This window comes from Rhinoderma darwinii, chromosome 3, assembly GCF_050947455.1.
Source record: "Rhinoderma darwinii isolate aRhiDar2 chromosome 3, aRhiDar2.hap1, whole genome shotgun sequence".
Classification (NCBI taxonomy): Eukaryota; Metazoa; Chordata; class Amphibia; order Anura; family Rhinodermatidae; genus Rhinoderma; species Rhinoderma darwinii.
Genome location: NC_134689.1, coordinates 276,747,699 through 276,814,333, shown reverse-complemented (window position 1 = coordinate 276,814,333; position 66,635 = coordinate 276,747,699). Strand labels below are relative to the sequence as shown.

Sequence of the window (66,635 nt, the reverse complement as noted above, 5' to 3'; positions counted from 1 at the left end):
CACTGGGGCAGTCATTCTGGAAAAGGAAAGGTCTTCCCCAAACTATTGCCACGGAGTTGGAGGCATACGTACAACTGTCTAACATGTCTTTGTATAATGTGGCATTAACATTACCCTTCACTGAAAATAAGTGGCCTAGCCCAAACCCTGAAAAAACACCCCATACCATTATCCCTTCTACACCAAATGTAACATTAGGCACTATATATTTTGATAGGTAGCGTTCTCCTGGCATTCGCCAAACCCAGATTCCTTCATCAAACTGCCAGATAATGAAATGTGATTCATTACTCAATAGAGAACACGTTTCCACTGCTCCAGTCTAGTAGTGATGTGATTTACACCCTTGCAGCCGAAGCTTGGTAATGTGCATAGTGATCTTTGGCTTGTGTGCAATTGCTCAACCATGGAAACCCATTTCATGCAGCTTCTGACACATTTCTTGTACTAATGTAACTTCCAGAGGCAGTTTGAAACACTGTAGTGAGTGATGCAACAGAGGATAGGTGATTTATATGCTCAATGCGCTTTAGCACTCGGCAGCCCTGCTCTGTAAGGCCTCATGCAGACGACTAGTGTTTTTTTAGGGTCTGCAAATATGGATCCGTAGTCCTCCGCATATCTGGCGCACTGTCCGCAAATACAGTCCATAGTGCATCCTTATTTACAGGTCCACAAAAAGCAAACAAAAAAACTACAAATTGTCATTAACATTTCCCAACCACTTGAAAAGGTCACATGATCGCTCAGGCACCATTTTCTTGGGGAATCCCCTGCCTTTGCATAGCAACGCTTATTACGGACAGCTACGGATGAACATCCGTAGCCATCAGCAATTTTGCATGCACCCATGTACTTCTGTGAGGTCTGTGACACAATTGCGGACAGGAATTGGACATGTTCTATATTTTGCAGATCATTTCCACAGGCCGGACACACGTAGAGACATGAAAAGGTGTCCGTGGCCTATAGAAATTAATGGGTCCGCAGATTATCTGTAATTTCGGATCTGTAATTACAGATACATTTAGGCCCCATGCACACAACCGTAGTTTGTGTTGTTTAGAACTTTGTGGCGAAACTGTTGCTACTCCTAGGCATTCCACTACACAATAACAGCACTTACAGTTGAACAGGGCAGATCAGAAATGTCAAATTAACTTGAGACAAAGGTGTCATCCTATGACAGGGCTACATTTAAAGTCACTGAGCTTTTGAGTATGATCCATACTAGCAATTATAACATTAGCACTAAAAATTTATTAGTCCTTTTCACAAGGCAGTATTTAGGTCACATGCCAAAATTAGGACTGGAACCTACAAAGAGGTAAAATATAATGGAACGATTTGTACTGCTTCCGTGTTTTGGAACCACTCCTGGTTTTGGATTAGAAATACAGATGTAGGATATTTTGGAAACTGGTGCAGTACATCCAAATTCACGGGCTACACACATCCCTCTGTCCTCCGACGTGAAATCCATAGTCCGTCACTTGATTAACTCCTGCATCAATGGGAACAAGTGAATCCACCTACAGACCTGGATAAAAGTTTTGAAACTAACACAAATTTGGTTTTCACAAAGTTTGCTGCTTCAGTTTTTATAGTGGCAATTTGCATTAACTCTAGATTGCAATTGATCTGATCACTCTTCATAAAGTCATTCCTTGCCATAAAAACTAACTTAATCACAAACACAATTTCCAATGCATTTCAGCGCTGCCACAAAATGACCTGCTAATAGAATTTCTGTCATATTCTCATTAGCTCAGGAGAAAGGGTTAACAGGGACAAGGCAGCTGATATCACGGTCATGCTGATTGAATTATAAGAGCAAACTGGTTGCTTTAAAAGGGGGATGGTGCTTGAAATCAGTGTCTTCTTCTGTTAACCATGGTTACCTCCAAGGAAGCATGTGCAGTCATCATTGCTTTGCATCAAAAGGGCTTTCCAGGCAAGGACATCGCTGCTTTTAAGATTGCCTCTAGATCAGGGGTCTCAAACTTGGCCAGGTACATGGGCCGCACATTGAAAAAATGTGAAGTTGACTGGCCACATTACATTAAATTTGATACCATACAAAATTATTGTTAATCAGTTATTTGTGTTTCAATAATTTTTATTGGAGGTTTACAAGAAAAGGTATACTGTACATCAAACCATGCAAATAACAGTCGGGGGCATTCCCCGAGGATCGAATCATCAATTAGATATTTGAACTACTATAACATTACTATAATAATACCGCTAGGTTTAAACATGCTGGAAATTTGTGAGTTTACACAATCTAGTTTTCCACTTTAAGTGTCGCTAAATGCAGTTTGGCAGCTCAGTTGGCAGCGCTTCGCAGACACAAGAATGTCAATATTGGGCTTGATATCATGCGCGGTAGCCAATCGCAATGTTGCACGAAGATGTTCATCTGTAAGTCTTGACCGTATTGATGATTTGTTAATCTTCATTGAAGAGTAGAACTGTTCACATACGTACGTACTTCCAAACATTGTCATGATCCTGGCACCGGCATTAAAACGTTTTTGGAAACTTTTCTCGAGAGACAAACTTGTAGAAATCTGGAACACCAATGTCCATATACTTCTGTTTAAGAACAGTGTCGCACTGCAAGTCCACAATCTCCATCTGCAGATCTTCTGAAACGCAAGCAACGTCTACCGCAAACGGAGTGGCAAAGAGTGCAAATTCAGGTTCAAGATCCCGGAACTCATGAAAACGTTGATCGAACTCTTGCAGTAATTGAGAAATTATATCTGAGGTGTTGTGGTTCAACTCGTATCGACTGCATAGCTGAGAAATGTGCCAAATTGCCAGACTTCAGCTGTTTGGCCCACAAAGACACCTTACATCTGAATGCCTTGACACTGTCATACATCATCGTAATCATCTGCTTTGGGCATCATCGTAATCATCTGCTTTCAAGTTGAGTACATCGAAATCAGATAGAAAAGCTGGGTCAGAAAGTTGGAAAACGTTATCTTTTAGTGCCATAAAAAGCGCCATCTCCCGTCTTAAAGCAAAAAATCTCTTCAACGCGCTCCCCCGACTCAACCATCTGACCTCGGTATGATACAGCAAGTCTCCATATTCAGTGTCCATATTGGATAAGAATGAAGTGAACTGCCTATGGTTCAGACCTCTTGCCCATATAAAATTAACTGTCTTAACAACAAAGTCCATAACTTCTTTCATTTTTAGACCTTTGCTACACTTCGCTTCCTGATGCAGAATGCAGTGTATTGCACTGAAAGGACTCGACAAAGAAAGCTGGTTTCGTTTTGCTTTCAATAAGACAACGCCAACATTTTCTGAACACATTGCTGGTGCACAGTCAGTTGCCACGGACACGAGTTTATCCCATGGCAGTCCTGCTGTGTTAATACAACCTTCGAGTTCCTTAAAAATGTCACGACCGGTTGTTGTGCCTTTCTTAGGTAATAAATCGAATAATTCCTCGGTTATGTTTAGGTTTCCATCAACCCCACGAATAAAGACAGCACAATATGCAGTATCTGTTACACCAGTACTCTGGTCAAGCGCTATGGAAAATGCTTCAAAACCTTGCGCTCTTGTAATCAGTTGATGATGAATGTTACTAGCGGATTCAGTGATTCTACTAGAAACAGTATTTGCCGACAAACTTATGCCTTCGAACAGTTTCTGTTTGTCCGGACAAATAATTTCACATGCCTTTATAAAACAGTCTTTAATGAATTGGCCTTCAGTGAATGGTCTTGAAGATTTTGCTATCATATTACTAAGGACAAAACTCGCTTTTACTGAAGATTCGCTTGACTTGTTAATACTTGAGAAAAATTTTCGCTGTTTTTTAAGTGATGCTTTCAGTTGTTGAACCTTTTCATCTCGTAATTTGCCAGACATGTCTATGAGGAGACCGCAGAGCACTGTCATCCACATCCACCGCTGCAGAGCACTGTACCCTAAATCCCCTTCTACAGGGCACTATTACCTACACATTCACCACTGTACAGCCACTGCCGCAAAAGTGCCCTCTGTAGATCGTGCCACAGTACCCTCTGTAGATCGTGCCACACTGCCCTCTGTAGATCGTGCCACAGTGCCATCTGTAGATATGGTCACAGTGCCCTCTGTAAATAGTGCCACACTGCCCTCTGTAGATAGTGCCACAGAGTCCTCTGTAGATAAGGTCACACTGCCATCTGTAGATAATGCCACACACTGCCCTCTGTAGATGCCACACACAGCCCTCTGTAGCTAGTGCCCTCTGTAGTGTCACACTGCCCTCTGTAGCTAGTGCCACAGTGCCCTCTGTAGTGCCACACTGCTCTCTGCAGATAGTCCCACACTGCCCTCTGTAAGTAGTGCCACAAACCACTGCAGATCAACAGACACCCCTATAGATAGTACCACATCCCCCTATAGGAGTGTAATCCCAAGCCAGAGCATGCCGATGCACTGGCCTGGGATTCCTTTGCTGTAGAATGGGCCCAACACACCCCACCCTGCTGACAGTGCCACATGCCCCCTCCATGTAGATAGCTCCATTGAGACTCCCTCCTCGACCGGAGTGTGTAGCACTGTCAAAAGTGGGGTGTGTGGGGCGCTACTACAGGGGGTTTCCACTACATGGGACTGTCGGCCACTTCTCACCAATGCATCCGCAGCGCGGGAGGACTGACGTAATGAAGTAGCGCTCCTTCCGACCGCTCTATCCTCTTCCGGCGGGCTCACCAATGCGTTCGCATCGTCGGAGGACTGACATCATGAAGGAGCGCTCTCTCCTCTCCCCGTGGGTCGCAGATGACAGCCTCAGGGGCCACATGCGGCCCGCTTGCTTGAGACCCCTGCTCTAAATCAACCATTTATAGGACTATCAAGAACTTCAAGAGGAGGGGTTCAATTTCTGTGAAGAAAGCTTCAAGGCACCCAAGAAATTCCAGCAAGTGCCAGGATCGGATTCAAATACGGGATCGGTTCAACACCAGTGCAAAGCTTGCTCAGGAATGGCAGCAGGCAGGTGTCAGTACATCTGCACGCACAGTGAGGCAACTAGGAGACTGACATTCTACAGGAAGTACAGGGATTGGACTGCAGAGGACTGGGGTAAAGTTATTTTCTCTGATGAAGCCCCCTTCAGACTGTTTAGGACATCTGGAAGAATGATTGTCCAGAGAGGAAAAGGTGAGCACTACAAGGAGTCCTGTGTCATGCCAACAGTAAAGATTCCTTAGATCATTCATGTGTGGGTTTGCTTTTCATCCAAGGGACTGGGCTCACTCACAATTTTGCCTAAGAACACTTCCATGAATAAAGAACTGTATCTAAACATTCTCCAAGAGCAACTTCTCCCAATGATCCAGGAGCAATTTGGTGATGAACAATGTTTTTCCAGCATGATGGAGCACCATGTCACAAGGAAAAAGCGATAACTAAGTGGCTCGGTGAACAAAACATTTCATTTTTGGGTCCATGGCCAGGAAACTTCCCAGATCTCAATCCCATTGAGAACCTGTGGTCAATCCTCAAAAAGTGGTTGGACAAACAAAAATACAGAAATTGTGATAAACTCCAAGAACTGATTTATGCAAGAATGGGTTGCCATCAGTCAGGATTTGACCCAGAAGCTAATATCCAGCATGTCAGGATGAATTATAGAAGTCTTGAAAAAGAAGGGTTAACACTGTAAATATTGAGCCTTTGCATAAACTTGATGTATTTGTCAATAAAAGTTTAAAAAACATATGAAAACCAAATTTTGAGTCAGTCTCAAAACTTTTACCATAGGACTGTACGGTACAACATGCCTTTTGGCTTCAGGAAATTCAGAAGGTGAAGAGACTGGAGGAAATTAGAGCCCCCCCATGGTACCACTAGTTGAGAAATCCCAAGAATATATAACATTGACTTGAGATTTCCCAAGGATTGATGTCTTTGGGTCTTCTGTGACTACGGCAGGGCAGAGTACATCCCCCACTTCCCTTAACCTCCCTCTTTTTACAGAATTATAGTACGATGACTTTCCTAATATAATTTGATCAGTTTATTTTCATTAGGTATTTGAACAGCTCCCTGTCGTTGTTTGACATCTAGTCTACACCGCTGCTGTTTGTACCCCATTATGGAGAAATTTTATAAGCCACGAATGATGCCATTTTTCATTGCAGATCGTCTTTGCTTTATAAAAATTATATTTTGAATAAATAGATTAAAAAAAACAAAAAAAACACACATGCAAAATTCCGTGTGAAAGAGGCCTCAAGGGTATGTTCCCATGGGCCGGATACGCTGCAGATTTTCTGCAACGTGCGAATAATCTGCAGTGTTTACAGTAGTTGCAAGTGGATGACATTTCAACAAATCTCCCCATGCTGTTGCTAAAATCTGCACATAATTTGTGCAGAAATTCAGCTGCAGTGTGACTTTATAATCCACAGCATATTCGTTTATGCTGCAGATTGAGTGGAGGTCCCACGCTTTTCCTTTTTGCCACTTTTACAGTGATTTTGCTGTGATTCCGCAGTTACAACCGCAGCTGCAAATAAAGTTTTCTACAATCAATGCTCCACACTAAATTTGGGGTTGAAACAATGATTTTCGCATATACATTGTATTTCTCCACCAATATGCGCAACAAAAGCGCACTATTTGCTTGTAATTTCTGATATTTCCTTGCAAATTTTAAATCCGGCCCATGAGAACATACCCTTAAGAGAGTCCAAGCAGTACAGCCAGTCTGCCAATCTTGTTATACTTCATTATAATTTTACACAAATGTTATTTTCTTCTAGCTTGAAAAAATTACCATCAAAAGGATAAAATACTAAAAGAATAGAAGAATCTGTATTGAGATACTATAGGAAAACATTTTAATTTTGAAACTCTTTATTGTGATTTATCATGTAAAGAAATATCAACATCAAAGATATGTTATAATTAGGAGTATCTAAATAAAACTGATACCAGTACTATACATTCATAAATTAAATATTTTCAGGTAGCTTTAGGCCGACAAGGAGATGAACTGCCACCTTGGGTTAAAACACTAAATGTCGTAATTTAGGAATCCCAGCCCTCTTCGTAGAACACATCTGAACCACGTTTCTGAAAAGTTTTCTGAAAATCTTCGTCAAACATACTGAGATCGTCTTCATTTTTAAATATACCCTGAAATTTACAAAAAAGGTACAATTCTGTTAAGATATTTAAAGGAAGGAGAACAAGATATTTTAAAGCTTGATTACAGAAAAAAAAAAAACGGACATGGATTTTCGGAACAAGGCACAGGTTTTCTGCACAAAAGCTGGTGTAAGTGAATTGATAAATCTGCTTTAGTGTATCATTTGCATTTAAAAATGAATGTTTTGGGGTTTGTTGCCTTCTGTTTTCTTCTCCCCAAAAACAGCATTGTATATTAGTAGTTCCTCTTTTCTTCTATTGCTGGGATCCAATTCCATTATGGTTAAAAAAATAAAAATGGAAAAAACCATCAACTGAGCAACTTTATGGAAATAAGGCTCAACTGTAAATTGGCAAAGCAGCTCTCACAGTAGACACGATAAACTAATTCCAGCCCATCAAAGGATGAGCTCTGGTTGTCTACAGCAAAGTAAGAAGGAACGAATAAGTGGTAGATGTACATTAAAATTGTATGTAGCATTCAGCCACAGGGAATGCTAGTCTGCAGGCGCATATCTGGTACATACTGAGGTATCTAAAAGGTGTACAATGCTCCTCCACTACAATGACGTGAGGGTACAGTCACACGGAAGACTGTTGCAGAAATTTCTGCGATGGAAAATCAGTGTTATTTATCTGAATGTGGTGGTTTCTGCAACAGGTGCATGGATTTCTTCAAGTTTTATTCAGGAACTGATTTTCAATAGTCGCAGAAATTTCTGCAACAAAATCTGCCGCGTGTGACTGCTCCCTATAAAGATAAACGCATCCACACATAAGGAAGACCAAGACCTTGATATTTATTATAATTCTTGTACAGGACATATACTCACTTTTGGGAGATAGCCGAGTAACTGGGAGGCATGTTCCTTGAGAAGTTTCTGTCTTTCTTCTTCGATGATGGCCCGGCGAAATGCTTCTCTCTTCTCCTCCTCTTCTCTTTCTTGGAGTTCACGCTCCTGCACACACACAATAAAACTGTTAGTACATGCTCTTTTTGTGCTACATTAGTTTGCCTTAACCCTTAGCAAATATTTTTTATCTGTAGTCAACGGTGGAGCACAGAATTAAGTTTTGGGAATTGTCTATAACTAATAAGAATATTATAATTTACATGAGATGTGTACAGCAAAATTTGAGTGATCAATTTAATTAGGAATAAAAAATATTTGTATAGAGCAAATAAAAGAAAAATTTCAGTGAAATGTCTGTTTTTTCCTATGTTCAAAACCACCACAATCCAAAACTGTTCATTGCATTCAAAGACCAGACTTTCAAGGTCGTGCTGCTCTGCAGCTTTAAGAAGTATAAGGCGGAATTTTTTGATTTAAAGAGGCACTCCCAGAATTTTTGTTGTCTGTTTGTTATGGACATCCGGTAAATAGATTTGCAGTTATTTTCTTACCTATTGTTTCCTTCCTGAATTATCAGTCTCCGGTTGTTCCTTCGGTGACCGCCACTCTGAATCATACATCTTCAGTGCCGACAAAAAAGTCAATTTCTCTATGCAAGCCTATGAGATTCTCAATGTGAATCTCATAGGCTTGCATAGGGAGAATGACTTCCAGTCCACACTGAAGATGCTCGTATGATTCAGAGAGTCAGAGGCTGATAACTCAAGAAGAAAGTAATAGGTAAGAAAATTAACTGAAAATCTATTTACCAGATATCCACTACATACAGACCAAAAGATAAAATAAATGAAATCCCTGCACACTCCAGGCTTAGGAGACCACGGGAAGTGGTGCTACTCAGTGATTGACAGCTATCTCTATATGGTATACTCAAACAGGGAACGCTATCCATCCTTGAATGATATGGCCCACAGGACTCAGAAGCTCAAAGTGAGCAGGGATTTAAATCAATAAATTACAAGTTATGAGTAAACTTTTCCTACAAAATAATACAGCTCTGTTCAGATCCTCAAGTTCAGGTAAAATGAGGCTGCACATAGGGAAACATGTTCAACGTGACAGCTTCACTTCAAAGATTCACAGTTGTAATTGCGGTGTTCAAAAAGTGGAAGACGTGGCAGCCACATATATATTTTACATAGATTATCCATGTGGGAAACAAATAGGTTAATCCAAACTGACCAATCCTTTTGTTCCCTTATGGAAGACATCGGGGGACAGTCGAGCTACCCCCATACACATCAGACAGTTAGGAGGATCACATTGAAATCTTCAATGTGATCATCAAACGAATAGATAATGTGTATGGGCAGCATATGGCCTTGTTCACACAGTGCAGATTACGCATGCAGTTTCTAAGCCAAAACCAGGATTTGGATCCAGAATAGGAGATCTATAGGGCCTATCCTTCTATATTACTTCTGCTTAGGTTCCATTCCTGTTTTGGCTTGAAAAATCTATGCAAAATCTGCAGCAAATGTGAACAAGGCCTTAGGGTTTGTTCACAAAACTTGTGCGCAACATGGGCTTGGCATTTTTTTTTTTTATGGAAACATTATATTCAACACGTAAAGAAATTGTTATCCTTTTCTCCTCGTAGTCGACTACGCTATTGATGCCGTCAAAATGACGGAACCCTTGCACAACGGAGACAAACGGAAACCATTGGCACCGGATCCGTCACCATTGAAATCAATGGTGATGGAAACGGAAACCTATGGCTTCAATTTGTGTCAGTCAGGGTCCCGTTCCAACGGAAAACTCAGATGGAATGTCGGAACGGGACCCTGGCGCAGATGTGAACGAAGCCTTAACCAGTCAAACTACACCAATTGTGTTTGAAGATAAGACGGTTATCAGTGTCTCATAGTCAAAAATTGAGAAACTGTGAAATATAAACATAATAATTTTATAATAAATAGAATATGCAATGTTCTAAAGTGTAGTGTGGAAACAATTATATCATTTCTCACTTTATCAGCAATAAAGTGTTTGCGACGATCCTCCAGCAGTTTCTCCACTGCTCGCTTGTGCTCGAGCTGTTTCATCCTCCTCTTCTGAGCATTCATCTGCTCAATCCGATCATCCTCTGCAAACTTTGCCAGCATGGCTCGCCTGAAAGCGTCTTCCTCCTCTTTTGCGGCTTGTTGAACAATTTGCTTAAAAGCCATTTGTTCTTCAAAAGTACGCTGCAATTCAAGCCGCTGACGAATTTTCTTCTCCATCTCGGCCTAAAGAAGTCCAAGAAAATAACTTAAGAACAGAAGCCTCTTAACTCATTACTGCTAAGATACAGAAGAAAAGTTCTGGACTGACCAAACTCTCTAGCATCTAAATGAGATAATATAAAATTCAAGATACCCTTGAGGACACAGACAATTTTTGTTTTTTCATTTTTTTTTCTTCCCCGCATTCAGAGCCATAACTTTTATTTTTCCGTTGACATCACAGTGAGAGGCCCTGTTTTTCTGCGGAATGAACTGTCGTTTTTAATGGTTCCATTTAATGTACCATATAATGTACTGGTAACATTTACAAATATTTTTTTTGAGGAGGTATTAAAATAAAAACAGCAATTCCGGCAGTTTTTGGAGGATTTATTTTTACCATGTGGTAAAAATGTGCTAAATCTAACTTTATTTTGTAATTTTTTTCATTTTCTGTATATGGAGCTATGCGAGGGCTTATTTTTTGCGGAAAGAGCTGTAGTTGTTATTGGTATTATTTTGGGCACGTACGACTTTTCGATCACTTTTAATTCCATTTTTTTGGGGAAGCGATGTGGCCAAAAAAAGTAATTCTGGCATTCTGAACTTTTTTTTATCCTACAGCGATCACCATGCCGGTTAACTAATGTGATATTTTCATCGCTTTGAATTTTACAGATGCAGCGATACAAATTATTGTTCTTTTTTATTAATTAAGTCAAAAAAATTTTTTGCCATTTTTTCACATAAAAAAAACGTAATAGTAGGACCTGGGGGGTGTCTTCACTTGGCCTGTCGTTGCCATGGCAACCGATCGGGGGCAGGGCATTTTTGAGTGGGGGACAGGGGGGGCCATGTTTTTGTCATTTTTATATAATGAATTTATGTATTTTGGAAGAACAGAATGCTTATACTGTATCTGCAAATTAAAAAAATGCAGATTTGAAAAATCAAAGCTAGAAAAGATCCTTTAGGTTTGGATAATAACTTTGTTTCTAAGTAATTGTACATAGAAAAGGACATATGGAGCTATATGAATGTGTTAGAAGGAAAAAAAGAGGTTGCCTTGTTACTAGGCATTAAAGCAGCAGCTGAACTATCCTCTTACTGTCGGCATTACAGTACCTCCCTCAAGGCAAACGTCTCTGAACAATAAATGCTTTAATCCCCTATTAGGCCGCACTAATCCCAAAAATCTCAACCAGGTTGTTAACCAGTCAAGTTCTTTAGATGGAACAGATTGCTATTGTTTAAAAAAATCAATGCATCAAAATTACATTTAAAGCGGATCTGTCAGCTGAAAATGCTACCCTATGTTAGGACAGCATATTACAGTTACAAGTCTGTGCTCCTAGGGGCCAAAACGTCACAATTTTGTGCCATTTTGCTAATAGGACCACTGAAAAATACAACGGACTCAAACTCAAAACTCCTATTAGCCAAACTACATCATTTTTTGTGCAGTTTTGGCTAATAGGAGTACGGACCTGTAGATGTAATACGCATCCCTTACATAGGGTTGCATATTCAGCTAACAGACCTACTTTAACTTTATATACATTCTTAGCAGGCTTTTATTCTGAGTCGGGTATGCTAAATTGAAGAGCATGTGTCACCTATGAGTAATGGCATTCAAAGTATACAGCGCTTGTACTAACAAGGTGTTAGAGGGTTTATTTTTGGAGAAAACAAAACAAAAACTTTGACACCTATGCAATGCCATTTTTCCTAAATGTAGCTGCTGGGCAGGTCAACTAGTACTATCTAAAGGCTTATTATGGCAAATGGAAACCATAAGGATGCTTTGCCATTCTGGAAGTGACCTTGTTTTTAAAAGATTTCCTCCACTGCCAATGACTTCTTTATATTGAAGGCATACCTTCAACATTAAAGTGAACCTCAATGCCAAATAATATCTCCATATTAGAGAAGTCGCATAAATACACCACCAATTCGAAATAATCATGCAGGACATAAAATAGCTTAAAAAGTAAAATCCAATATTTATTGGTTATCTTTTAAAAAGTAGTTTTGATAAACAAAACAAATAGTTATGAGAAACACAGACAAAAGAATAAATGCAAGAAAATGAAGGCGGACTCATTTATACATAGATTCTTATATTTGAGGTCATTTTGTATGTGGGGAGTCCGCCTTCGTTTTCTTGAATTTATTCTTTTGTCTGTGTTTCTCATGACTATTTTTACATATTTGTTTTGTATATCAAAACTAGATAATCAATAAATATTGGATTTTACTGTTTAAGATATTTTTTGTTCTGTATGATTCTTTCGAATTGGTGGTGTTAAAGGGAATGTGTCGCTAGAGTTTTTTTTTTTTAGTTAAACAATTATTATTTGAGTGATTACACATTGTTTTCATTTTTTTTAGAGAACCTGCCGCAAAAATAACTGATTTTTCTATTGAAAATAAATATTAGAGAGCCCTTCAGATTGCATAGCATTTTCTATGCTGTTATGCAGTGCACTGGATTTGTTCAGAGAGTTGGTCAACAATTGGTGCCATGGGTTACACTGCATCCTCAGGTAAAGATCACAATTGTAACCTGTTATACTAAAGAATCTGAGTATTCATAACACATTAGTATTTGAAATTTCAAAAAAAACCAAAACAAAATCATGTCAAATCACATTTCTGATAATAAAAGTGAAAAACTGACAGGCAAGTTAAAGTGTATGTTCACAAATGCCAGAAGTCTAGCAAGCAAAATGGGGGAGCTGGAGGCCTTGATACTGGAAGAAAATATAGATATAGTTGGTGTTGCTGAAACATGGCTGGACTCTTCACATGAATGGGCTGTAAATCTACAGGGTTTTACACTTTTTCGGAAAGACAGGACAAATAGGAAAGGCGGTGGTGTATGTCTGTATGTGAGAAGTGATATGAAGGAGAGTGTGAAAGAGACAATAGTGGGTGAATACTGTGAGGAGGTTGAAACCTTGTGGGTGGAACTAGAAAGGGAGGTAAACACTGAAAAAATTATTTTTGGTGTAATCTATAGACCCGCCAATATAACTGAGGAGATGGAAGGTCAGCTATATAAACAGATGGAGCGGGCTGCACAGGCGGGTACTGTAGTGATAATGGGAGATTTTAATTTCCGGGATATTAATTGGTGTCATGGTTCAGCTTCAACTGCAAAGGGGAGACATTTCCTCAACCTGTTGCAGGAAAATTTTATGGGCCAGTTTGTGGAAGACCCGACTAGAGGTGAAGCTCTGTTGGATCTGGTCATTTCTAATAATGCAGATCTTGTTGGGAATGTCAATGTTCGTGAAAACCTCGGTAACAGTGATCATAATATAGTTACATTTTACCTATACTGTAAAAAACAAACACAGGCTGGGAGGGCAAAAACACTTAATTTTAAGAAAGCCAAATTCCCCAGGATGAGGGCTGCAATTCAGGATATAGACTGGGAAGAACTAATGTCAAATAATGGAACAAATGATAAATGGGAGATTTTCAAATCTACTTTGAGTTATTATAGTGCAAAATGTATTCCTATAGGTAACAAGTATAAACGACTCAAATTAAACCCCACATGGCTTACACCTTCTGTGAAAGGGGCAATACGTGACAAAAAAAGGGCATTTAAAAAATACAAATCTGAGGGTACAGCTGTAGCCTTTGTAAAATATAAAGAGCTTAATAAAATCTGTAAAAAAGTAATAAAATTAGCAAAAATACAAAATGAAAGGCAGGTGGCCAAGGATAGTAAAACAAATCCCAAAAAATTCTTCAAGTATATAAATGCAAAACAGATAAAAACAAGGACATTTATACAAAAACACAGAAAAAGGCCATACTTACAAATGGACACAGCCAGGTCAGAAACGCCAATGAAGGCGAGTGAGCAGGTGCTTTAAATAATAATAGCCACTCCCACTAGTCTTGAGGGGAGTGGTATGTGGTGCATGGGATGTGTAGTAAGAAATAATAAATGAATAGTGTATGTGCAAGTGTAATAATGTAAGTGAAATATAGGGGGCAGTAATGAGTAAAGTGCCTAAAAAATAAATGAATAATGGGATGCAAGTGTGTGAAACATGGAGGGATAGTGTGTACGTCATGAGGCGCAACGTGTATAGCCAGGTAGAAGCCTATTTGTGACGCCTTGATAATTCATAGAGCGGGCTACCCTGCTTGCTAGGCCAAACAACAACACACCATGCTCTCCCAGCATCAAAGACCCGGCTGTGTCCAAAAGAAGCGAATATAAGTAATAATGAAAAGCACCTGCTCACTCGCCTTCATTGGCGTTTCTGATCTGGCTGTGCCCATTTGTAAGTATGGCCTTTTATTAAGTATATAAATGCTAAAAAGCCAAGGTCTGAACATGTAGGACCCCTAGATAATGGTAATGGGGAGTTGATCACAGGGGATCAAGAGAAGGCAGAGTTACTAAATGGGTTCTTTAGCTCTGTATATACAACAGAAGAAAGAGTAGCTGATGTAGCCGGTGCCAGTGCTGTTAATATATCAGTTGATATACTGAATTGGATGAATGTAGATATGGTCCAAGCTAAATTAAATAAATGTGCACAAGGCCCCAGGACCAGATGGGTTACACCCTAGAATTCTTAAAGAGCTTAGTTCAGTTATTTCTGTCCCCCTTTTCATAATATTCAGAGAATCTCTAGTGACTGGTATAGTGCCAAGGGACTGGCGCAGCGCAAATGTGGTGCCTATTTTCAAAAAGGGCTCTAGGTCTTCCCCGGGTAATTATAGACCAGTAAGCTTAACATCCATCGTGGGGAAAATGTTTGAGGGGCTATTGAGGGACTATATACAGGATTATGTGACAATAAATAGTATTATAAGTGACAGCCAGCACGGTTTTACTAAGGACAGAAGTTGTCAAACTAACCTAATCTGTTTTTATGAAGAGGTGAGCAGAAGTCTAGACAGAGGGGCCGCTGTGGATTTAGTGATTTTGGACTTTGCAAAGGCATTTGACACTGTCCCCCATAGACGCATAATGGGTAAATTAAGGACTATAGGTTTAGAAAATATAGTTTGTAATTGGATTGAGAATTGGCTCAAGGACCGAATCCAGAGAGTTGTGGTCAATGATTCCTACTCTGAATGGTCCCCGGTTATAAGTGGAGTACCCCAGGGTTCAGTGCTGGGACCACTATTATTCAACTTATTTATTAATGATATAGAGGATGGGATTAATAGCACTATTTCTATTTTTGCAGATGACACCAAGCTATGTAATATAGTTCAGACTATGGAAGATGTTCATGAATTACAGGCAGATTTAAACATACTAAGTGTTTGGGCGTCCACTTGGCAGATGAAGTTTAATGTAGATAAATGTAAAGTTATGCATCTGGGTACCAACAACCTGCATGCATCATATGTCCTAGGGGGAGCTACACTGGCGGATTCACTTGTTGAGAAGGATCTGGGTGTACTTGTAAATCATAAACTCAATAACAGCATGCAGTGTCAATCAGCTGCTTCAAAGGCCAGCAGGATATTGTCGTGCATTAAAAGAGGCATGGACTCACGGGACAGGGATGTAATATTGCCACTTTACAAAGCATTAGTGAGGCCTCATCTAGAATATGCAGTTCAGTTCTGGGCTCCAGTTCATAGAAAGGATGCCCTGGAGTTGGAAAAAATACAAAGAAGAGCAACGAAGCTAATTAGGGGCATGGAGAATTTAAGTTATGAGGAAAGATTGAAAGAATTAAACCTATTTAGCCTTGAAAAAAGACGACTAAGGGGGACATGATTAACTTATATAAATATATTAATGGCACATACAAAAAATATGGTGAAATCCTGTTCCTTGTAAAACCCCCTCAAAAAACAAGGGGGCACTCCCTCCATCTGGAGAAAAAAAGGTTCAACCTGCAGAGGCGACAAGCCTTCTTTACTGTGAGAACTGTGAATCTATGGAATAGCCTACCGCAGGAGCTGGTCACAGCAGGGACAGTAGATGGCTTTAAAAAAGGCTTAGATCATTTCCTAGAACAAAAAAATATTAGCTCCTATGTGTAGAAATTTTTCCTTCCCTTTTCCCGTCCCTTGGTTGAACTTGATGGACATGTGTCTTTTTTCAGCCGTACTAACTATGTAACTATATATCATAGTAAAACAGAAAAATGACACTTCCCATGACTTACAATTTGCCGTTGTCTGGCCTCCTCAGCTTGTTCTTCCAGGTACAGCTCTTCACGCATCTGCTCAAGCTCTTCTCTCTGTTCTTGTTCTCTTTGGATATGTTCTGCAAGCTAATATCAAAATGTATCACTTGTTATTTCTAAAGAAAACACTCATAACCTACCATAATTCATCATTTCTTTTAAACTAGGAATCATTATGACTAATTCTTTGAAATGGTGTAAAGGAGCAGTGAAATGCATATTATGAAATACTATGTACCATGTAGTGTGAATGGAATATGAAAGGTTTTATAAACTATCCTCTAATTTCGTTTTCTTAAATCTGTAGTTCTGGGACTATATTTTAAAAAAATCTTGTAAAACCTTTTTAATTCCTACTCCATTCATTTTCACTCCACTATTTGCATGTACTTTATTTTATGAATTGTACAGTGAGCTTGGGGATTCTAGTCTAACTTGTCCCAGTGATCAATACCATGTCCTGAAGAGCCTTTTTCTTCTCCTCCTGCTCTCTAACTTGTGCCATGCGGTCCTCCTCTCTCCTCTGTTGCATATTAGCAAAAGCCAGGATCTTTCTGTTCTCCTCCTCCATCTTCTTCTCCTCCATTTTTCTCCAGGTGTCCTGCTGATCTTTAAATTCCTCTATATATCTTCTTGTGGCATTCAATTTTTCTAGTTTCAATTGCCTTTCCCTGTAAAATTAATATATATACAAAAAGTTATATATTTCAGTTTCTTTGCTTCAGTATAATCCCTCATGATCAATTGTAAAAAAACAAAATGCGCACTAAAAAGTTCTTTAAGGGGTGTCTGCTTTTAATAATCACCCTTTGTTAGAAGTGTTTTCTAAACCAGACATCCCCTTTAATCAGGGTACATAATATTCCCACGTCTTCACCAGTCCAAGACAAAATCCATTAATGGGGTAATCCCAACCCACACAATTATGGAGAAACCACAGGATATGCCATAAATGTGAAACAGGTGCGACTCTCTTGGACCTGCACCTATGTGGAAAATACGGACCACTTTTTAAATTCTCTCTCCGCCTTGATGTGGAGGTGGGACGGGGGACCCCCATGCTCCACCTAGGTGCAGGTTTCAAAGGTGGGACCCACACATATCACACTTTTATGGCATAACCTGTGGATATGCCATAAATGTGTGAGATGGGAATATCCATTTTAATATTTTCACATATTTACGTAATAATTGTACTACTACTACATCTAATGTACTGTATGATTTTGCCTATTTTACTTATTATATTCCATCATTTCAGCCATTTCTTTCCTGGTGTACAGTAGATGTAAAAGAGCAAAGATGATTTTCACAAACCACTAAGGAGTAGGACAATTTAACTTTCAAGGTGTATTGGGCTTCAACTTTGTGGTGTATCAGTGTATGTAACATTTTTAGAGAACGTCTTCTCTGATGTGACAGGGACTTAATGTATAGGTGCGCACAGTGTGTAAATACCTTGTACAATAAAAGCACCACTACTACTTAAATGTTAAGAATAACTTCACGATACATTGGTGTTAAGATCCGGTGTACTTGTATTTATATGTGTACGTTGCTGCCATCTGTTGGCCTCTTGTGAATTTTTCCTACACACACGAAAACAAGCAACTCAATGCCAACATATATCCAAACCCTGATGATAGGATATACTTAGCATGAGCAATCACAATCTTATTTGTGGAAATCAGAGCATACCGTTTTTACCTATTAGTCATTGTACATTGTGTGATCATCATTTATTGTTAAGGAAGCCATAGACATAGGGTATTGATCATTTGACTTCTAGTCATCAGTTACAATTCCGTCATTGACATTCGAGTTTGGACAGAGTACTGTGGATAAGCAGCAGCCAGATTTACTTCAGAACCTTTAGAGCTACTTATCTCTGGGGTAAACAAAAGGATTGTATAGGACAAATCCATCCGGTTGGATCCTTGTTTTTTTTTTAAATGGCAGCTCTAGACCAAAGGTTGGCCAGGCCCCATTGACATTACGCTGTCAACGAAGCCCATCAAATTTGGTGAGGTCCAGAAACAAACGTGTAATGTGTACAGCTAAATTTAGTAATACTCCTGTATCAGCCTGACCTCCTTTACATCTGCACCTATTCACCCTTTTTCAATGTCACTCGGGTAGTAATGGGTTGCGGAATGATTATACAAGCACAGCACACATGTCGAATTGTGTAAGCAATATTAAATCTTTTCTAAAGCCACTAATGTATAATAATGCATTAAAAAACCGCTATCCTACAAAATTCCATTTTTTGCTCATTCAGAAAGTAAGAAACAAAAAACACTGGGGGAGATTTACTAAGAAAAATGCACCAGAGTTCAGGCAGAAATTGCACCTAAAAATTGGCGTACCTGGTGTGCACCAAATTATGCATTTTAGACACTTTTTTTTATGCCTCCTTCAATAGTTTTAAAAAGATTTCTTAAGGGCGTGCACTATTTTTTTGGCACAAAATATTAGTGTAAAAAACACTATGTGGTATAAGGAATTCTCTCCCTTACACCATCTAGTGTTTTTTACACCAATATTTTGCACCAAAAAAATAAATAAAAAAATAGTGCACGCCCTTTTCTAGCTGTCTAGCGAGTTGTAGCAATTTATACTGCGTGCACCATTAGGATATCGTTTTTGCCTGTCAAATCTTATGTGGTCTAACTTTAAGTACAGTGGGGCAGATTTCTTCATTCTGTTGTAAACATTATAAAAGATCGCCTACTATAGGTTTCCTAAGTAGATTACAGCACTGCAAACAAGCTTACGTTTGATCTTCTTCATAAATCTTCCTCACAATTTCATCAACCAGGATCTTCTCCCTTAGGAATTCCTGGTAAGCATCCTGCCTCTTCTTCTCTTTATCTTCCAGCTGTGTTTCTAGCTCTCTCTGGTAACGCAGCTTCTCCTGATAACGTCTTGTCTCCTTGGCCAACTCTTCTTCTGAAGCTTTTTCATGTTCTTCCTTCATTTTTCGAGCGATTTCAGATTCTCGTTTCTATACAAAAAATACGGTGAAAACCACAGAAAGGAAAATCAATGAATGACCACCAAAATAGAAACAGCCCTAATACATAACAGGTTATTAACCCCTTTAGGACGCAGCCTGTTTTGGCCTTGTGACACAGCCGAAATCTGACATGTTTCACTTTATGTGGTAATAACTTGTGGAAAAATTTGGGTCGATAAATTTAATATTTATTAGTGAAAAACACCAAAATGTAGAGAAAATTTGTAAAAATTAGCATTTTCTAAATTTAAACGTATCTGCTTGTAAAACAAATAGTAATACCACACAAAATATTCACTAGTTAACATTTCCCATATGTCTACTTTATGTTTGCATCGTTCTTTGAACGTCCTTTTATTTTTCTAGGACGTTACAAGGCTTAGAACTTTAGCAGCAATTTCTTATATTTTAAAGAAAATTTTCAAAAGGCGATTTTTACAGGGGCCAGTTCAGTTGTGAAATGATTTTAAGGGCCTTATATATTAGAATCCCCAATAAATCAGCCCATTTTAAAAACTGCACCCTCAAAGTATTCAAAACAACATTCAGAAAGTTTCTTAACCCTTTAGGCGTTTCACAGGAAATAAAGCAAAGTAGAGGTGAAATTTACAAATTTCATTTTTTTTTGCCGAAATTCATTTGTAACAAAAAAAATTCTGTAACACAGAAGGTTTTACCAGAGAAACGCTACTCAATATTTATTGCCCAGATTCTGCAGTATTTAGGAATATCCAACATGTGGCCCTAGTGTGCTAATGGACTGAAGCACCGGCCTCAGAAGCAAAGGAGCACCTAGTGGATTTTGGGGCCTGCTTATTTGTAGATTATATTTTAGGCACCGTCAGGTTTGAAGAGGTCTTGTGGTGCCAAAACAGTGGAAACGCCCCAAAAGTGACCCCATTTTGGAGACTACACCCCTCAAGGAATTTATCTAGGGGTATAGTTAGCATTTCGACCCCACAGGTATTTTGCTATATTTATTGGAGTTAGTCTGTGAAAATAAAAATCTACTTATTTTCTGAAAAAAAATAGAAATTTGTAATATTTACAAGGAATAAACAAGAAAATGCACCACAACATTTGTAAAGCATCTTCTCCCGATTACGGCAATGCCCCATATGTGGTAATAAACTGCTGTATGGAGCCACAGCAGGACTCAGAAGGGAAGGAGCGCTAATTGGATTTTGGAGCGCAGATTTTGCTGGATTGGTTTTCAGTGCCATGTTGCGATTGCAACGCCCTGGAGGGAACAAAATAGTGGAAACACCCCAAAAGTGACCCCATTTGGGAAACTACACCCCTCAAGGAATTTTTCTAGGGGTATAGTGAGCATTTATACCACACAGGTTTTTTTGCAGAATAAGGCCATGAAAATGAATATCAGCATTTTTGTCCACTAAAATGTTGAATTTTTTCATTTTCACAAGGGATAAAGGAGAAAAAGTCGCCCTAAATTTGTAACGCAATCTCTCCCGAGTATCACAATACCCCACATGTGGTAATAATTGATTTTTTTTATAGAAATTAATTAACCTTTGCAGGACTGATCCTTTTTTGCTTTTTTTCCATTTTAGTTTTTCACTCCACGCCTTCCAAACGCCATAACTTTTTTATTTTTCTATCAATAGAGCAGTATGAGGGCTTATTTTCTGCGGGAAGAGTTGTAGTTTCTATGGACACCATTTAAAGTACTGGGAAACCGAAAATAAAATTCTTTGTGGGGTGAAATTGTAAAAAAACTGCGATTCCTCCATTGCTTTTTGGGTTTCGTTTTTACCGCTTTCACCGTGCGGTAAAAACGACAACTTAACTTTATTCTGCCGGTCAATATGATTACGGTGATACCAAATGTATAAATATTTTTTTATATTTTACTACTTCTACAAAGAAAAAACAATTTGTTAAAAAAAATAAAACATTTTGTATCAACACATTCTGAGAGCCATAACTTTTTTATTTTTTGGTCGATTGAGCGGTGTCAGAGCTTATTTTTGTCGGGGCGAGCTGTAGTTTTTATTGGTACCATTTTTTGGTACATACAACGTTTTGATCACTTTTTATTATATTTTATTTAGAACTTTGGTGACCAAAAAACTGTGATTTTGGCGTTTTATATTCTTTATTTCTTACGGCGTTCATTATGCGCTAAAAATGACAGTTTTACTTTATTCTGGGGGTCGGTACGATTACGGCGATACCATATGTATATAGGTTGTTTATGTTTTGCAGCGTTTGCACAATAAAATCACTTGTTTATAAAATAATTTATTTTCTGTGTCACCATATTCTGAGAGCCATAACCTATTTATGTTTCAGTCACAAAAGCTGTGTAAGGGCTTGTTTTTTGCGGGACGGGTTGTAGTTTTTATTGGTACTATTTTGGGGTACATGCAACTTTTTGATCACATTTTATTCTATATTTTGGGAGGGGTGGTGACCTAAAAACGAGTGATTCTGGCATTGTTTTTAATTTGTTTTTTTTGCGGCGATCGCCATGTGGGAAAAATAACAACATTATAGTTTTATAGATTGGGTCGTTATGAACGCGGTGATACCAAATATGTGTACTGTTCTTTAACGTTTTAATTTTTTTCCTATAATAAGAGACTTATTATAGGAAAAAAAAAATCTTTTATTTTTACACTTTTGTAAAACATTTTTCACTTTCTTTTTTTACTTGAAGCTCTGATCGCTGCTAGAATACATTACACTACCTAGGTAGTGTAACGTATTCCAACAGTCAGTGTGAGCTCCCAGTCACTCTGACAGTAACTCTACTTCCATACATGGCAGATCCGGAGGCTCTGGCCCCCCGGTGCCATCACAAGCATCAGCAGCCCCCACAATTGCATGGGGGCTGCTGATGTGCTACAAACCCCTAAAATGCTGCAATTGCAATCGAGCCCCGCATTTAACGGGTTAATTGCCTAAATCAGCGGCGATGAGCTGCTGATCGGCAACAGTAGAGTGTCAGCTGTCGGGGACAGCTGACCTCCCGGTTCCCGAAGCACACGGTCATTGACACTGTCACCGACAGTGTGCATCGGGAACGACACAGTGACTTCCTGTCACTCTGACAGGAAGTCCATCAGGAGGCTGGTCCGGATAGGCTTCCGTACATGGCAATCGCGCTATGGAGATAAAAATAGAAACAAAGCGCACATCGTGCCTGAATCTGTGTAGTTTAGAGGAAAAGAAAAGTGGTCAAATATACTGACCTGGTAATGTTATGCTAGGAGCACAACATCCCAAAGTAGCGTGTTCAAAGTGCCCTTATGAGAGCCGGTTGCAGCCGCAGTTTCCGTTCCGGAGGTTTGGAGTCCACAAACTCCGCTGAACAAATCCAGTAAAAGGAAAAAAGGAGAAAAAGGACGGAAAGATCCAAGGGCGCAGCCGTGTAAAGATAATGGATTTTTAATTGTACATAAAACAACAACAAATTATGTGTTTCGAAGCCGTACCGGCCTCTTCGTCAGGTCAGAGTACAAGTAATTATTCAAAGGGGATTCACTGTTTATATAACCCAGAAGAACCGGATAACTGCCGGGTTAGGTTAAAGGTCAAACAGGAGGCGGGTTACGGCAAATCATTGTGTTCACAATAAACATACAAGAAGATTTAAAATACATAAAAAAATATACAAAAGACATGTGAAAAATTACAACTAAAAAACATTATTTAGTACAAACTAGAAAAGAACATTAGAAAAAGACCATACGAAAAGCTGTTATTATGGTACTCCATATTTACGCTAACTGAAATCGTAAGAGAAAAAGATCATAGGAAGAGATGTTAATATACAATTCCTCACTTAGAGGATCACATCCCATATTTGAAAGCACTTATATAAAAATATATATATATAAAAACGAAGTTTAAATGTAGTCATACTTGGTCGAAACATTATGTTGTCATTTAAGTGTTTTGTTGCCATAGAGACGTAGCGCTTATTAAGGCCATAGAAAAAAAGAGACCATAGAAAAAAGAGGCTAATGTAAAATCGCACAATAGAGTGATGAAAATGTTTAAAAATATAAATGAAAATAAAAATAAAGGGTATCATATGGACATTTAAATACATAGAATTTCAAATTGATTTTATATGTTCCAAAAAGTCGTGAGTTCTGCGTTTTTTGTCATAGAGTCATGTCGCTCATTAACCATGTAAAAAAGAGAGACCGTTTAAAAAGGTACTAGTATAATGTAGTACATTAAAGAGGATTTTTAAAAAAAAAATATATATATATATATAAAAAAAAAAAAAAAAAAAAAAAAAAAAAAAGAGTGTTGTGGTCATCTATTTATCAAAAGAATATAAGTGCAAAAGAGACACATTTCTTATTTTGTCATAAATTGAGATTACAAAAAATAAATAATAAAAAAATGGATTTAAATGATAGTCTCATTTAGTTCATTCAGACCTACCGGTTTTAATGTTTTTAATTTGTAGAGCCAAAATATTTCTCTTTTACAGAGAATATTAAAACGATCTGGATGGCTTTCTTGGATTTGATCAATAGGGGTAATAGTGAAACATGCGAAGTTACCCTCGTGTGCCACAGTACAGTGTCTATAAATGCTATGAAGTAGGAATTTCTTTTTACAGTTGAACCTATGTTTATTTAGTCTGCAATGTAGTGGCTGGATTGTCCTTCCTATATATTGGACACCACAAATACAGTTTATTAGGTAGATCACAAAGTTGGATTGGCAATTTAGACTTGCTTCAATATTAAATATTTTTTCAGTTTGCTGTGATCTAAATGTATGGGTATCGTCCGTAATTGATTTAGAGCATAGGCACCTACTTAGTCCACATTTGAAACTCCCCTTTTGGGGCGGCGGGTTTCGTGGTTGTATTTCTTGTCCCGAAACACTTTTTAATTTAGAAAAATTCACCTGACTTGGTGCAAGAATATTTTTTATAGTTCTAGCTCTTTTAAACGTAACTTTCGGTTTGAAAGGTAGGATCTTTTGGAGGAAGGGGTCGGTTTGAAGTACATGCCAATGTCTATTCAGTATATCTCCTATTTTCTTATGTGATGTGTTATACTGTGTAATGAAATTAAAACCAAAAGGTATTATTCTCATTAGTATGTTCTTGGGAATCTCTTCTGATTTGTGATTCATTGATGGTATATTTTGGTAGACAATCCTCTTGGGATAGTATTGAGGTCTTTTTGTAGGCATCGGTTAGTAATGTGTTCGGATAACCTTTGTCTTTAAAACGTTTATATAGTATTCTGCTTTGTTTCTTAAAATCACATCCAAGGGTACAGTTTTTCCTAATCCTCTTATATTGGCTGTATGGAATATTCTTAAGCCATTTCGAGTAATGACCGCTGTTGAAGTTTAAGTAGCTATTAGTGTCTACTTTCTTAAAAAAATTACGTGTTATAAACTTATCGCCTGAGGAGGTGATTGATAGGTCAAGATAATCGATTTCTTTTTCTTGGATATTGAATGTGAAACTAATGCCCCATAGATTCTCATTTAGTGCATTGCAGAAGTTATTCGCACTTACTAAATTGCCGTTCCATATAAAGATCAAATCGTCTATGTATCTCCTATATAGAAGGATATGATTCATAGCCCAGGGGTGATTCCATATGAACTGGTCCTCAAATGCGCCCATAAAGATGTTGGCGTAACTCGGTGCTACTCTGGTACCCATCGCTGTGCCTTTTACTTGATGGTATATATTGTTATCAAAGGAAAAGATGTTATTTTTGAGGATAAATTCCATACTCTCAATGTAAAATGTAATTTGTAATGGTTGGAGATCATTGTCTTTTTTAAATGTATTTTTAAGGTTTCTCAAACCTAGAGAGTGCTCTATATTGCTATATAATGCACTAACATCCAAAGTAATCAAAAGTGGGTTATTTTTTGCAGAAATTAAACGAAGTTCATTGATAAGCTGTGTCGAATCCTTTAAAAAACTGGGCAATGTTACAACATATTTTTGCATAATTAAATCTAAATAATGAGACAAGTGACAAGTAGGTGACTGAATGGCAGAGATAATAGGTCTCCCAGGGGGATTTTTGGGATCCTTATGTATTTTCGGCAAGTGGTAATAGAATGGTAAATTAGTATTTTTTGGGGTGAGGTAGTTTCTTTCGTTTTTATTAAGAATTTTATCTGAAAATGCTTGTTCTATCAGTGATCTAAGGTTTTTGTTAATGTCATCAATGGGATTATAGTCAAGACAGATATAATAGTTCGTATCTGACAAAATATTCGTTGCTTCATTGAAATAATCTAAGGTATTCTGGATTACTGTACCACCACCCTTGTCTGCAGATCTTATTACAATTGATGTATTTTCTTTAAGGTTTTTGAGAGCACGTTTTTCCATAATAGACAAATAGTTTTTATGTGGGAGATAGTGTGATTCCAAATCTTCTAAGTCTATGCCCACTAAATGATAAAAAGTATTGATAAAATTGCCTTGATGAGCTACAGGATAAAATTTGGAAGGTGCTTTTAAAACAGTAGGTTTAAAAATCGGGGGTGATTCACTCTGTTGGATGTTATTTAAATCACTTTGATCTTTTCCAAACAGTGACTTGTGGGATGTTAATTGAAAATGCCTCTTTAGTGTGAGTTTCCTAATAAAACGATGTAGATCAATAAATAAATTAAAACCATTAATTCCGGCAGTAGGGCAAAAAGAAAGACCTTTTTCAAGAAGTAAAATTTCAGATTTATTTAAAATATGGTCAGAAAGGTTAAAAATGGACATGAAAGGTGGATGAAGAAGAGGGGGGACTTTTATTACTCCCTTTTTCTTTTTGCCTCCCCGGGTTCCTCTATAATGTTTTTTCTTTTTTTCGGGCGAAAGAAATCGCTTATGGTTGTCTGTTGGGAGTTTAGAGCAGGTAGTGTCTCTAAAAAAGAAGATGAAGAAGGAGAAGGGGAAGAGGGAGACGAGGTGTTAACTAGAGGTCTAAGACCTCTCTCTCATAAAGGTGTAGTACATATCGCTGGGGTTAGAAAAGGAACCGACATGGTGGAACCTACTTTAGTATTATCTATAATGGTCGTGGCTTTTGGGGATATTGGAAAATCCGAAGAAAAACCTTCCCTATTGTAATATTCGATGTTAATCACAGTATTGGACAATATATCATCGGAGGTGTCATGTATTGTTAATCTAGATAAATCCATATCTCCATCCAGTGTAGAAACCTTAATCTGCTCATTGAGTTTTTTAGAGTCATGAATGGGAGTAGAAAAAGTATCTTTTTTACTAGTATCTTTTTTTATTATTAATATCTTTTTTTATTAAGAAACATTGTAGTGGACCCTACAACGTTACTTAATTGTTTCGTTTTTTTATTAGATCTAGTATATTTGCTATTCAAGAAAAGTCTATTTGATTTATTATAGACTGTTCTTAGTTCCTCATTTGTGTTTGTACTTGATGTTAAGGTAGGTATTGTACGTTGCTGAAAGCTCTTCAAGGTATCTGCATTATTACCTTGAAACTGTGATGCAGGTTTACTCCAAGTTCTGATCTGATAAGAAAGATAATCCAATCTATCCCTCGCCAATTTGACTGCCTTTCTTTCAATAAGATCCTGTTCTAATCTAAAGATGCGATTAGTAATGTTGTGATTTATAGTATGAAAGTCATGGTGTAGGGAATATGGCTTAAGTGATTCTATTATATTTTCTATTTTGCATGTTAATATCTCACATAATTCTTGTCTCTTGGTCAATAATCTATTACTTGGCCTTCGGTCGCCATGCTAGCCATCTGAAAACCTCACGATTTTATTGGGAGGTCTGACGATGTTCTAGAAACCCCTAAAATGCAGCGATTGCAATCGATCACCGCATTTAAGGGGTTAATTGCCAAAATCACCGAAAATGAGCCGCTGATCGGCAACGGTGGAGTGTCAGCTGTCGGAGACAGCTGGCCTCCCGCTTCCACACTGTCGCCGACCGTGTGCACCGGGAACCGCGCAGTAACTGTACATCCTGGTGCGCTAAGACACTGGCCACCCGGACGTACAGTTGCGTCGTGGTGCGCCTAGGGGTTAACCTTCCCACCCTAGTTTTTCAGTAAAACTTTATAATGGCACGTATAAACAAAGCATTTTAAGCCAATAAAGAAGAGATTTGAGTGTAACTTATGGTTACCTTTAACTGGTTCCCGACCGCTGGCTGTGTTTTTACTGCCAGCGGTCAGGGTCCTTAAAACCCGAGCCATAGACTTTTTACGGCTCGGGTTTTAACTTGCTGCCCGCGCGATCGGGCAGCTGAATGTCGGGTCTCCGGCTGTCAGTGACTGCCGGGACCCTGAGGAGAGGATAGAAGCAGCTTTCGCTGCTTCTGTCTTCTCTGATGACTTGTACACAGCGCTCAATGAACGCTGTGTATAGGAATAGAGGCAGCAGCTGCGATGCTGTCACTATTCCTCCCGGTGTTCATGTAACTGGTCACATGATTGCCGGGTGCCGTTACTGACAGACGGCTGCTGGGTCTTACTAGACCCAGCACAGCCCTATTAGTGACAATCGTCACTATGAGAGGGCTGATTTCCCCTGTACCTGGGGCTGCTGTGCAGCCCCAGTTACAGTGGAAAAGATGGTGTAAAAGAAAGAAAAAAAATATATGATGTTCCCCAAAGGTCTTTTTTGACCTTTGAGGGACAGACCATAGTAATAATAAAATAAAAGTAAAGTAAAGTGCAACAAAAAATTTAGAATAAATACACATAAAATACCCATCCCAAAAAAACGTTCCCCTCCCGCCAATCATTGTTGTAACGCTAGCGCTGACCCAATTACCCTAATATAGACATGAAATATATTAAAATTTACGGTAGACAATGACGATCACAAATAAAAGGTCTATTTTAGGGTAAAACTATATTACCCAAAAAAAAATAGTTGAAACGTAAAAAAGCTTATTTTTTTACTATTATTTTCAAACTATGAATAAAAACTCTAAAATAGCAAAAAGGATGTGTATAAAAATGATAAAAAAAGAAACCTGCATTGTCTACGGAAAAAACGTCGCAAAAATCACGTAGTTAGCCCAACAAATAAAAACGTTATAGCCATTTAACTAACATGTTCTAAAAAGGGCTAAACGGTGTCTGGTCCTGAAGGCTCAAAATAGCCCGGTCCTGAACTGGTTAAATACACCATACATGTACACACAAAATCTAAAAATGTAAGAAAATTGCAAGGAAGGCAATTCCATAAAATAAAAACTACTCTCACAGAAAATGGCTCCCTCCTTCAGCAGACGATAGACAGATACACTTCACCATTATAACAGTAATGTGTCTAACATGCCTAGCAAGTTGCACTAAAGGGATTATGCCATGAGCGTTATATTAAAAAAAATTAGCACAATTTGGGCCATTTTTAATTCACTTTACGACACTCTTAATAAATCTCCACCAATACGTAGGTTTCCCAAGATAAATTCCCATGAAGAAAGTATTAAAGAGAACTTGTCACCAGAATTTCACCTATTGAACTCTACTCACCCCTCGCTGGCCGCTGCAGTCAAAAGTTCATTGCCGTTATCCCCTCTACTAAACTCCTCCTCTGACCATAAATAACGGTCTGCAAACGTTTTGCACCTTTTTTGGTAATAATCTGGCAGTCTCGTTCGTTCCTCTTCTTATACCCGCCCACCACCGAAAAATGGCCCGCCCTGAATGCCGAAATCTCGTCTGAGATAGCATGCATGTGCCCGTCACATATGGTCCGACACCCTTCCCTGCTTCACCCGGGCCTCAAATCCAGTTACTGCGCATGCGCCGCTATTGTGTCCCATGGTGCGCATGCACTGAGAACAGGACATCCATGCGCAAGCGCTGGATTTCGTATGTGCTGGGGGGAGGCGAGGAGCGGATACTCAAAAATAAAGAGGCGGTGTTAAATCGGAAGGGCTTGAGGATTGAAAATATGACTCTTTTCGAATGAAGATAGGACTCTTTATGCTCATTAGCATATGGCGCAAGGAACAGTAAAAAATTGAATCGGTACAGAGCTACTTAGAAGATAATTATAGGTTACATAAAAATGATTTTTCACCCACTACCACCGGGTATTGCTGGTTTAATAGGTGAAATGCTGGTGACAGGTTCCCTTTAAGTCATTTTCCTGTGCACCGGTGTATAAATCTGCAGCAAATGAACCACCTTACCATTTTCTCATAATTGTGAACTTCTTTTTCAGCAACTTGCGCAGCCCTCTCCCTTGCTAGATAGGCGGACTTCAGTTTCTGCTCCAATTCTCTGAGCTCAAGGCTATGAGAAAAGGAAAATCAGAAAATAATAAACAAGAATGAACCAGATCCAGTTAAAACTTTCAATACAATTATACTATACAGTATCAATAATATCCTAGATTTAACTATAAACATACATTTGGACTCACCAATCAATATAAACACATAGCATAGCAGCACTTCAACAGTTAAAGAATAGGGTGCTAGGCAAACTTAACCATAAGGCCATCATTGACCAAACCTGACCATAAATACATTATTAGAAAAGCTCCAGCACTTCCTGAATAATTCACGAAGTTTGAACTCCACCATTTAGTACAGAATTTTTAATTAAAGTATATTAGTAAGTTACTTTGTTCCACATAAATATATTATCGCAATGCAATTTTTGGTCCCCGGATGCTTTAACAACGGATCCACGGTCAGTGTTTCATGGCTGTTTTGCATCGATGTGTCTCAAAATTTAAATCCATTTCCTGGCCGTCTGACCGTTTTTCACCGCCATTTATCATCCGCTTTTTTCATGGACGTTCAAAAAAAATGGATGAATTGTATTGGTTAGGGTTTTCTTTCTCAGCCACCTAATGAACACCACAGTGCCCATGTAGATAGTGACGCAATACCACTGTAGATAGTACCACATTGCCCATTGTAGATAGTGCCAGTGCCTACATATAGTGCCCACTGTAAATAGTGCCACAGTGCACACATAGTGCCACAGTTCCCACTGTAGATAGAGCCCATAGTGCCACACACAGTGCCATGTAGATAGCGCCAGTGTCCCCTGAAGTTAGTGCCCATATAATGCCACAGTGCTCATGAAACTAGTGCTACACCCCTTGTATATAGCACCCCCGTCGACAGCACTACACCCCCTGCAGATAGCGCCACCCCCTGCAGATGGTACCATCCCCCCTGTACATAGCACCACACCCCACTGCAGATAGCGCCACTTCCCCTGTAGATAGTGCCTCTCCGCCTGTAGATAGCAGCACCCCCCCTATATGGCACCCCCTTCCTGTAGATAGCACCACTGTAGCTCTGACCGTGGATTCCGCTCCTATAGGGGGCCCTTGATTTATCTGTCCATGTATGGATAGTGATGCCAGGGTAGCGGAACCCCCCGGTCAGAATGTCGGCCGGGGAATCCGCTCCTAGAAAGAGCACTGATGTCACGGTCCATATATGTATAGTAACGCCAGGGGCTTCTCCAGTAGCGGAATCTCCGGTCAGAATGTTGGCCGGGGATTTCGCTCCTAGAGAGAGCCCTGTCGTCACTGTCCATATATGGATAGTGATGCCAGGGGCTTCTCCAGTAGCGGAAACCCCGGTCCGAGTGTCGGCCGGGGATTACTAGAGAGAGCCCCTGACGGTGGACAGTGACGTCAGGGGCTCTCTAGAAGCGGAATCCCCAGCACAGAGAGATCTGACCTTGGGGATTACGCTCCTAGTGGGAGTTTAGGTGGTGCTACAGGGGGAAGGGGGGTTTGATGCGATCTACAGGGGGGGTTGGCACTATTTACAGTGGAGATGTTGAGACGTCGGGGCCTCCCTCTAGGAGGGGAATCCGTGGCCAGAGTGCTGGCCGGGGATTCCGCTCCTAGAGGGAGCTTTGGTGGCGCTATCTACAGGGGTTTTGCGGGGTTTGTGTGTGGCGCTATCTACAGTGGGGGGTGTATTCCGGGGCTCTTAAAACCCAGGCAGACATGAGAGTGCAGCACTACTCACACTGAAGCAGCACTGCACTCATTAAACCCCGTACCAGGCTGCCAATGTTTATACACGTGTGACAACTGCACGGGACATCGGCAGCGGAACGTATATAGCCGTATGGCAGTTGTGAAGGGGTTAACATACCATATAATGTCCTGGGAAACTGAAAATAAATCCTTTGTTGTGTGGAATTGGAAAAAACTGTGATTCCTCCGTTGTTTTAAGGTAACTTTTTTACGGCTTTCACCGTGCAGTAAAAAAATCAACTTAAACGTTATTCTGCTAGTAAATATGATTATGGCGATATCAAATTTATATAATTTTTTTAAATGTATTACTGCTTTTCCAAAGAAAAACCATTTGTTAAAAGAATTTTGTGTCGCCATATTCTGAGAACCATTACTTTTTTTATATCTCCATCGTTTTTGAGAGGTGTGAGGGCTAATTTTTTGCAGGACGAGCTGTAGGTTTTATTGGTACCGTTTTTTTGCCACATACGACTTTAACATTTTATGAAAAAAAAATTGCAGCTAAGTTGCTTCTTTTTTTTACCTCACTTTAGAGGAGAATTGGGAAAACGAAGGTGGATTTTTTAATTTATTGTACACTACTAAAAAAATTTTTTAACTATTTTTAACAGATCACTGGTACAACACACTACAATGTATTGCAGTTTATTGTCATTTTTACCAGCTCCTGTTAAGCCCAGCCAGAGACAGGGTTTAACGGGAGCAGAAAGAATGCAGACCTGGGGGCCTTCAGTAGGCACTCTGACTGCCATGACAACCATCTGCACCACGTGATCAAGTAGCGTGGGGGGCGATGGGTTGTCAGAAAGAGGGGGACGGCCCGCTCTAACGGCTTAGATGCTACGGTCGCCATTGACCGTGGCATCTAAGTGGTTAGACGGACAGTTCTCTCTGTTGCTGGCCGTTAGTGCGAGGTGTCAGCTGTAATACACAGCTGACACCCGCAGCGTATGGCGCGGGCTCAGCCCGTGAGCAAGCTTCATACTTCAGCCCCCGCACCATGATGTACAGTGTCGTCATGGTGTGTTAAGGGGTTTCAAATTATCTATTGATTATAAATTATTATAGTGGTAGTCATGGCAGTGGATGTCACCAAAAATTCAGACTATGTGCCAAAAAAGGGGAGTGGTAGTCTAAAACTGCCTCCAGAGACTGCTAGACGTCAGCACAATCTCATCCTAAATACAATGTAACACAGAACTCCAATCCAGCAGACTGAAGTTCTTCTTTACAGAGGGGCTGTCATCTCTTCTGCAGTGTCTATTTAAGTAAATCCCCATAAAGTAACAATTCTGGAACATATTTTCTTAAAACTATGCGTTGTGCCATTCCGGTTATTCCTCCTAGAAATGTATGAATAAATTGACAACTGGGTGTTACAATTCCTCTTGTCTAAGAGGCGTGTCCCTACACAGTCTCACTCAGCACTTATTGGACTTGCCAGTCTATATAGGGGCACACCCCCAACTGGTAACTCCCAGTTGTCAACTAATTCATACATTTCTAGTAGAAATAACCGAGAAGCGGTACAATGTAGAGTTCTATGGAAAGATGTTCCAAAATCGTTATTTTATGGGGAATACAATTGATTACTAAACCAGACCTGTCAGGAGAGGTGACCAATCCTCTTCAATACGGTAAATATATATATATATATATATTTATTGACACTATGTAAGTTATTATTAGACAAATTAAATACATTACCTGTTCTCTCTTATTTGTTGCCTCATTTTTTCATCTTTTAGTTGCTCGTGTTTTATTCTTGCCAGCTCCTGTGCCATTCTCCCTTCTTGCTCCAGCTGTAACTCTTTAAGGCGTTTGGTTTCCTCAGCCTGTGTTTAAACAAAGGAAATTCGTGAAGTTATTTTTATTTTAAGAAAAGTAACTATTTTTCTCGGCACCAGTAATTGTACCATATAATCTAGTGGAAAACCGGAAAAAAAGTTATTTGTGGGTGGGACGATAGGAAAAAAACAGAAATTCCTCAATCTTTTGGGGGGTTTTGTTTTTACGGCGTTCACTGTGCAGTAAAAATGGCATGTTAACTTTATTCAGCGGGTCAATATGATTATGGTGATACAAAATTTATATGGGTTTATGTTTTACTACTTTTACAAGGAAAAAACGGATTGTTAAAAATAAAATTTAAGCTGTGTCGTCATATTCTGAGAGCCATAACTTTTTAATTTTTATGTCGATTGAGCGGTATGAGGGCTTACTTGTTGCGGGGCCATTTTAGTACCATACTATTAGTACAGTTTTGCGGTACATTAGACTTTTTGATCACTCTTTATCCATTTTTTTGTGGGAGATGAAGTGACCAAAAAACAGCGATTCTGGCAGTTTTATGTTTTTACGGCGTTCACCTTGTGGACTAAATAATGATGTATTGTAATAGTTCGGACTTTTACGGACGTGTCAATATCAGTTATGTTAATTTTTTATTTATTTTACATTGTGCTTTTTTAAATAAAACTTTAATTTACTGTTTTTTTTACCTGTCCCCCTCGTGGACTTGAACCAGTAATCGCTTGCATGATATACTGCAATACTAATGTTTTGCAGTATATCGTGATAATGACACTCTCCTATGAAACCCTGCCAGAGGCCCCCAGGTTGCCATGCCGACCTCCGATCACGTCGCAGGTGGCCGTTGCAACGTTACAGGGGGCCGCCCCCGTTTCTAGCCATTTAAATGCTGTGGTCGCTATTGACTGCGGCATTTAAAGGGTTAAACGAGAGGGATCGCGCTCGAGTGGGATCCCTCTTGTTATCCTGAAGTGTTACACGCTCGTTCTATGGAGCCCGTGAGCCCGCTCCATACTCCCTCACTTGATGCGCACCGTATATATACAGCAGACGTCGGGAAAGCGTATTTTCACACGTCTTAACAAATTACGTCTGAAATTACGGAGCTGTTTTCAGGCGAAAATAGCTCCTGAATTTCAGACGTTTTTGCAAGTACTCGCGTTTTTCGCAGCGTCCATTACGGACGTAATTGGAGCTGTTTTTCAATGGAGTCAATGAAAAACGGCTCCAAAAAAGTCCAAATAAGTGACATGCACTTCTTTGACGTGGGCGTCTTTTTACGCGCCGTCTTTTGACAGCGTCGCGTAAAATTACACCTCGTCTGAACAGAACATCGTAAAACCCATTGCAAGCAATGGGCAGATGTTTGTAGGTGTAGTGGAGCCGTCTTTTCAGGCATAATTTGACGCGTAAAACGCCTCCATTACGTCTGAAAATAGGCCGTGTGAACATACCCTAAGGGTTTAAAGTCAACTAGAGAAGAACATGTTGCCAATTATATTACTATAAAACTGTTGGAATATGTTAATATATAAATAATTTTCATTGGCATTGATCATCTTCAGTAGGAAATCCGCAACGTCCATTATGACCTCCATGACTACTACTAGAGCCTCTACTCGTAATTATACTGTGACAAAGTGTTTGATATCTCATAGGCCTCCCTGTATCTGCTGTTCCAGAAACAGTGCCACTCTTGTCCACAGGCTGAGTCTGGTATTGCTGGTCATGCCAATTTATTTGAATAGAGCCGAGCAGCAACGCCAAACACAACCCATGGACAAGAATGGCACTGTTTCTGAAAAAAAACAAAAAAAAAAACAGATAATTTTTTCTATTTTAAGGCCAACCTCTTTAACCCCTTCCCACCGAAGCCATTTTTCGGATTAGAATTTTTCGCTTTTTTTCCTCCCCACATTCCAAAAGCCATAACATTTTTACTTTTCCGTTGATATAGCCGTACGAGGGCTTGTTTTTTGAGGACGAGTTGTTGTTTTTCAAGGTATCATTTATTGTACAATATAATGTACTGGAAAACTGGAAAAAATTTAACCGTACGGTGGAATGAGAAAAAAAAACTGTGATTCCTCCATTGTTTTTTGGGTTTTGTTTTTACAGAGTTCCCCGTGAGGTAAAATTGACATGTTAACTTTATTCTGCGAGTCAATCCGATTATGGCGATACCAAATTTAACAGTTAGAAATAAAATTTCCGTCACCATATTTCCGTCAATTGAACGGAATGAGGGCTTATTTTTTGCAGGGTGAGTTGTAGTTTCTATTGGTACAATTTTTGGATACATGAGACTTTTTGATCACTTTTTATTAAATTTGTTTGTGGGAGATGAGGTGACCAAAAAACAGCGATTCTGGTATTTTCTTTTTTTGTTCTTACCGCGTTCACCGTGCTTTTGGGGACAATTGGAAAGTTTTTTTTTTTTTACTTTTAATATTATTATTTATATATTAAAAAAAACTGTATTTAATAGAGGCAGGGCTTAATAGGTGTACAAAGATGGCATCCTTCCGTGATGCGCAGCAGAATATCTGCTGTTGAATATTCTATCGCTGGTAATTAGGCCAGAGTGACCAAGATACGGACCCCTGAGGATGAGTATTTGAAACGCGTAGGGTCGTTTTTGTATATGGGATTGTTGCATAGGGGACAGTAGCATTATGGTGGACCCAGCGCTAGGAGATTCCGGTGTTGATCACGGACCCTGGTGTGTTCTTGGGGCTCGTACTATTGTTGTGCCCAGGTTAAATGCTGATTCCGGTGAATATCGGTATAAACACTGAGATATACTTATCTAAATGATTCAGTGTTTACTGTTTAATACATTTTTTAATATACACGGTGGGGCTTTTTTCACAGTGGTGTGTTACCCCTGTTTTTAGCGAGTTACTATAATAAAAGGTATATTTTACTCAAATGTCACTTCAGTGAATTTCCAAAGATGGCAGACAACCATCAGTACCCTGTGATAGTGTTTTGCGGGGGGTCAATGGTACATCAGAGAAGGCGACCCCCTGTTTTTAACAGCTTAGATGTCACGGTCGCTATTGACATACAGCCGACATGCTAGTCTTATGAAGCTGGCTTCATAAGCCCGTGGGCTGGCTTCATACTTCCCCTAAAGTATACGACGGATGTTGGGAAGGGGCTAAAGGAGTTGTCCCATATACTTTCGGTTTTAATTCTTCACAGTTTTCATGATCTCTACTTGTTGTTATTCAGTAGGAGCATTTATTGTTTACTCCCAGTGGATAATATTCTGTCTATGGTCATGTGATGGACAAACAGGTGCTGGGATCGCTACAGTTAGGCTGGATTCACACAAGCATGTTCGGTCCGTAAAGGACGGAACGTATTTCGGCCGCAAGTCCCGGACCGAACACCCTGCAGGGAGCCGGGCTCCTAGCATCATAGTTATGTACGACGCTAGGAGTCCCTGCCTCTCTGTGGAACTACTGTCCCGTACTGAAAACATCATTACAGTACGGGACAGTTGTCCTGCAGCGAGGCTGGGACTCCTAGCATCGTACATAACTATGATGCTAGGAGCCCGGCCCCTGCAGTGTGTTCGGTCCGGGACTTGCGGCCGAAATACGTTCCGTCCATTACGGACCGAACATGCTCGTGTGAATCCAGCCTTACTGTATGTGTATCAGAGCTGTGTCTTCTTGTAACAGCGATCTAAAGGACTGTTACCAGTAGATCACTGTCATCAGTAAACTGTATTTATGCGGGACAGTAGGGAACACATAGGTAATAAGTTCCCTGCTAACCTGTATCCCTATAGTAAAAAAATAAAAATAAATTATTAATATATAAATGCATTGAAATATAATACAAAATAATAACTAAAATTAGAAAAAAAAAAACCCCTCTTCAAAATAAAGGTCCACACCTCCCCAAACTAACACACACCAGTTTTAGACATTCTGCGTGATACGAACTCGTTTTGCATGGACGTCAGGTGCTCCGGTATTAATATGTTACTGTCAGGCAGAATGTACGTTGCGCCAAACATTAAATAATTACTCCCGGCCACCAATTTTAGACTGCTCGACCTTGACCATATCTACTTTTGCTCCTCTACTAAAATATTTCTGTATTTAGAGGATTATAATCCGTGTACAGATGCTGCGTCAAAAGCTAAGGGAGGAGATACATTTAGAGCTAAAATAGGGTCTTTGTTGTCGGCGCTATAGCGACGTTATACATTACACATATTTAACATCATTATGAGAATAAAAGGATTAATTTGTGTGGTAAATATTACTCATTGAACAAATTCTCTTAAAACAGAGCATGAATAAATAAGGAAAAACAGTATTTTTTTCCCGTTTGACCATTTTTCCCTAAAAAAGACCTACAAAATTAATACTGTCTCCAGTTTTAAATGGTAAGAAAGCCCTATGTGTCCTGCAAAAAAAGGAACAAAAAAATGTGAGGGTAGACTAAGAAACCTGCCCCCCCAAAAAAATATTTCTGCCTGCAAAAAAACCTCTGTGTGAACAGGGCCTTAGAATGCTGCATTCCAAAAGGTATAATTTTGCCCTGGTCATAAAGGCCCAAAACACCCTTGGTCATGAATAACGGTGTACCTAACTTTGCAGAATAAGCAGTCATGTGTTTATACATGTGAAATAACACTATTTCTGGCTATTATATGACATATTTAGCAGTTTTCCCCTCTGCAGGCTCCATCTATAATTCTCAGATGTCTCTGAGCTAGTTGGCGGAGCCTAACTGCTATCATGTCTTCTATACACTTCACATATAGAATAGGAGAAGCTGCAGCTGCATGAAGATTATACAGCAGTAATGAGCAATGTAGCTGAGAATCCAGCAATAGGGTGAGAAAAAAATAATACTTACCAAAAAGCTGTAGAGCGTATCTGTGTCTTTCTCACTCTGTTCCTACTCCCCCCTCCATAGACTTGCATGGGCGGCGTGTCTGACTTACTCTGCTCCCTCTTCCTTCTACATTGAGTTCTATGGTCAGCATCTGTCTCCTCTCTCTGTTTCTGCTCCCTCCTCCCCTCTCAATAGACCACTATTGGCAGGTAGTGGGGAAACACCCCCCCCCCCCACTCCGTCAATTCTGTTCTGTAATTGGGGACAGATTTTTCTTGACAACAGGGGGTGGACAGCAGGTTACAGGAAGGGAGACACTTAGTGGTTGTAACCACACAGAATTTGCATGGATAAAATAACTACATTTGAAACAGTAAGTAAATTACAAAAGTTGATATCTATCAGGTATACTATTAGATTGGCATAAGTTATTCGAAAAATTAGTGTCTGCAATCGTTATTTATATTGTTGTCTATATCTCCTTTTTCAACACATTCCCACAAAACCAGATTTGTGAAAATGAAAAAGCACACAATTTCATGACTCGGAACTCATATCCCGCTATAAATCTCCCCTCAGCAAAGAACTAAACAAGTCTTACCTGCTGGAGCGTCTCCTCTATCCTTCTCTCCTGTTCTTCATCTTGCAGCCTCCTCAGAAATCGCTTCTTCTCCACACGGTCCTCGCTCTTTAAGCAAGCCCCCATTGTCTGTTCTTGGTTCAGTTTCTTGATTTGGTCCTCCCGAATAAATTCTTGGCGCCTAGCATCTGCTATCATCTTCTCCCTTTGACTGTAGGACATACTTCTCTTTGAAACCTAATAAGATAAACATATGGGGGAGATTTATCAATAGTGTTATTAGGCTGAATTCACACTGCTCCTGGCGCATATGCCAAACGTATCTGTAGGCCCAAAATTACCCAACAGAGGGCAAAAGAGTGTCCATTTAGCCTTTGTCGGGCTGATGTACGATGGCATAACTATTCTCAACTGTATGGAATCAATACCGAGGCAACCTGCAAAAGAATGTATACTGTGCGGTATGTTATTTTTAACATGAGCGCCTATGGGCGACGGGTGCCAGTATATACCTTCACAGTGGAATCTGTTGAAGATATATGTCGGAATATGCCGCCGTATACCTCCAGTGTACACTGTGAATAGACCCTTATATGCATACATTTAGAGAAAAATAAGCAAATTTTGCCAGATTTATCAAAATAGTGTAATCCCTACATAACTGTATGTACCTCAAATACTCACAAGGGTTCTCTCTACTTTGAAGGGGTTTTCCAGTATTATGCAAATAAAACTTAATGGGATTTAACCAGGATATAGGCCATCAATAGCGCAGATTGGACCCCCACAATGATCAGCAGAAAAAAGGCACCCCGCCTCTTCACCGCTGTACCTAGCGTAGCACACGATTTTATAAAAACTGGCTCGGTTTTGCTGCAATTACAAAAATATCTGTAAAAAAACTGTTTCAAAATAATTCATGTAATAAACCCCTAATGGAAATCCTCAAAACATGAGCTGTTGGGGTTGCTTGAAGATTGGAGTGGGAAAAGGTGGCATAGGTCATCATTGTTAAAGCCTAAAAAAACACTTTAATTATAGTATGTTATTCAACTTTGTAATATGCTATATTGATTCCTCACTATGTCCAAGACTGCTGCTTGCTTTCAATGAATGGTAACATTTGTGTTTAAGTTAATTGACTGAAAATGCTTCCTGATTATGTTCTGCTCACACCAAAGTAGACTCATTAATAGAGAGCTCAAAAATTGTTAACTAGCTATGCACCTGTGTATCCATTCACTGACAGCAAACAGAGATCTTGCACCTAGTGAGGAATTGTTCGGTTGTTGACTTTCTCTGGATTAACACACTAAACGAATAATGGGCTTTAATAAGTTTTTGATTATTTCTGTACAAATTTTTTTTTACATTTGCTTTGCCACTAGATAAAACCAAGTGATCAGTACGGGGGACGTGGTTGAGCCCCCTTCCCCAAGTTACTCATATGCACCTCGAAAGTCAGATATCAAAAGGCTCGCAATAGTAAAAAAGAAATTTAAAAAAATCTACTATACGTACCATGAGATTTCTATGCCATTCCCAAAGCACTATCAGTAACTGCCCACAGCACTAATGTCAGTATGTCCGATACATCTCCTGGCGCCAGCGATTAGCTTCGGGGGTCCTGCCATGCTGGACAACATCATGTTGCAAATTTTTGTTTGCTTGTATGTGTGGGTGTTTTTTTTTAAATCTTTTTTGGGATTTATTCAAATGAATTATTTTATTTCTTCGCACATTTTTTATTGGGGTTTTGTGATCTCATTTGCTCTTTTGCAGTTTCTAGTATTTCACTATTTTTGATGAATTCTATTTTTTTGCACTTTATTTGATCACTTTTTTTACAAGTATGTTTTATTTTATCTTTTTCATGACTGAATGGTTTGGGCGCCGATATACCAATTTTGCACGGCCGCCGATACACACCGCTTCGTCCAACGCTTTTCAGAATCTCCTAATTCTCATAATTTGGTAAGTATGATGACAACGCTGTGACATAAATGTCTGATCGCCAGCAGAACCGCACTGATCCTGAATACTGGGGTTCTCGGTCCTGTTCTTGGTGGGGAGGGGGCCATTTATGATGGTAATGCCTGAAATCATGTCATGTGCTCAGTGTATTCCTGTTATATGAGCTAGAACGATCATCATATGTACTGGCAGATTATTTATACCCTGGTATAACGCAACCTCCTTTATTATACACAGTTCATGGTGATGTAATGTCACAGTCGCGTTTTCCCTCCTTACCATCATTGCTGCTCCGACTCAGAACCCGCGTTTATCCCGGGTGCGCCACTTCTTCCTCTCGCACCGCTCCTGTTTAACCACGTTACTCAGGTTACCAGGTCTCCAAGGACATTCCCCGCCCATTTGTCACACGTGACCTACTCATCACTTCTAATAGTCGCTATGATTTTGATTCTGAACGGATACCGGGAGCGATCAAACGATATCAACAATACATTATACTTAGGAAAACGACCAAGCGTTATGATTTTCACTAAGCAGCTCGTATTTGTTTTACTGCATTGTGCAGAGGAGGATTTGTAATTTTTATTAGCGCCATCTAACGCGCATCAGCGGGAACTGTAATATCACGACAGTTTATTCTTCCTGCGCTACAGGTCATGATCACGTGAGACATGACATCACTGGCCCAGCCTACTAGAATACAGACGCACAGCTCCCAGCATGCCTCTGTGATGACGGCGTTTCCTGCGCGACCTGGACCTGAGCGGGCTTTTTCTACGGCGTCGCGCATAACCTCTTGTAGACGCATTATATCCCTGCTAGCTTCCTGCGCTCTCGTGGTGGGTAACGTGTTCTTGCGCCGTTTTACATGTTCATTACGTCTTTGCTGATGGGGAGCCGGTTTGCTGCAGGGGTGGGCTATTCTGCACACATATATGTTTATTCTGTTCACATGTAAACATCAGAACACTACTAAAACGAATTCAATAACCTAGGAAGGAAGAGCGGCACTCGCCCAAAACGACTATTGCTTTTCTTCATTGCTCAGCACTAAAAAACCAAACCTCATGCACACGACCGCGTGCGTCCGTCCGATGACACGGAAACCTCTCATGCACAATGAAAATATAACAAGACACATATTGTACGTCAACCCTCTAAGGGTATGTTCACACGTCAACGTCCATTACGGATGAAATTACGGAGCTGTTTTCAGGCGAAAGTAGCTCCTGAATTTCAGACGTAATTGCTCGTACTCACGTTTTTCGCGGCGTCCATTACGCATGTAATTGGAGCTGTTTTTCAATACAGGGTGGGCCATTTATATGGATACACCTAAATCAAATGGGAATGGTTGGTGATGTTAACTTCCTGTTTGTGGCACATTAGTATATGGGAGGGGGGAAACTTTTCAAGCTGGGTGTTGATCATGTCGGCCATTTTGAAGTCGGCCATTTTGTATCTAACTAGTTTTTTCAATGGGAAGAGGGTCATGTGACACATCAAACTTATTGAGAATTTCACAAGAAAAACAATGGTGTGCTTGGTTTTAACGTTACTTTATTCTTTCATGAGTTATTTACAAGTTTCTCTTTGTTTACAGCCATTGACATGTCGCAGAGGTTAACACGTGAGGAGCAGATAGAAATTGTGTTGATGTCTGGTGAACGCAGTACCCGGGTCATTGTAGCAGATTTCAATGCAAGACACCCTACGAGACCACCCATCTCCCATGCTACTGTTTCTAAACTGCTTGCCAAGTTTCGTGAAACTGGTTCAGTGTTGGATTTGCCCAAATGTTGACGCATTAAAACTGTCACAAAGGGTATGTGCACACACACTAAGTCCGTAATTGACGGACGTATTTCGGCCGCAAGTACCGGACCGAACACAGTGCAGGGAGCCGGGCTCCTAGCATCATAGTTATGTACGATGCTAGGAGTCCCTGCCTCGCTGCAGGACAACTGTCCCGTACTGTAATCCTGTTTTCAGTACGGGACAGTTGGAGAGTGGCATCAGTCGAACATCCCTTCGGCGGATATTAGCTACTCACAAATGGCACCCTTACAAACTCCAGCTGCTGCAGCACCTCAACGAGGATGACCCAGATCGGCGCACAGAATTTGCAGAATGGGCAAAACAAAAATTGGAACAGGACCCTCAGTTTACACGAAACAGCAACTGAAACTACGGATACTGGAAGCCTGTGCTAGCATTTCTTCTGCGGTGTTGCTATCAGTGTGTGAAGAGTGGGAGAAGAGGGTTGCATTGACAATCCAACACAATGGGCAGCACTTTGAACACATTTTATAAGTGGTCAGAAACTTGTAAATAACTCATGAAAGAATAAAGTAACGTTAAACCAAGCACACCATTGTTTTTCATGTGAAATTCTCGATAAGTTTGATGTGTCACATGACCCTCTTCCCATTGAAAAAACTAAAGTTGGATACAAAATGTCCGACTTCAAAATGGCCGCCATGGTCAACACCCAGCTTGAAAAGTTTCCCCCCTCCCATATACTAATGTGCCACAAACAGGACGTTAATATCACCAACCATTCTCATTTTATTTAGGTGTATCCATATAAATGGCCCACCCTGTAGAGTCAATGAAAAACGGCTCCAATTATGTCCCAAGAAGTGACATGCACTTCTTTGAGGCGGGCGTCTTTTTACGTGCTGTCTTTTGACAGCAGCGCGTAAAAAAAAAAAAAAAGCCTGTCCGCACAGAACACCGTAAGACCCATTGAATTCAATGGGCAGATGTTTGGAGCCGTATTTTCGGGCGTAAAACGCCTGAATTACGTCCGTAAATAGGTCGTGTGAACATACCCGTCCCTACAAAGGAGAAAACTTAAGGGTTCACACGGGCTATTTTTTATTATATCTATTATATCACTTCTTGAGCCGTTTTTGGAGCCATTTTTCATTGACTATAGAAAAACCGCTCCAAAAACGCAAGTTTGATTGAAAAACGGCAGAAAATCAGGAGCTGTTTTCCCTTGAAAACCGCTCTGTATTTTCAGCCGGTTTTTGTTAAGCGTGTGAACATACCCTTAGGGTATGTGCACACGAGAACTGGCTTTTACATCTGAAAAGACAGACTGTTTTCAGGAGAAACCAGCTGCCTTGTTTCAGACGTAAATGCTCCTCCTCGCATTTTGCGAGGCTTCTCTGACAGCCGTAAATTTTGAGCTGTGCTTCATTGACTTCAATGAAGAACGGCTCAAATTACGTTGCAAAGAAGTGTCCTGCACTTCTTTGCCGAGGCTGAATTTTTACGCGTCGTCGTTTGACAGCTGTCAAACGATGACGCGTAAATGACAGGTCGTCTGCACAGTACGTCGGCAAACCCATTCAAATGAATGGGCACATGTTTGCCGACGTATTGTAGCCCTATTTTCAGACGTAAAACGAGGCAGAATACACCTCGTTTACGTCTGAAAATAGGTCGTGTGAACCCAGCCTTAGCGTTACTAAAGTGATCCTTTCCCTGTAGTAATCGACCTACAATGCTCTCTAAACCTAGTATGAAGGCAACATATTGTTTTCCCAGTATAAAAATGTCCCAATGGACAAAAAATAACACAGTACAAAAGTGGTTTTGCAACTTATAAATTGGCGCACTGTCACATTTCAGTCCCCAAACTTTAGAAACGTAGACTTCATCTGTAATAGGATGTCAGTGAAATTTCTTAGATATTCCACCATCCTCTGTGAGTGATATTGCCAAGTGGAAGCATTTAGGATCCACAGCAATTCAGTCACGAAGCGTCAGACAAGATAAAGTTACGGAGCGGGATCGCTGAGTGCTGAGGTGCATAAAAGTAGTCACTGCTCTTCTGATTCAATTACTGCAGAGTTCCAAACCTCCTCTGGCATTAATATCTGCACAAAAACTGTGCCCGGAAGCTTCATGGCATGGGTTTCCATGGCTGAGCAGCCGCATGTAAGCCTCAAAATCTTGTAGAAAATCTTCCCAGAAGAGTGGAGGCTGTTTTATCTTCAAAGGGAGGACCAACTCCATATTAATGCCTATGGATATAGAATGGGATGTCATAAAAGCTCCTGTAGGTGTCCCAATACTTTTGTCCATATAGTGTACCTCTAACATGCGTGCATACATTATACAGACATTTTACACATCTACCATAGAGCTTTATATAACTTTTTCTTCCTAGGGGGAGCCATTCCTTCAGGAAGAGGAATCACTGTCTCGTGCTGAGAACGAAGGAGAGACGGCGGCAGTACTGCGGTAGATGTTTTACCTTCACTTCCTGACACCAATTCCTGCCAGAAATTCTGTTACATTATCTGAATTAACCCTGTGCTCTCTGCTCCCTTCTTAGCTTGTATGCTGCGGGTACAGTACTAAGCATGGGCTGGTGCTACATAGGGATGCCAACACCAATGCTGGGCATGATACAAAGCAGCCATAACCCACAATATACCACAAACGCATTGGTTAGCGCACTGTTTTTATGGTGGGAGAGGCAGGGCCACGGGTTGTTGTTCTTTGCAGCCTAAATTGGGTATAATGCATCTCGCTACAGGTCAAATTATTATTTGGGCGCTGAATCTCATAGGCCCCCTTACAGTTCTAGGCTGCAGAACATCGATGATCGTTCTCCACTGGTTCTTCTATTATTAAATCTATTTCATGGTTTTATTTCTAAATGGGCTAATATGTCACTATTGCACTTTATATATTTACTTTGTGCTGTTTTTAATACATTAAACTGATGCTGCGTTCTAGTCAAGTACTAGGCTTTGTAATTTCACGTGTGTCATCTATAAGCCTTAGCTTTTTTTTTCTGAGCAGCCCTTTATTGATTTCTTAGTGGTTTTTAATATAGATGGTTGTGTACTCTTGGAGATGACTTTTACCAAATGTTTACTGATTTTGTTTGGCATTCCCGTTTAGAACCCTCCCTTGTTACCATAGGAGATTTTTCATATTCCCTTAAGGTCTTGATTTTTACATGGAGGCACAGCAGAGGCTTTTTTTTAGATTCATGTGGAATATAGGAAATCCTTAAGAAAAGAAAATTTGGCATGCTCCATCGCGTCTTATTACGGAAAATACAGAAAATAAAACCTAGTACACGGTCCCTATGTACGTTGTACAGTCCTGTAGGGACTCCTATATGCACACAGTTTTGCCGTGTGCATTTGCCCTTTAAATAGTGCTTTTTAATGCAAACATGTTGAATTATTATGATTTTGAAAGCATTTTTATATATTCCTTATGTTTGTTTTATGGTTTTGTTTCTCAGAACACATAAGGTGACCACATAAATCTAGTCCCATACATAGACTTCCATCATTTTACCATGAATGCTGGAAACCATCCTGCTTCTTCCTCGACTGATGAACCAAAGGAGGATCGTAACACATCTGCCAAAAAAGCCAATAAGACCAAAAGGGATAAACACAATAAAAAAGTGGGAGCCAGTAATGAACCCCCCACAAGGGGGGGAAAAAAAGGTAAAAAATTGTTACAAGAGCGTGTGAAAGAGCGGAAGACGTACAGATGTAGTGAATGTGGGAAATGTTTTTCTCATGGCTCACACTTCGAGCGTCACCAGAAAACACACCAGGAAGTGACTACTCTTACTTGCTATGACTGCGGGAAAAAGTACTTGAAAAGATCTTCACTGATAAAACACCAAGAAACTAAATGCCAAAGAATATACTACGGAGTCACGTCAAAATCATTACCAAGACAGAGTAAAATGAAAAAAATGCCTGGAGTGATGGAGCCTTAAAGAAAGTATAATAAGACGTACAGTTTTACTTATTAGAACTCTAAATCTCTTATTTTCCTTTACAACTTTTTTTACTTACCAGTTTTTTCAAATAATTACTTACACTGGAATTTCATCATTTTTATAGGGTATAAGCTTTATTACCTTATGCTCTATTGTGACTAAATGTTAGTTTTGTTGAAATAAAAATAAAATCTGTCTGGGCTTGCTTCATGTGGTTTGTATACAAGTGAACCCCTTCCCGTCATAAACAACTTACAGATTTTCATTTGCGGTTTCACACTTCTCCAACGCCCACTTGGTCAAAAGTTAAACGCCCAGTTGGGCATGAAGAAAGGAATTAGCATAAATCTAAAATTGCTCATAACTTGGTCAAAAATGATTGTTTTTTATTTTGAAAAACGCTTATCTACATCACAGCGCCGATCAGATTATGTAGTAGATAGGACACTTATAATGTGGGGACAGAGCCTCTTTAACCCCTCAAGGACACAACCTGTTTTGGCCTTAAAGGGGTTTTCCCGTGAGACATTTATGACCTATTCACAGGATAGGTCATAAATGTCAGATAGATGCGGGTGCCACCTCTGGTACCCGCACCTATCAAGAACGGGGCCGCCTAAACCCCGTTCAGCCGCTCTGTGTTGTGGCTGAATGAGGTGAATTCTGACCAAGAATAAGGTTATATGTTCGTGAGTTACGTAAACAGCGTAGCTTGCTGAGCTGCGCTGTTTCCGTAACTACTGTTCACTACTATGGGAGTTATGTAAACAGCGTAGCTCAGCTGTTTTTCTAACTCCTGACCGTATAACCTGGGAGTCAGCAACATCAGACAAAGCTAGAACAGGGTTTTGGGGGCCCTGTTCTAGATATAGGTGTGGGTTCCAGAGGTGGGACCCACATCTATCGGACATCTATGACACATCCTGTGGATATGTCATAAATGTCTCTCATAGGAAAACCCCGTTCCGACATTTGTCGTAAGTATATGTCATGGAAAGCCAGTGCTTCCCGCAAATTGTCGTATACTTACGACAAATGGATGGCACCTGCTCAGAAGCTGAGTCGGTGCCATCATCCCTGGATGTCAGCTGTATCTTAAAGCTGACACCCTGCTGTAATGGCAGGGACAGACGTTGGCTTCGATCCCAGCCATTAACCCCTTAATCGCTGCATGTAAGGTGTTTGCAGCTCATCGGCACCCCAGCAATGGCTGCAACGGCAACTGGAGGCCTAATAGTGGCCTCCCGGTCTGCCTAGTACGAAAACCTTCCGGGCCTAAAAGGCTTCTGTAGCAGTCGGCAAGATGGCGCAGGCTCGAGATGAGCCGCGTTATCAGCGGTGGATGTCAGCTGTATGTTACAGCTGACATCCACCTGTAATGGCAGGAACCGGAGCTAGCTTAGATCCCTGCCATTAACCCCTTAGATGCAGCGATCGCTGCATCTTAGTGGTTGGTAGCGGATCGGCAGTTCTGCCCTGCAATCGCAGAGCTGCCGGCTGCTGCTATGGCGACAGGTTGCCTAACAATGGGCTCCTGCTCTGCCATTAGGATGCCGATTAGGCCCCGCCTGGAGGCGAAGCCTTATCGGCTTGCTTTCAGTGAATGATTGCAGGTCTAATACATTGCACTACATAGGTAGTGCAATGTATTAGAAAAAAAATCTGACAGTTGGACCTTCAAGTCCCCAAGTGGGACTAAAGAAAAGCGTAAAAAATATAAGAAAAGTTTCAAATAATAAAATAAACACTATCGCCCTTTTTCCCTTTATCAAGTCCTTTATTATTGAAAAAATAAACCATACATATTTGGTATTGCTGCGACCATAACGGCATGAACTATAAAAATGTTGTTTCATGCGGTGAACGACGTAAAAAAAAATAAAAAATTAAATTTCCAGAATTTGTTCTTATGGTCATTTGGCATTACAAAAATTTAAATAAGTGATCAAAAAGTCGCATGTATCCAAAAATCGTACCTATAAAAACTATAACTCGTCATAAGCCCTCATACAGCTCCGTCGGCTAAGAAGTTTAAAAGTTATGGCTCTTACGATATGGTGACAGAAAAAATACATTATTTTTACAAGAGTAATTTTATTGTGCAAAAAGTTGTAAAACATAAAGTGCTATAAATTAGGTATGGCTGGAATCTGACTGACCCGCCCAATAAAGTTAACATGTAATTTATAACGCATGGTGAATGCTGTATAAAAAAAACTAAATAACTATGCCAGAATTGCTGTCTTTTGGTCACCTTGCCTCTCAAAAAGTAGGATAAAATGTGATCAAAAAGTCGTTTGTACCCCAATATGGTACCAATAATAACTACAGCAAGTCCCGCAAAAAAACAGCCCTCGTGCAACTACGTCTATGGAAAAAAAAAATTTAGTTAAGGCTCCAAAAAGTCAGGAAATAAAAAAAAAAAATATGCAGTTGTGCCGGCCCGAGGGGAACATTTCTTCTGTTTCAAGGCCTTAAAATTAGGGAACCAGGAAGGGGAGAGCCCAAACATATCCGCTGGAAGCGAGGATGCCCATATTATACCAGGACAACACTTTCGCAGTAAATTTCCCCAAAGTGGTGCCGAGTGTGCACAAAAAGGAGAATAAGTAAGGACCATTTATCAGTGTGACACTGGCCTGTGCAGAAAGGCTTGCTTCACAGTGTAACACATATCTATGGATTATTTTATTGTTTTTTTTACCCCATTATTATACCACCTGACTATGCCCCTAATGTACTCTGCCCAGCTTACATGTACCCCCACATTATAAACTGAAATACCAGTAAAACTCCAAACAAAACTACTACCCAGCAAAATCCACGCTCCAAAAGCCAAACGGTTCTCCCTCCCTTTTGAACTCTACAGTGTGCCCAAACAGTAGTCTACGTACACATATATGGCATCACCATACCCGGAAGAACCCTTTTAACAGTTTTTGGGGTGTGTATCTCTAGTGGCACAAACTGGGCATGACATATTTGCCACTGAAATGGCATATCTAGGGAAAAATGTAAATTTTTACTTTGCACCATCCGCAGCGCAATCATTTTATGGAAAAGTCCTGTGGGGTGAAAATTCTCAACACCCCTTTATAAATGCCTTGAGGGGTGTAGTTTCCAAAATGGGGTCACTTCTCAGGGGTTTCTTTTATTATTTCACATCAGAGCCTCTGCAATTGTGAACCAATATAGTGTAAGTTGCCAAATTAGGCCTCAACTTCACATGGTACTCTTTCACTCCTGAGCCTGGTCGAATGTCCAGGCAAAAGATTACTGCCACAAGTCGGTTGTTTCTAAAACCGGGAAACACAGCATAATAATTAGAGAGCTGTCTTGTTATGGTGGCACAAGCTGGGCACCACATATTGGCATATCTGCAAAAAATCCCATTTTCACTCTGCAACATCGAGTGCACACTAATTTCTGCAAAACACCTGCGGGGTTAACATGTTCACTACACCCCTAGGTGAATACCTTGAGGGTTGTAGTTTTCAAAATGTGGTCACTTCTGGGGGGGTTTCACTCTTTTGGTTCTACAGGGGCTTTGCAAATGTGACATAGCGCCCAGAAACCAATGCAGCAAAATCTGCACTCCAAAAGCCAAATGGCACTCCTTCCTTTCTGAGCCCTACTGTGTGCCCAAACAGCAGTTTATAACCACATATGGGGTATTTCCGTACTCTGGAGAAATTGCTTTACAAATGTAATGGTTCTTTTTTTCCCTTTATTTGTTCAGAAAATGGAAGCATTATGAGCTAAAGCTACGTCTTAGGCTAGATTCACACTGATGTTGAGCATCTGGGACGTGAAAAACTGCAGTTTTTCATTTCCAAAGTGCATCCGTGCTCTGCACTGCGGGAGACGATATCACGCATCCCCCAAAGACTAGAGTCTCTGGAGGGATTCATGAAAAAATAGGACATGTCCTATTTTCTCACGGAGCCTTCACACAGTCCGTTTAAACAACGGCCGTGTGAACGGCCACATTGAATTATATAGGTCTGTGTGACAGCTGTTGTTTCAATGGCCGTCACACAGACGTTTAACACGTTCGTGTGAATAAGGCCTAATTGAAGAAAAAGGATTTTTTTTATCTTCACTGCCCAATTCTAATAAAATCTATGAAACACCTGTGGGGTCAAAATGCTCACTACACCCGTAGATTAATTCTTCACGTGGTGTAGTTTCGTGAATGGAGTCACGTTCGGGTAGTTTCCACTGTATTGGTGCGACGTGGTGCCAAGAAATCAATCCAGCCAAATGGCGCTCCTTCTCTTCTGATCCTTTCTGTTTCCTTTATTTGTTTAGAAAATTAAAAATTTTGTGCTACAGCTACATCTTATTGAAGAAAAAGGATTGTTTTTATTTTCACTGCCCAATTCTAATAAAATCTATTAAACACCTGTGGGGTCAAAATGCTCACTACACCCCTATATGAATTCCTCAAGGGGTGTAGTTTCCTAAATGGAGTCACTTTTTGGGCGTTGACTCTGTTTTGTCCCCTTAGGGGCTTTGCAATTGTGACATGGCCTCTGCAAACCATTCCTGCTAAATTTGAGCTCCAAAAGCCAAATGGCGCTCTTTCCCTTCTAAGCCCTGCTGTGTGTCCAAACAGCCGTTTATGACCACATGTGGGGTATTGTTTTTCTTGGGAGAAATTGCTTTACAAATGTTATGGTGAATTTCTCCTTTAGTCCTTGTGGAAATGAGAAAAAATTAGCTAAACCTACATTTTCTCTGAAAGAATGTAGATTTTAATTTTCACGGCCTACTTCCAATAATTTCTGCAATAAACCCATGGGGTCAAAATGCTCACTATACCCCTAGATAATTTCCTTGAGGGGTCTAGTTTCCCAAATGGGGTCACTTTTGGAGGATTTCCACTGTTTCTGCATGTCAAGAGCCCTTCAAACCTGACATGCCTAAAATCCTCTGGGTGCGCCTTTGCTTCTGAGGCCTGTGCTTCAGTCCATAATCACAGTAGGGCCACATTTGGGATATTTCTAAAAACTGCAGAATCTGTGCAATAAATATTGAGTTGCGTTTCTCTGGTAAAATTTTCTGTTACAAAAAAAATGGATTAAATATGAATTTCTGCAAAAAAAAAATTTAATTTGTCAATTTCGCCTTCTACTTTGCTTTAATTCCTGTGAAACGTCTAATGGGTTAAGAAACTTTCTAAATGCTGTTTTTAAAATGGGGTGACTTATTGGGGGTTTCTAATATATAAGGCCTAAAAGCCGCTTCACAACTGAACTTGTCCCTGAAAATAAATCCTTTTGAAATTTTCTTGAAAATGTGAGAAATTGCTGCTAAAGTTCTTAGCCTTGGAACATCCTAGAAAAATAAAAGGATGTTCATAAAACAATGCAAACATAAATTAGACATATGGGGGATGTTAATTAGCAACAATTTTGTGTGGTATAACTGCCTGTCTTACAAGCAGATACATTTAAATTTAGAAAAATGCTAATTTTTTAACTTTTTCGCTACGTTTTGGTGTTTTAAACTATTAAATACTGAATGTATCGAGCAAGTTTTGCCAGTAACAAAGTCCAATGTGTCACAAGAAAACAATCTCAGAATCGCTTGGATAGGTAAAAGCATTCCGAAGTTATTACCACATAAACGGAAACCTGTCAGATTTGAAAAATGAGGCCCTGTCAGGAAGGTCAAAAGTGGGCAAAGTGTTTTATTTTTTTGGATCACTTTTTTTTTATTAAATTTTTTGGGCAATCAAGATGAGCAAAAACCAGCAATTCCGACTTTTTTTAATTTATTTATTTTTTATTTATTTTTTACGGTGTTCACCGTGCACTATAAATATATATTTACTATACTCCTAGTATACTCTTAGTAGATACGATTACGGCGATACCATATGTACTAGTCCTTCTCAATGAATTAGAATATCATCAAAAAGTTTATTTATTTCAGTAATTCTATTCAAAAAGGGAAACTCATATTATATGGATTAGTTACACACATAGTGATTTCCAGCATTTTTATCATTTAATGTTGATGATTATGGCGAGTTTGCTGGCCAATCAGGCACAGTGAAACTGTGGTTACTAAACCAGGTATTGGTACTTTTGGCAGTGTGGGCAGGTGCCAAGTTCTGCTGGAAAATGAATTCAGCATCTCCATAAAGTTTGTCAGCAGAGGGAAGCGTGAAGTGCTCTAAAATGTCCTGCTAGACGGCTGCGCTGACTCTGGACTTGATATAACACATTGGAACAAACTTCACACGTCTGGAGGAAGAGTGGAGAGGCATCAATCCAAGTCAGTGGGGTGCCGACAGGCTAGAAACAACCTAGATGCAATGATCGCTTTTGATCGCTGCATCTAAGGGGTTAATTAGCCGATTCAGACTTGGCTCCGGTCCTGGCCGTTAAAGCGGGGTGTCGGCTGTATTATACAGCCGCCACCGGCGGTGATAGCGCTGGCGCTGGTTCCATTACAATCACATACAGTTACGTGGGAAAGCGCTAACACACTAGCGCCCATGACATAACTACATTATTTTGCGGGAAGGGATTAAAAAATGAGTTGTTGCTTCCGGGAATGATTCTCTAGAGCGGTTGATCGCATGCAGAAAAGCGAAGCATATTCTACACTTTGTTCTTATTGGCCCCATCATATCAAAGCCAAATGGTTTGCTGCATTCTTGGTGCCAGTGTTCAGCGTGTGGTGGATATTACTGTTCACAAATACCACACATCTATGTTCACTAGTACATGTGTTAAAGTAGCAAGTAAAATGCAGAAATGTGAAACCAATTGTGGCATGCAATTTAAGTTGGGGATTAAATGTGTATATAATTTTCCATCCCCTAATCGATAGTGTCAAATCCCTAAAACTAATCTAATGCGTTAACTAATGCTGTTTTTTTGTGCAATTAGTTAGAAACTATAGTTTATGGTGACAGTGGGTGAAAATGTATTTTCTGACTGATGGAACTCTTTTCCATCTATCTGAAATGTATAAGGGTCTGTTAACACGTTGTGATAAAATTGCGGTTTATTGCTTCCAACTCAGTTTTTTTGCGAAATTTTGCAGTAGTCACAGCAATAAACTGCCATTTCACTAAACATCGGACATGGACCGTATAGGGACAGTATAAAATGTTTAAACTTTATTGATGTTTATGTGTGGTGCAAGTGCTTGGTGTGACTTATTTGACATCAGGATCCGGATGCTGTTAAACGTCCGGATTGGGGAGTCCATAAACGGCCTAATAAGGTGCAGAGGGGTGATTTTTAATGAGCAAGTGCTCATCTTGTCACTCCTTTTCTGGACAAAAAAAAGATCCCCCATAATGTGACAGAGAGCAAATATGCTTTCTGATTGATAAGGGTGGTGATAACATAACCAAATGTTCATCTCACTGGTGACCCCTCTGCTGGGTCGTCTTAATGCCATAACAGGGACATGGGAACTGTATAAAAACCCAGCACCTAGCCATGCAGTCTGCCTTTACGAACGTTTGTGAAATAATGGGTCGTTCTCAAGATCTCACTGAAATCCAGCATGGTCCTGTAATCGGATGCTACCGCTGCAACAAGTCAGTTCATGAATTTTCTTCTCTCTTAGATATTCCACAATGACCTGTGGGTTGTATTGTTGTAAAGTGTAAGGGTTTATTAATCACAGCACATGGAAGACCATGTAAAGTTACAGAGCGGGGTCGCCGAGTACTGGGGCGCATTGCGCATAAAAGCCGCCAACGCTCTGCAGCGTTCCAAACCTTCTCTGGCGTTCACATTCACACAAAAACTGTAGCATGAGTGATGTAAAGCACGCCGCCACAGGACGCTGGAGCTATAGAAACATGTTCTGTGAAGTGACGAATCACCTTTCACTATCTGGCGGTCTGCCAGACGAGTCTGGGTTTGCAAATGACAGGAGAACGTTACCTAGGCCCCTTAAAGGAGATAATAGGTGATGAAGGGAAATCTTAATGCTTCAGCATACCACGACATTTTGGACAATTGTATGCCTCCAACTTTGTTGAAACAGTTTGGGGAAGGCCCTTTTCTGTTCCATCATGGATGTACCGCAGTGCACAAAGCAAGGTCCATAAAGACATGGTTGGGTGAGTTTGGTGAAGAACTTGATTGGCCTGATTAGAGCCCTGACCTAAACCCCATTGAACACTTTTTGGATAAACTAGAAGGGTATTTCCACACGTATCGTCAACACTGCAGATTTTCCGCATCCGATTTCATTGCGAAAAATACACAGGGTAAGGGCTTGTCCACACGTAGTGGAATTGTCCACAGAAATTCTGCTGCGGAAATACTGCAACATTTCCTGCTGGGTTTTTTTACTGCAGAAATTGGTGCGTATTTTGCTGAGTTTTTCACCATGCTAGGAGATGGTGGTATCTCCTGAAAAACGCAGCAATTCAGTCCACTTTCCGTAGCAGGAATTAACATGCTGCGGTACGAAAAATACGCACCGCAGGTCAATTTCTGGTCGAAAATTTTACGCAGCGTGTGGATGAGATTTGTTAAATCTGACCCACTTTACTTCTACGATATTCTGCATGTTTTCCGTCCGTAATTCCAGATGGAAAATACAAAGCAATTCCGCTACGTGTGGGCGTGCCTTAATACACTAGCAGCAGAGTGGATGAGATTTGAACAAATCTCATCCACATGCTACGTAAAAATGTAGCTGAAAAACAGTTCACAAATTGGTGCTTTTTTTAATCCGCAGCATTTCAATTTATGCTTCGCAATCGCCTCTTTTCTGTTGCGGGTTTTCCCCATTGAATTCAATGGGAAGGTGAAACCTTCAACAAATAGCAGATGTCGTTTTTGCTACGTAAAAGTTGCGATCCCACCGCAGAAATCGCAACTCTGAAAAAGGACCGGAATTTGGTGCGGTTTTTTGGCCCAAACTCCCTGCAATTCTGGATGAATGGGCAAAAATGCACTCAGACACAGTTCAAAATATTGTAGAGAATCTTTCCAGAGGAGTGGAAGCTGTTTTAGCTGCAATGGGGGGGGGGGGGGGGGGACTCCATATTAATGCCTATGGATTTAGAATGGGATGTCATATAACCTCGGATTGATGTAATGTGTAGGTGTCCCAATACTTTTGTGCATATAGTGTATATAATACACACCCCCACCCCCCCTGAATTTTGTTTGCTGGGCGCCCCAGCAATTGTCAGAATGAGGGTTCTGAACCCCTAGATCTTCCTCACTCCACCCACCGCAGTGAGGGGTATTTTAAATGTAGTGGCGGTAGAGCGTGTGCCCGTCGCCCAATTCAATGTCTTTGAGAAAGTTCTCGGCTGTTTCCATCTTCTTTTTTTTTTTTAGGTCAATTTATTAAGACGACATATCAAACCGCGGTACAAAATGGGGAAGTACAAAACAATATTACATACAGCAAATAGTACAGCCGTACCGAGTGTACAAGGTCAATTTTAAGCAAAAACATAGATATATTACTTATACACATATCAGTAAGTATATAATGAAAAACTGAACAAACAGCCTTTCCTTATCAGAAGAAAATGTAAGAATTTTTTTTGGTGAGGACCAGTCAATAGCAGCAGTTAACAGAGGAATGGGGGACCGCAGAAAGACGTCAGCCAATTCCAGACCCAAGCAATCCGAGCAATAGCAAACTATGAGCTAGTATGAGGTTTGGCTATCCAAGAGCTCCACACTTTCAGAAATGTATCAGCGCACCCACGTGCTTCATAAGTAAGCTTAAAGAGTGGCAAGGTAGAGTTAACCAGCGTAATCCATGCTGATAATGTAGGAACCTTTGGATGTTTCCAATTCAGGAGTATAGTCTTTTTATCATAGAACAATAAGAGTGTCATGAGAGATCTTTCCGCAACAGTAGGTATAAGTTCGGGATCAAGTATACGAGGGAGTCCTACTTTAAGCTTAAGAAATTCGAATACCTCAGCCCAGAAAGTATTAATAATCGGACTCTCCTGGAACATGTGTAGGGAACGAGCCCTCCACTCCGTGGCACCGTGGACAGACAGGAGTAGGTATACGTCCAATTCTAAATAATTTGGGAGGGGTGTAGTAAATTTGGTGGAAAAATTTCAATTGTATAAGCCGGTACCTTGTAGATATTAAAAACTAATAGTAGACCCAGGTAGATGGTGGGAAAAAAGTCAAAGCAAATACACCAAATTGCCAAAGGCATATAGATTAGCCCTTTTTTCCCAGGTACCTAATAATTACTTTCTAGTGTGTGTATGTATATATATATATATATATATATATATATATATATATAACGTAACTTTTATTGTAACTAAATATTCCAATTGAATTAAAAACTGCCCAATGTAAACGGAAAGTCCCTATAGTATTAAACTAGTATCACGCAACCGTGTGTACTGTCTCGGTGCGGAGTCAGAGCACTGACTCAGAGACCACACTGCTAGTATGAGATAAGGGTGAACAGCGGCTGCAGTCTGCTTTTGGAGGACTTCAAATATTAAATCACATTGAATATTAAAAAGAAAATAGCCCCACTGACATGTTTCACCACCCTAGTGGCGTCCTCTGGGGAAAATGGGGCTTATGGCGGCGAATGCGGCTAGATCTCCTATTTATAAACTACCTCCTGACGTCACTGGGGCTGGTCAGGACAGAGAGCCAATCAAATTGGTCCCCGTTCGACGAGCCCTTAGGCATAGTGAGCAAATGAGGTGCAATTAGTTCAACATTCAATTTATACCACTCTATGGGTAAACCATCTGGAACATGGGGTTTTCCTGTTTGGAAAAGATCTAATAGCCTTAGTAATTTCCTCTATAGCCAGGTCAGCTTCCAGCAAATCAACATCCTCCCCATTCAGAATGGGGAATATAATAGTGTCTAAGTATGTCTCCAGTTAAGATGGGGTATTTAAGACCTTAGAGTAGTATAGAGTAAAATTTAGCAAAGGTGTCATTAATGGTCAGAGCGTCACTAACCGGCATCCCAGTACAGGAGGTGATTTCCAAAATGGGGTAGTGTCCTCTCTAGCCAAGTAAGACGACAAAAGACCATTCTTATTCCCTTGTTCAAAAACCCTCTGCTAGGAGTACAATGTTTTCTTTCTGGTGAGCTCTGTTAATAAAAGGGTATATTCATGTTGCTTTGCTGAAAAACAGTAAAGGCAGAGGAGTCCCTAGTCCTGAGATATTTCTCCTCCGCCACAACCAGCCCAGCCTCCAAGGCCATACGTTGCTCAGCCAGGCTCCTCCTATGTGAGGATATTGCCCATATAATCACACTTCTGGTATATGCCTTAAAGGCTTCCCATACTAGATTGTTATCGGTTGAACCTGAATTAATATTCCAAAAATCTGTAATTTCTCTTTCCAAGGGGGTTACAACCTCAGCACAAGAGTGCCATAGGGGACTCCATCTCTAGATCTTATGCCTTGCAACTTCAGGTAATCCCAAAGTGACCATGAAGGGAGAGTGGTTCGAAATTCCCAGAGGAAGGTACTGTGTGTCTATCACAAACACCAGTGAAGCGTCATTACCAAACACCAAATAAATTCTGGAAAAGAATATATGCGGGTGAGCAGGAGCATAACTAGGAAAGACTGGGCCCCATAGCAAACTTTTTACCGGGGCCCCACCCCCCAGGTGCAACAAGCAGCCCCCTTATAAATAGTGACCCCTGTAGAATGTGCCATACAGCCCCCCTGTAGACAGTGCTATATAGCTCCACCTACAGACAGTGTCACACCCCATTTGTAGATAGCGCCCCCACCTCCCCCTTGTAGATAGTGCCATACAGCCCGCTGTAGATATCACCATAAAGCCCCCACTGTATATAGCTCTATACAGCTTCCACTGTATATAGTGCCACACAGCCCCCTTAGTAGAAAGTGCAGCACAGCCCCCCTTAGTAGAAACTGCCACACACAGACCCCTGTAGATTGCGCCACATTCAGCCCCCTGTAGATAGAGCCACAGCCCTCCCCCTTGTAAATAGTGCCACAGCCCTCCCCATGTGTATAGTGCCACACAGCTCCCCCTTGTGTATAGTGCCACACAGCTCCCCCTTGTGTATAGTGCCACACAGCTCCCCCTTGTGTATAGTGCCACACAGCTCCCCCTTGTGTATAGTGCCACACAGCTCCCCCTTGTGTATAGTGCCACACAGCTCTCCCTTGTGTATAGTGCCACAAGGCAATGGCGCATCTGAGAAAGTTGTATCAGCCAGGGAGATGTCACTCAAACATGGAAAGGTGGGTTTGGAGGCAGGACTATGTGACTCTTCAGGATAGCGGCACCGCCCCATGACCCTCTAATGAGTAATTAGCATATAGTGTGTACCGTTTTAAAAGTGGATTTTAAGGATTTTGCTGCATCTGAAAAAAACATACAAGGGAATGTTTGGAAATATTGTCAGGTCATGTATTATCGCATGGTGGAGGTTCGAGGGGTTAAAACTACCTGACAGATTCCCATTAAATATACAATGAATTGAGAACAATTCCATCTGCAGTTTTGCACTCAGATGTCTTCAGCTTCTCACTTTTTAAAACATTTCTGCACCTATAAACGAAGTTAAAATTCTCAACACCTCTAAATATAATAAAGCACCATACACTGCACCTCTATCTATAACAGCGCCATACACTATGTCCCTGATTATAATAGTACCATACACTGTGTCACACACACACACACACACACACACACACCGTGCCCCTGTAGATACTGCCCCCATAGCCCCCTGTAGATAGTGACCTACATAGAAGCCCCTGTAGATAGTGTCCCACATACAACTCTCTGTAGATAGTGCCCACATATGGACTCCAGAGCTGCAAAGCAATAGTGCTAACCACTGAGCCACCATGCTGCCCTAAATATAGCTTCCCCTATAGACAATGCTCCACGTATAGCCCACCTCTGTAGATAGCCTCACATATAGCTCCCCCTGTATATAGTGTCCCACATATAGCCAACCCCTGTAGACCGTGCCCTACATATAGCCACCCTGTTGCTAGTGCCCCACAGGTAACCCACCCTGTATATAGTGTCCCACATATAGCCCATCCCTATAGAAAGTGCCCTAAAAAAAATAGCTCCCCTATAGATAGTGCTCTACATATAGCCCACACCTGTATAGTGTCTCACATATAGCTCCCCCTGTATATAGTGCCCCACATATAGAACCTCCCTGTAGATAGTGACCCACATATAGACCCCCCCTGTATACAGTGGCCCACATCCCCACATATAAACCCCCCTGTAGATTGTGCCCCACATCCACACATATAGACACCCCCCTGTATATAGTTGCCCACATATAGACAACCCCCCTGTAGATAGAGCCCCCACTATATATAATGCCACTCACAGTTTTATGGGAAAAAAACCTTTACATACTCACATGATCCTGTTCCCATGCTGTGGCAGGTCTGCTGGAGCTGAACGAGCATCGTCCAATGACGCTGATTGGCGGGGGCAGAATGACTTGCCCCGTCAATCAGCGCCTTTCAAGCATGGAAGCGGTGCGATGACGTCATTGCGCCGCTAGCTATTCAGCGCTAATGCATGTATTTGGCTGTCGCTAGCACCGGGGCCCCCCTCTGGTGCTAGCGATGCCTACAGGCATGAGAGGGCCTGTGTCGCCCGGCCCATACTTGTTGGAGGCTCGGCGGCGCGGGCCCCATAGTAGCGGCGCTACCGCTGTAGCAGCCATAACGGCTGCTAGCGGTGCCACCGGACATATGGGGGGGGGCATGTCGGCTGGCGGCACGAGCCCCCTCAAGCCACGGGCCCCGTGCTACCGCGGTAGTTACGCCACTGCGGGTGAGTGGCATGAATAAGCTATTGAATGAGGGTAGCGAGCCAGACAAATTTCCTTTAAATTATATGTTGCCGCCCAGTTAGCCAAGGGGGTATCACAGCGCGGGACGCCCCCCAGTTTATCTAAGTTAGAGCACATCAAAAGATTGAAATCCCTGAGAAGCAGAAGGGCAGCAGGACCAAACTCCGCTACCTGCAGCATTATGTCAGAGAGTAGTTGGACGGTGGCCGAAGGGGGATTATAGACATTAACTATAATGAAAGATGTCAAATGGATCTGACACGACAACACAATGAACCTCCCATAGGATCAGTTTTAACAGATGTAACATTACATTGCAATGATTTGTGGACCAGCAAAGAGACCACGCAGGAGTAATTAGAATAAGAAGCATGAAAACCATGTCTGACCAATGGTCGGACAAGAGCTCGCAATTTGGGACCAAGTAAATGGGTCTCTTGTAAAAGTATATTCTGCGGGTTGTATGTGGGGAGAAAATGAAAGACTAAGGACCTTTTAAATTTGTAATTAAGTCCCCGCACATTCCAAGAGCTAATCTTGAGATGGTTTAGCGTCTCCATGAATGGAAGTTAGGTCAAAACAGACCCGGATGGGAACAATACAGAGAGATGGAACATAGAGGCTATGTCCCCTTCTGGAATTTCCAATTACAGCACTCCCAGAGATCAGTTCACCGGTCCACATGGTCAAAAAATGTACATACAAATAAACAGACAAGTATGAAAGGCAGTAACAAAGAAACCCAACCCAAACCCATCCCCCCGAATTTGAGACAGGGTTCCTACCCAAATGCGGTATGAAACAAAAAACGAACAAAACTACAAGGTATGCTTAAATGGTTAGCAAAATGGGGCAAACCCCTTCCCCTAGAATGCAGAAAGGATACATAAACAATGCTAATAGGCTTAATAGAGCTGCGACATGGAAGACAGGAGTATTACGGTAATATATCCAAGTCCTGGTATATCTCCCAACATTCATCTCGACTAAAGACGTCAGCGAGGAAAATCAAAATAAGTTAGTTCCATGGTGTAGAGCAATTTCCCACTGTCATAGTCCTTCACAGCATAGGAAGATATGATAGCACAGGAGCGAATAAATCCGAGTCCATGATGTTCCAACCAGGCAAAGACTTTGTCCGGTTTATCGATAAATACTGCAGATCCATTGTGCACCAAACTGAGTTTGGCGGGGTATACCATAGATTAGACGATATTCTTCTTGCTCAGATGTTTCTTGGCCTCCGTAAATCGCTGCCTCTGTTTTTGTACCACCAATGAATAGTCAGGAAAGACTCACATCCTGGTTGGTATGTTTTAGAGGCCCCTGTTTCCTTGCAAGTTCCAGCAATTTGTCTCGATCTTTGAAATTTAGAAATTTGGCAATAAAAGTGCGTGACGGTGCCCCAGGTGGAGGAGCTCTATTCGGGATCCGATGTGCACGCCCCACACATAACATAGGGGAATAGGCAGTATCTCCAAATGTTGACTTGAGACAATTTTCCAAGAAAGCAGCAGGGTCTGGCTTTTCCACTTCCTCAGGCAGGCCGACCAAACGGACGTTACATCTATGCAAACGGTTCTCTATGTTGTCAAGTTTAGCACGCCATGCGGACTGTTGCATTTCTAAAATGTCTAAACTTGATCTTAAGGGAGTCACCCACATCCTCCAAGTCAGAAATACGCCTCTCAGACTCAGTGGCCCTTTCACGTAGCATGTGCACATCAGCCCTTAGAAGACCAAAGTCCGTTTGAAGGGCATCAATTTTCTCAGGACAGTACGGGATTCCGTAATAGCCTTTAACACGTCAACATGGACGGTTCAAGAGGGGAGTCAATAGGTGTGGAAGGAGAGGTGGAGGCCTCAGAAGGCCGCGATGCACGAGACCCAGATGCAGGACCAGTGGTTTTATCCATCATTTTAGGATGTTTAGAGGGGGCCATTATGGAATCGCCCCAATTTGCAGATTACGTAAGAGCAGAGAGACAACTCAGACTAGTGCACAGCCAAACATATGTCAGAGAAGTATTGGCATAGGGAAGGGGGGGGGGATCCTCCATGCATCACATTATGACTGGATTACATCTGCGCCGTATAAGCTGGGACCGCAGGGGAGTTATAGCATATCCACAATAGCGCCAGCAGCCAACTGCTAAACTCACTCAACACTCTTTGTAGCTGCCGCGAGCAGATGGAGGGGCAAGATGGGGGCCTCCAGGAAACTTATGCCCAAAATGGCACCTGCGTCCACTGGAGCATTGTCCCCCTCAGAGGGCTCACTTAGCCCTGGCTTGCTCCTGCAGCAAGGCACTAGGGCAAAGACTTGTGGACCGTTTTCAGCGGCCTCCACTGCAATGTACGACACTGCTCCGATTCTGGTCCAGCCGGAAGTAGCTGTCGGCCACAAATCTAGGCTGGGGATCCACCTGCTGAGCTAGGCACAAATCTCCGGTCCAAAGGATTCAGGCCAGGAAGCGGTCAAAACGTTTCCCCCGGTAGCGAGAACACCGTAGAGCAGCCAGCGCTTCCTGAAATTAGTACAGCAGCGGGAATGGAGGAGGATAACAGGCCTCTCCATCGGAGCTCCCCTGCAACTTGTCCTCCCCCATCGAGGTCAAGGCCATGCACCTGGCTGTTTCCATCTTTCTCATAAATTTTAAATGGAGTGACATTTAATGTTCAAGTCTCTGCGGTTGAGCAGTGAGAAGGAACAGGGGGCTCGGGAACTCCGTTCTCACAATAAGTGGGGGTCAAAGCAAATATCACTTATTCTGTGAATAGGTGATAATTTATGATTCTGAGAGAACCCCTTTAATCTGCTCCATGGTTCTACAACGTTGTCTACTAGCTGGAACTTACATTTGTGCAGCCAATTAGGAGCACCCCAAAAGTAGTCATCTCACCTTTACATTTCAAATGTATCTAAATTCACAATATAATCCGCCCCCCAAAAAAAGTAATACAAGGTTTCTATCGCACGTTTTGCATGGCTGTTTCTGCATTGTATTTTTTTCACTGTGTTAACTCAACTTAAGGCGTCATTCACACGATCGTGCCCGTAATCACAGTGCATGAGTAAGGGCCACGGCCAGCTGTGGACAGCCATCCGGATTTGTGGGCTGTTCTCCCAATATGAAGTATGGGAGGACGATCCGTAAAAAGCAAAGAAATAGGACACGTCCTATCTTTTTCAGAACCTTTCTACGGCACGAGCACCTTCCCGTAAATATATAGGAAGGTGTCTGTCCGCGATAGAAATGGATGGGTCCATAATTATGGACGAAATCTACGGTCGTGTGCATGGGGCCTATCTTGCTGTGCATTTTTTGGACAGTGGAATGAGCAGGCGGATCATTGAGTCCCTCAAGCACATTGGGCCTTGGTATCTGCCTAACAATGCCTGATGCTGGCTCTGGCATTGCAGTCAATATTACAATGATGCACGAGTATTTTACCAATCACTTTGTAGTATGCAGTATGTAATAAACAGTAAAAATAATATCAATTGGATTCAAAAACATCTTTTTTAATTCATGTTTTCTGTTTGTAATGATACAAGATCAGTAAAAGCAGATACAAGATCATTATAAGCAAAAAATAAAATAAAATCTGAATAGCAAAATATATATTAACATTTAACATATTATTAACCATATCTCATGTTCTTTTCTCCAGCTGGACACCACCTGCAGAGGACTCTCTAAGCACTCTCTGAGCATTGCACACATATCCTTAAAATATTGATAACACCATTTTTCACTTAAGTGACATGACTCCCCACAGGGAATAATTATGCTAATAAACCCTAATGATTCTTGCAAATAAATGATCAAACCAAATTGCTACTGTTGATTTATATTAATGACTGCCTTTAGGAGGGGATCTGTCAGGATATGATGTTTCCTGCATGCTGATTCCCCTAATTTAGCACAAGATTCTGGAGTTTGTGTATTGTGGAGCATTTGCAGTTCATAATGTTAAAGTATTCATACTCTTCTTTGTGGTTAGTAAGTATCAGTGTTCTTATTATTCTAGACGCTTTTTTTCTCTGATCATGTTACTTCTGTGTTCGATTTTTATTTTTATTTTTCTCCCTTTATGCGTTAAATAATTTTAGTTCCGGCAGCTGCTTCAGAACATCTACAGTATAAAGTGTATAAAATAACCCTACAATCAGTAGTCAACTAATGCTTTCTTGTAGTCAAAGGCTAACTTTGACTACAAGAAGCATTAGTTGACTTCTGATTGAAGATTCTATTGTCAACTCTATTAAAATATGTTTTCACGTGACAGATGTTTTCTGCAAATTTCTGTGACTATCCCATACATCTGAATAGGATTTGTAAAAATTCATGCACATGCTGCAGATACAAACTCCGTTCACATGTATGGAACAGATTTTCAATCGCCCATTGCCACTTATTAGCAAACATTACATATTGAAACTTGCAATGGAAAAATTAAAGCAGTAATCTGTTATGGGCTTTTTATTACGGGGTGTTTTTTGGTTGCTACATTTTGCATATAAATGTATTTTACATATAAAAAATTGCTCCAAAAAGATATTCCATGATAAACAATAGGGAACGATACATATTGGCACAGAGTGGTAGTGCGCTATGCCTTTATGAGCACCTGCTGTGGTTTTTCAACTGCAGCATAATCTATACCAGGTGCTTTTGTTTTTCCCCATAGACATTAATTAATAATTAGAAACAGAAGACACAACAGCATATGCGTTCTGTTCATGTGATACTGCTCCCGTACCATAAATCAGGGGACATTGTCCGTTTCCTGTTCCAGTTATTTAAAATAATCCTAGAATTGTAGACATTTGGGATTCATGTCTATCAGATGTAGTAATGGGTATATCAACCATAAGCAGAGATGGGCCTGCAAGTGGGGTGGGGAACCGCTGCCTCGTTTTATAAGGCCGGTGCTAGACCTAGACTGTTGTAGTGAGCGATAAACCGCTGTCCATAGGAATGTATTGGGCTACAGCTATTTAGCTCACTACAAAAAATCTCTGTGATAAATCGCTGTCCATAGGATTGCATTGAGCAGCTTGAAAATCTCTTAATCACTGACAAGTGGGTAGCGATTTAGAAAATAAATAAATTACTAGCAAATCACTTGACTGGAGCGATTTTGAAGAGATTTTCAAGATAGTCAATGCATTCCTTTATCACAGCCAAATCAGTGATTTTTGATTTTGAGTTTAATAGCTATAGCGCTTTTTTTACCTAAAGGATCAATAGATCTGTAATGTTCATCCAATATCACGGACCCCCACTGAAGAGTCACTGTAAAGCTGCCATTGATGTACAGGTAATTCAGTAGCACGATAGATAGAAGTGTAGGTTCCATTTATGTCCCAAAAATCCAAGTATCTATAGGCAGATTAACCCCTTAAAGGAATAGTGTCGCCAAAAAAATAATTTTCATATCAGTTTGAGGTTAGTGTTTTATAAAAAACTTTTGTATTTATTTGTGTGTTTGCGTGTTACTTTTTTTTATTTTTTTACTTTTTCTTCCCTATGGGGGCTGCCATTTTTTTTTTTCCATTTCTGTATGTGTCGATTAACGACACATACAGACATGGAATATGGCAGCTACAGTCATAGTAGGCCCGTTCCATCCACTATGGTGTACGCCATCTGTGTGGGAACGGCGCATGCGCCGCTCCCACACAGTCCAAGTTGAACTGAGTGCCGTCCGGCGCCATTTTCCTGTAGACCGGAAGTCGCTGCCGGACAGTAAGATTACTACTTCCGGTCGCGGCTTCCGGACTTGTGCACTTAGAGCAGCGGCAGCAGACGGAGCGGACGGACCGGAGGGAGCGGCGGCGGCAGGAGCAGGTAAGTGATTTCTATGTATGTTCGTGTTTCAGTGTGTTTACTACTGTATGTAAACCTTCTACATTGTTTGTTAGCTCAAAAAATGTCGACACACAGTGTAGGAGGTTTGACCGTTCAATCCCCTCGTTTCTCCCGGCACTAGCCAGGATAAAGGAGGGGGGGATTCTGAGAGCTCACTAGAGCGAGGGATGTTTTTCCCAATTTTGCAGCATAAAGAAATGTGGTTGCTTTACCACATGCAATGCAGCAATTTTGGGAATTGCTCCATCTAGTGACCAGTGCTGGGAAATATTATAAATTAGAATCTAATTTATAATATTTCCTGACTCGTGAAAAAAATAAAAAAAATTAGAACAATGTTTAATCACCTACACACTAATTGTTTAACTAAAAAAAATGTGCATTTTTTGCTAGCAACACATTCCCTTTAAGGGACACAGCCATTTTT

General features: G+C 40.6%; 1 protein-coding gene and 1 long non-coding RNA gene across 2 annotated transcripts; one reads left to right on the top strand and one right to left on the bottom strand.

Annotated features, from left to right (window-relative positions):
* Nucleotides 1–6,861: 6,861 nt before the first annotated feature.
* Nucleotides 6,862–41,389, bottom strand: MNS1 (meiosis specific nuclear structural 1). The gene is made up of 10 exons (XM_075857963.1): nt 41,006–41,389; nt 38,774–38,989; nt 33,205–33,332; nt 29,672–29,774; nt 19,254–19,483; nt 16,931–17,147; nt 16,456–16,563; nt 10,061–10,318; nt 8,007–8,132; nt 6,862–7,161 (listed from the first exon to the last, which is right to left on the bottom strand). The coding sequence occupies exons 1-10, from the start codon at nt 41,009–41,011 to the stop codon at nt 7,054–7,056; spliced, it is 1,500 nt and encodes a 499-aa protein (XP_075714078.1). The 5' UTR covers nt 41,012–41,389; the 3' UTR covers nt 6,862–7,053.
* Nucleotides 41,185–46,687, top strand: LOC142749648 (uncharacterized). Its single transcript, XR_012882438.1, has 3 exons — nt 41,185–41,568; nt 44,913–44,986; nt 46,008–46,687. It is a non-coding gene; the product is annotated as an uncharacterized LOC142749648 (long non-coding RNA).
* The last annotated feature ends 19,948 nt before the right edge of the window (nt 46,688–66,635 follow it).

Excerpts from the sequence above, each read along its gene's own strand:
- MNS1 (XM_075857963.1), bottom strand. Across the intron at positions 33,333-38,773 it reads TAGAGGAGACGCTCCAGCAG|GCTGAGGAAACCAAACGCCT; the intron begins GTAAGACTTGTT and ends GTTTAAACACAG. Across the intron at positions 19,484-29,671 it reads TTCACAATTATGAGAAAATG|AAACGAGAATCTGAAATCGC; the intron begins GTAAGGTGGTTC and ends TTTTTTGTATAG.